This window comes from Schistocerca gregaria, chromosome 2 (assembly GCF_023897955.1).
Source record: "Schistocerca gregaria isolate iqSchGreg1 chromosome 2, iqSchGreg1.2, whole genome shotgun sequence".
In the NCBI taxonomy this organism is placed as follows: domain Eukaryota; kingdom Metazoa; phylum Arthropoda; class Insecta; order Orthoptera; family Acrididae; genus Schistocerca; species Schistocerca gregaria.
The window spans coordinates 789,368,455-789,440,543 of record NC_064921.1 but is presented as its reverse complement, the minus strand read 5'-3'; positions in this window follow the sequence as shown (position 1 = coordinate 789,440,543).

Genomic DNA, 72,089 nt, shown 5'->3' with positions numbered 1-72,089 from the left:
ATCCTGCCTCGGGCATGGATATGTGTGATGTCCTTAGATTAGTTAGGTTTAAGTAGTTCTAAGTTGTAGGGGACTGATGACTTCCAATGTTAAGTTCCATAGTGTTCAGAGTCATTTGCACCATTTTTTTGCTTATAGGATGTCAATTCCTCTACAGGAAAAGATCTTACTTATTACATAACGTGGACTGTACAGAGTGTTAGGGGTACAGGTGCAGATATTACGATCATTGGTACCTTAACATTACCTACTTCCGTATTCTGGTTGTTTTATCTCTGCGTCTCTGCATCACATAATTCCTTACCTGATGTTCCCTGCACGGTCGGAACTATACAATGAAGTGAGGAACCCCTGTCAGTAAAGACTATACGCTTTGCGTAAACACTCCAGTGCCGAATCTGCTGCTGCGAGGAAAATAAACATTAATGGCTTGCTTGAGCCACATGTACTTGAAGGTACTACCCAACCTGAAATAACGCTTGTAATATTTATAACTATTGTTCTGCAAATGAAGTAAATGCCGATGTAATGTTGTTCAGTACTAGGTCGTCAGTCCTCTTGGTTTCTTTCGATACTGATCCGTGTTCTGTGTGTATGCATGTGTGTGTCTGTGTATGTCTCTCTCTCTCTCTCTCTCTCTCTCTCTCTCTCTCTCTCTAACTGCGCCGCGGAGGGGTCGCGCCGTTTTAGGCGCCATGTCTCTAACTGCGCGGCCGCTCCCGCCGGAGGTTCGATTCCTCCCTCGGGCATGGGTGTGTGTGTGTGTGTGTGGGTGTGTGTGTGTGTGTGTGTGTGTGTGTGTGTGTGTGTGTGTTGTTCTTAATGTAAGTTTGTGTAAGTAGTGTGTAAGTGTAGGGATCGATGACCTTAGCAGTTTGGTCTCTTGGGAATTCATTTGAACATTTTCTCTCTCTGTCTCTCACTCTTTGTTTTCCAGACAGGTATGCTAGGAGAAAGGTTGCCGAAATTCACGCTGAAAGCAGTGGAAGAGATGTACACTGACGCTATGCTGAGATTTTGTCCCATCGACGGCAACACCATTGCACTAACTTTGCATCCCTTTCAGTGTTGTTACATTACTCTGGGTGTAGTGTTGTCGTGTTAGAGAATGTCTCACTGAAAGTATTTTTCCATAAATAAAGATACTTGGAGTGACAAACCCGAATAAATCATAATTTCATCTTTCTTCTGTAACGATACACTGAAGACCACTGGGGTCCCATATACCGAAATGCACAGAAAGTATCCGAAAATCGGCCATTATAGTTGTGGTTCAACTTGTATACAATTAAATGGGTGAAACAACGCAGAATTCGCCTTTATCAGAAAGCCCAACAGGCCTCCACACTGCCTTCCAATGAGCTGTCACCCAACAGCACTGAAGTGGCAAACGGCGGTCATTTGGGTTCGGTGGAATGCACGCTACAGGGCATCCAGTCCGGAGATGTCCTTGAAGTACCAGTTTGTTGTGCCTCTGTAGTGCCAACTGCTGCTCTAGTTGCTGGTACAGATTCAGTACGATGCGCCACAGCCTAATTCCGAAGACAATGGTCTTCCCTCTCGATTGTGCTACATGACCGTCCGGAAGCCGGTCTCTTCCGGTCGTATCTTCCATTGACCATCGCTGCTAGCAGTCATAAATAGTGGCTACATTCCGTGGAAAGAACATTCAGATTCTCTTAGCCCTGTTACACGACCTCGTTAAAACTCAATAACATGTTGATTATGTCGTCATTGTCGCCATAAGAGCATTCTTAACAAACATCTACTCACCACGTCCAATCTCAAAGTTAACTAACACTCACCACCTTTAGAGAGTGTATTTAAACAAAACGTGATTTAAATCGTGTCAGTGGGGTTACTAACGCCGCTCTTGTGTGACTGGCCCGAAATTTGAATGGACTCCGTCTTCGAGATGTAGAAACACACCTACAACATTCCCTCTTGGTGTTGCGACTTTTTCTGTCAGTGTATATTCGCAACACAGTTTCCATAAATGTTTAGGTATATCAGTGAATGTACGTGCAAAACTACTTTATGTCACATATATCAGTAGATGTAACTTACTAAACAGTGAAGTGCATGTACACACAACAACAAAAGTTTTGCAACATCCGGGTTCCCAGAACTCCTGAATATAGACGTTGACTGTGGACATTGTATCATAGACACTGTCCCTTTGACTGTTCAGAGATGTCACTAAACCCGCCCAAAGATGTAAACAACCATGCATGAGCAGCACCTATTAGACGGAAGGGGTCCGATAGCCGATCAGTTGCAGTCATTCCGCCAGGATGAAGGTGCACGGCTCGTGTTGTCTGTAGTTCAACCATGCCTAGACAGATAAATGATTTAATTATCAGCACGGTACAACAGTAACTATATAATGCTGTATGCGGAATTATTATTATTGTTATTATAATGATTAGACACAAAGCATTAACAGCCTGAAGTCGTTCAGTTCGTGCTAGTTCAGAAGCAGTGAGCCCACCAATCAAATGATTCACAAACAGTAACTATGGTGCACTCATCTGAACCTGGTTGATTTTAAATGGGGTTGCAGCGTGTGTTATCCAATGTGGATAGTTAGCTTTCTGATATGAGGAGGAGTTGTGGGTAGCACTTGCGAGAAGTGCGTGGAGAAGTGTGTCAAAGTGGGAATAATCACTGTTGCTCTTACACAAAACAAAATATGTACACATTTTAATTGACATAAGACTTGACATATACACATAAGAATTAATGACGTGCTCCACCAGCACTACAAGAATTTATGAAATCGTGGATTAATGGAGTAAAATGATTCAGATGCATGAGCAGCACCTCTTAGACGGAAGGGGTCCGATAGCCAATCAGTTGCAGTCATTCCGCCAGGATGAAGGTGCACGGCTCGTGTTGTCTGTAGTTCAACCATGCCTAGACAGATAAATGATTTAATTATCAGCACGGTACAACAGTAACTATATAATGCTGTATGCGGAATTATTATTATTGTTATTATAATGATTAGACACAAAGCATTAACAGCCTGAAGTCGTTCAGTTCGTGCTAGTTCAGAAGCAGTGAGCCCACCAATCAAATGATTCACAAACAGTAACTATGGTGCACTCATCTGAACCTGGTTGATTTTAAATGGGGTTGCAGCGTGTGTTATCCAATGTGGATAGTTAGCTTTCTGATATGAGGAGGAGTTGTGGGTAGCACTTGCGAGAAGTGCGTGGAGAAGTGTGTCAAAGTGGGAATAATCACTGTTGCTCTTACACAAAACAAAATATGTACACATTTTAATTGACATAAGACTTGACATATACACATAAGAATTAATGACGTGCTCCACCAGCACTAAAAGAATTTATGAAATCGTGGATTAATGGAGTAAAATGGTTCAGATGCATCTGAGCGCTATGGGCCTTAACTTCTGAGGTCATCAGTCCCCTAGAACTTAGAACTACTTAAACCTAAGTAACCGAAGGACATCACACACATGCATGCCCGAGGCAGGATTCGAACCTGCGACCGTGGCGGTCGCGCGGACTGTAGCGCCTAGAACCGCTCGGCAACTCTGGCCATCATTAATTGACTCAATGTACAATAAGGGATTGCCGTCTGTCATCGAGTCTTGACCTTCAGACGGCCTGGTAAAATCACATAAGTCTGCCATTTTCAGTAGGCCTCAAACTGGCCGACCTTGATGACTAAGACACATAAAAAACTGTCGTAAAACTTGGAAATATATAAACGTACAAAATAATACAAATATGGAAACAGACAACTCCAGGTTACACACACACACAGCATGTAAATGATAAAAAAAAATTCATAATTTATGACAAACTGATAATACGCAGTAGAAAAGCTACTAACAAATAAGTACCACAAAAAAGAGAGTAATTAATGCCATATCAGAATAACGTATAACCCTTTGTGCATACAAATATGGAAAGGCCATAAACAGTCTGAAAAGTTTTTAAGGATGTTGCAGGGTAGGTTTTGCCAAAAAATATTTGTTAAGAAGAAAGTTCGATACGTTGCGCCGCTCACAAGTAAATTAAGTTTAAAGCTCGCCAATACGTCCTGCTGTATACAAGATCATTGATAATACTGATACCACTACTAGCGTGAAGGAGAAACATAAAGCGAAGGTAAAAGGCGTTGTCAGCCATGCTGACATTGATGGCCCTTGTGTTTTTACAGGTGTTATTCTAAATTTTGGCGCACCGTGTCTACAATTCGCTGTGGAGGTATTGAGTGTACTGGTGGCCTTTAATAACAGAATTTGAGCTGCCTGGTGCATTTTCATCTACACCGTGAGAACGGCCAGCTTCAGTTTTGTTTTATCTAGCGGGACCCATGAATTTGCACGCACACCGCCCTGATTGGCTAATTTCAGTGCTAATTAACTCGGAAACGATGCTACGCATCTATTTTTTTTTTCTTTCGTAACGATAATTTCACATCAGAACCAACCCTGCAACATCATTACAAGCTTTTCAGACTGCTCCTGAACACCCTGTGTAGCAGTATAAGAGCAGATGTTTCTATTGGTGAGTGAATACGACATACTGAACAACATTACATCAGTATGTACGTCATCTGCACATGAGCAGTTATAGATATTAGCAGTAAAATAATTTTACGTTGGCTAGTATATCCAAGTACATGTAGGCATTAATGCTTATTTTCCCCTGGGCAGCAGGTCAGGTTTTGAAGTGTGGACACATGGACAGGAAACAGTCTGTATTGACAGGCATAGTCCACTTGGTAGTGCAGTTACGACCGTGCAGAAAACAGCAGGTAGTAAATTATGTGACATGTTTGCGGGAAGACTGTTAGACGCAGAGAAAGAGCCAACACACTGACGTGTATGTGTTTCATTAACGTACTAGGTATAAAACTATCTGCACTTATGTCTATTACATTCTATATGTATAAAACACTTCTTGAGCCTAATGGAAAACACAACCAAAGCAAGACAGGACTGTCACGACACTGAAGGAGAAATCGGCAGCGTAAATAAATATTAGCTAAGGTCCATCCTGCAACGACCATGTCTCGAAAAAGTGACTCCGGTCTGGCAGACAGGAACACTGATAGCATTTGTTTTAAAATGCTTCTCGTGGCATTAGTTTTCTTCAGTGTTCCGCTGTAGATGCAGTGAACGAAGCCTACAACTGCTTGCATTTGCCTCACAAATGCCGTCCGACCGTCACTAGCCCTGCTCTTCAGACTATAGCACGTAGAGGTAGTCTCTTCACATGCAGATACCATTTGCGTCACCTCCAACGGACCGGGAAGGGGAAGCATCGAACCCGTGTGCGGTTTCAAAGAGTTTTCAGCTAAGTAGACTTGAAGAGACCTTTGGAGAAAAGAGAACCACCTGTATGAACATCAAGAGCTCAAATGGAAAACCAGTCCTAAGCAAAGAAGGGGAAGCCGAAAGGTGCAAGGAGTATATAGAGGGTCTACCAAGGGCGATGTACTTAAGGGCAATATTATGGAAGTGGAAGTCGACGTAGAGGAAGACGAGAAGGGAGATATGACACTGCGTGAAGAATTTGACAGAGCACTTATCGACCTAATTGAGAACAAGGTCCCTGGAGCAGACAACATTCCGTTAGAGCTGCTGATAGCCTCTGGAGAGCCACCCATGACAAAACTCTTCCATCTGGTGAGTAAGATGTATAAGACAGGAGAAATACCCTCAGACGTTAAGAAAATACAATAATCCCAATTTCAACGAAAGCAGGCGCTGACAGGTGTGAAAAGTAGCGACCTATCAGTTTAATAAGTCACTCTCGTCAAATACTAACACATATCCCTTACAGGATAACGGAAACATTTGTATAAGCCAGCCTCAGATTCCGTATAAGTGTAGGAAGATGCGAGGCAGTAGTGACCCTACGACTTCTCATAGGAGATACATTACAGAAACGCAATCCCACGTTTGTAGTATTTGTAGACTTAGAGAAAGCTTTTGACAATGTTGACAGGAATACTCTCTTTCACATTTTAATGTGGCAAGATTAAAATACAGGGAGCGAAAGGCTGTTTACAATTTGTGCAGAAAACAGATGGCTGTTGTCAGAGTCGAGGGGCATGAATGGAAGCAGTGGTTGAGAAGGAGGTGAGGCGGGGTTGTAGCCTATCGCCGATGTTATTCAATCTGTATATTGAGCAAGCAGTGAAGGACACAAAAAAAAACCTGGAGTAGGAATTAAAGTCCAAGGAGAAGAAATAAAAACTTTGAGGTTTGCTGATGACGTAGTAATTCTGTCACAAACAGCAAATGACCTGGAAGAGCAGTTGAACGTTTTGGACAGTGTCGTGAAAGGAGGATATAACATTAACATCAACAAAAGCAAAACGAGGATAATGGAATGTAGTCGACTTAAATCAAGCGAAGCTGAGGAAATTAAATTAAAAAACTAGGCACGTAGAATAGTAGATGCGTTACTATTTCGGCATCAAAATAACTGACAATGGCCGAAATAGGGAGGATATAAAATTTAGACTGGCACGCGAAGAAAAGCGTTTCTGAAGAAGAGAAATTTGTGACTATAGATTTTTGTGTGAGGAAGTCTGTTCTGAAAGTATTTGTATGGTGTATTGCCATATATGGAAGTGTTTAGAGAAGAAGAGAATAGAAGCTTTCGAAATGTGATGCTACGGAAAAATGCTGAAGGTTAGATGAGTATATCACGTAACTAATGAAGAGGTACTGTATAGACTTGGGTAGAAAAGAAATTTGTGGTATAGCCTTACCAGAAGAAGGAATCGGTTGTCAGGACACGTTCTGAGTCACCAAGGGATCGCCAATTTAGTACTGAAGGGAAGCGTGGAGGGGAAAAATCGTAGAGGGAGACCAAGAGATGAATACCCTAAGCAGATACAGAAAGATGTAGGTTGCAGTAACTACTTGGAGATGAAGAGGCTTGAACAGGATAGAGTAGCATGGAGTGCTGCATCAAACCAGTCTTTGGACTGAAGACCACAACAAAAACAACAACAGACTTGAAAGCACTAAGCTGGGAACACGTACACACTTCCGCGAGACCGCGGACGAAGAGATCTAAAATCGCCTAGGCAGAGCATGCCGCATACACTAGCGTGACGCAGTAATGTTTGTTGCTACGTTGTACATCATAGAGACAACAGAGGGAAAAACTACAGCAGTAGTAATTTCCTAGACGACACACGGCTCACTTCATTTCCTGACTGTACTCGTATATTTTTTTCCCTCTAACTCGCCACTCATTTGTTTCTAATCTCGCTGGCCATATGCTCCAGTATTCTGATATATGTTCCAGTAATTTAATTATGGCTTCCAATTTTGAAGTGTGAGCGTCTGTCATTTCACCTGTTTTGTCCGAACAGACCATTTTTCTTTTTGTATTTTTGAATTCAAACTATTATCTATCCTAGTTTGATACATATGTTTTATGTTCTTTCTGTGTTCATTTAAAATCGTTCCCACCGAATCCGTTAAACACAAGGATCTTTCAGATGAGGAGACATCTCTTTATGTGACATTATTATGAGCTGCGTCTCATCTAGACCTCTACTAACTATCAAGATCTTTGGTTTCCTTCGAATACTTCACTTGCCTACGTTACATAAGCAATCTTATACACTTCACCTGAGTGTTCTTTTATGACAAAAATAGCAGTCAGCAGGTACGTCCGTGGGTCACATCTGTCGTGTGTGTGTGTGTGTGTGTTTGAGGTTTACGGGCGCTAAACAGCGTGGTCATCAGCGCCCAAGCGCATAGAAACAGGAACACAGGCGGTGAAGGGACGAAGACGGACGCCGAACAAGGAGAACGGCTAAAAGACACAGGCCTGACGCAGTTCCAAATGCGCACATACAGAGGCAAAACAAGAGGAGAAGAAACACACTAAAAAAGGAAAGGAAACACAAGGAAAAGAGAACAGATACCGATGTGAAACAAGGAGGTAATCGTGACTGGCGGACCTCTTACCTAAAAACTGGGTGAGCCAGTCACCCAGCAGCACATTAAAACCTTCTCCCTAAAATCCGAGGCAACAGATTGGACAGGACACAAAACCGTAAAACCTTAACCACAGTCGCTGCGTCGTCTTGCAAAATAGAGGGCAAATCCGGTGGCAAGGAAACCACCGCCCTCTGGTCAGAGAATAAAAGACAGTCAAGTAAAATGTGGCGGACAGTAATCTGGACGCCACAAGCACTGCAGATTGGGGGGTCCTCCCGCCGGAGTAAAAAACCATGCGTGAAGGGACTGTGTCCAATGCGGAGGCGAGTGAGGAGAACCTCATCCCGCCTGTATGACTGGTAGGACGTACGCCATGGTCGCGTAGTGGCCTTTACCAGACGCAGATTATTGTCAGAAACTGCCATCCACTCCTCTTCCCATTGATGCATAACACGAAAACGCAAAAGGGAGGTTACAGCATGGAGGGGGACGGCACATTCAACAACGTGAGGGAGGGAACATGCATCTTTGGCAGCCACATCCGCCAGTTCGTTGCCCCTAATACCCACGTGCCCCGGCACCCAGCAGAAAGAAACCTCCTTCCCCTGCCGTTGCAGGTGGAGTAGGGCATCATGGATGTTCTGGACGACCGTATCCGCTGGGTACAAGTGTTGAATGGTCTGAAGGGCACTCAGGGAGTCAGAACAGATGAGGAACTTAATACTGGGAACACATCTCATCTGCTCCAATGCCCGCAGTATTGCAAACAATTCGGCATCGAGGATGGTAAACACCGCAGGAAGCCGTAACTTGACGACTCGATCAGGGAAAACAACAGCACAACCAACAGTGTCCCCCTGTTTAGAGCCATCTGTGAATACAGGTACATGGTCCGGATGCTGGTTTAAAATATCGTAAAATAAGGAGGTAAAAACAAACGCCGGAGTGCAGTTCCTCCGGTTCTCCGACAAGTCTAAGAGGACGCTGGGCCTCTGGAGCAACCAGGGAGGCAGGCGAGTAAAACCTTGTCGTTGGGGGGCCACACGCTCCACACCAAGGGACTCAAGCAAATGCTTGGCACGAATCCCAAATGGTTTTGTTGCCCTGGGACGACTGGAAAAGAGACGTTCCATAGGCGGTCGGGCAACGGTAGGGTACGCAGGGGAGGTAGGACAGGCAAGGAAATGACACACCCGTCGCACCATGAGGAGTTTCCGCCGGATGGCGAGCGGCGGTTCCCCTGCCTCAGCACACAGGCTGGGGATGGGACTGGTACGGAAGGCACCAGTGGCCAGCCTGATACCCTCATGGTGTACTGCGTCAAGGATCTTCAGATACGAAGGCCTTGCTGACCCATACACGGTGCAAGCATAGTCAAGACGCGATCGGACGAAAGCCCTATAAAACTGCAGCAGACGCGCCCGATCTGCTCCCCAGGACCGATGGCTCAGACACTTCAAAATATTCAGTGCCTTCAGGGCCCGCACCTTGAGGTCTTTAAGGTGAGGCAACCACGACAACTTGGAATCAAAAGTGAGGCCCAGGAACCTCACAGTGTCTCTAAAAGGAAGAACGGTGTCCCTCAGACGCAATTCAGGGGAGGTAAAAAGGCGCCGAGAACGATTAAAATGAACACACACAGATTTGTCTGCAGAAAAGGTAAAACCCGTCTTTGCAGTCCATGCCTCTAAGCGCTTTATCGTAAGCTGTAACTGCCGACTAGCACTGACAAGACTGGAGGAAGAACAGAAAACAGCAAAATCGTCCACAAACAAGGAGCATTGGGCAGGACTCCGGATAGTGGACGTGATACTGTTAATAGCAACGGCAAAGAGGGTGACACTTAAAACGCTGCCCTGAGGAACACCATTCTCCTGCACGTACAAATCCGATAGCACATTACCAACCCGATACCGAAAGAGGCGGTGAGAAAGAAAGGACCGAATGAAGATGGGGAGACGGCCACGAAAGCCCCACTCATGGAGTTGATTGAGGATAAGGCGGCGCCAAGTAGTGTCATATGCCTTATTAATGTCAAAGAAGACCCCTAGACAATGCTGGTTACGTAGAAAGGCCTGCTGGATGGCGGCCTCAAGCAGGGTCAAGTTGTCTATAGTGGAACGACATCTCCGAAAGCCACACTGAGAGGGGCTAAGGAGCTGCCTGGTCTCGAGCAGCCAAACCAGGCGGCGGTTGACCATGCGTTCCAACGTCTTCCCAACACAGCTCGTCAAGGCAATACTCCGATAACTACTGGGATGCGTTCGGTCCTTCCCTGGTTTGAGGAGGGGAATCAAAATTGCCTCCCTCCACGAGTCAGGGTACGTGCCAGATAACCATATCATATTGAAACAGTTCAGGAGAACTTCCTTGGATGGCAGCGACAGGTGCCGCAGCATGCTGTACCGGATTTGATCATGACCAGGCGCAGTATCATGAGCCACAGACAGCGCAGAATCCAGTTCCCACATTGTGAAGGGGCAGTTATAGGGTTCAGAATTTAGAGACCGGAAGTCCAAATGACCCCTTTCGACGGCAGTGCGGTAGCGGCAGAAATCTGGATCACAGTTAATAGTGGCGGTAGATTCCGCAAAATGCATGGCCAGTGTCTGGGCAATGTCTCTCGGCGCCGTGAGGAGACATCCCTGATGCAGCAATGCCGTGACAGGTAGCTGGCTGAGTTTCCCGGAAATCCTCCTGATGGCTTCCCATACTTTCGTAGAACTAGTGGAGCGAGAGATGGAATTCAAGAACGATTGCCATGACCGTCGTTTGCTCTCTTTAATCACCCGCCGCGCTCTGGCCCTTGCCACTCGAAAGGCCGCAAGATTGTCAGCTGAGGGACGGCACTTGAAGCGGCGCAGTGCTGCACGGCGGGCGCGGATGGCTGAGTGGCACTCAGTGGTCCACCAAGGGACAGGACGCCTCTTGGGATGACCGGATGACCGTGGGATGGACAATTCAGCAGCATGAGAGATCACGGCTGCAACATGGTCTACCCATTCGTGGACGCTGGCACGGTGTTCCAAAACAGCCAGTTGGCTGAAAAGTGTCCAGTCAGCTCTGCAAAGGTGCCACCGGGGCGGCACTGGTAATGCCACAGCCTCATCCAGGAGGCGAATCCAGAGGGGGAAGTGGTCACTAGAATGGAGGTCAGCTGCAGCCTCCCACAGAGCAGAATCCGCGAGTGCTGGAGAGCAAAAGGAAAGGTCAATAGCCGATGACGATCCGGAAGCAGTACAGAAATGAGTGGGAGCACTAGAGTTGAGGAGGCACAGTTCTTCAGACATCATGACGCTTTCCAGAATGCGACCCCTGGGGCAAGTAGTCGGAGAGCCCCATAAGACATTATGAGCGTTGAAGTCCCCCAGAAGAAGAAACGGGCGAGGGAGTTGGCTAATAAGGTCCATGAGAGCCTCAGTGTCTATCGCATCCGGAGGTGGTAAATAAACAGAACAGACTGTGAGCCTCCGACCCACAAGAATGTCAACTGCAACTGCTTGCAAGTCGGTGACGAGAGGGAGCTCAGATGAGGGGTGCACATCACGGACAAAAACTGCAACACCACCCTTTGCCCTTTGCCCCGTCAGATCATCTTTTCGATATGCGGTATAGCCGCGTAAAGAAGGAGAATCAGTGGCCCGAAAATGTGTCTCTTGGAGACATAAGCACAAGGGGCACTCTCGTATGAGGAGTTGTAATTCGGCCACATGCGTCCTGAAACCATTCAGGTTCCACTGTAATATGGGAGCCAGTGATCAGGGTGGTTGAACTTTCACCCTGCCTCTGTGCTTTGGAGGAGAGACCGTACTGGCCGGAGATTTATTCCTGGGGCGAGAAGATCGCCCCCGGTCGACATCAATGTCCATAAGATCCGATGACGACCCACGGGAGATGTCAGACAGCACGATGGCATCATCATCGGACCGACGCTGACTAGTCTCCTCAGGTGGCAGAACCTTCATCTTCTGAGGCTTTGTCTTGGGGGGCTTGGAATGCAGAGCCTTGTCAACAGTTGGAGGTTGACTCGCCTGGGCAGAAGGCGCCATATGGGGGGAGGCTGGAAGTACCTCAATGTCAGCAACCACGGCCTTGTCCGATGTAGCGGGGAGAGCCGCAGATTGCAAAACAACCGCAGCAGCACAAGTGCACTGGCAAGCGCAGGTTTTAGTGCTAACACTAGCAACCTCCGTTTGTGTAGCAACAGTGGCCAGTTGTACCGGTTTTTTGAGAGCGGAAGCGAAAGATGTGGAAAACACAGGAGGTAGCATGGCCTTAAAGATCTTCTTGGCCTCACCATAGGGGATGCGCTTAGATGTTTTAATCTCCTGTACCTTCCGCTCTTCGAGATAGATGGGGCAGATCCGGCTCCAGACAGGGTGACTCCCAGAGCAATTCACGCACTTCACAGGCGATGAACAATCGGCTCCGTCATGGGCAGGCTGACCACATTTACCACACGTGGCTATTCCATTGCACCCCAACGTAGTATGCCCAAAGCGCTGACATTTAAAACAGCGCATTGGGTTGGGGAAATATGGCCGTACGGACAAACGTAAGAACCCCGCTTTAACATGCTCCGGCAGTCTCGGGCAACTGAATGTGAGAATAAACGAGTCAGATTTGACGAGGTCCCCATTGACTCGTTTCATAATGTGCTGCACGTCCACAATTCCTTCGTCAGCCCACTCAGATTTTAGCACGTCTATGGGGATATCCACCAAGTCCCTACACGTCACAACACCCTTACTATAGTTCAAAGTGGAGTGGAGCTCGGTCTCGACAGCGTACTCTCCTAGACAATTTGCTTTCCGAAGGGCAGCGACTTGACGGGAACTAGAAGTTTCAACTAACAGAGTCCCATTGCGCAGTCGCTTTACAGATTTCAGTGTTCCTGCAATTCCCTCAAGACCCTTGTGGATGTAAAAGGGAGAAACCCTCTCAAAGCTACCCTCCTTCCTTTTAATAATCAAAAACACATTCTGATTATCAGCATGTGCTCCGTTACTACATTCTGTTAAATCTCTAGCAACACCAGGCGCTGGAGGACTCGCAGCGCGTAGCCGCTTTTTCGATTGGGTGTGTTTTCCTACCAGCGGCCCACCCAAGCCACTGGTAGGGGGAAATGTAGAGGTCGAAGGGTCCATTGTGGTCCCACGAGCAGCTAGGGAACTAAAAGTCCGCTCAGACAGAGCCCCGCGTGCCTGAGTAAGCCTTATACAACTGGGGTGCGGCAGGTGCCCCAGAGGTTGCCCGCTTGCGACTGTTCCACCCCAACAGCCATGCATCTTCTAGGCGCGGAGCACACCGAAAGATTGAGGGGTTTTTATAGAGGTTGGCCTTCCTCGCAATCCAGGCGGTCAAGCCAAGATTACCATTCCCCGCAGCACACAACATTTCACCGCCGCGCCGTACGGTGGTCGCTGAAGCATGTCCGGGGGTTACGGTGACAGGACACTGGCGGCGCAGACCAGTCCCCAGCTCAGGACCCCGGGGTCGCCAAGCCCGTACTCAGCAAGTGAATGCTGAGCCCCTGGGGGGCACATCTGTCATCACTTAACGTGAAGAATATCTTTTGCGTGCTTAGGCGCGTAACTTTCCTTCCCAATTATCTCTAAAACCATCCTTATCGGCCTTTCTGCATGAATTTTGTTCAACAGCCCTCTGGTACCCATAGGTGGCTGTGGATGATTGAAAATCAGCTTCGCGTCCTGTTACTGGCGGCTCTTTTCCCTGTACTTTTCTGACGAGCGGTGGCTATTGGTAATAAACGACGGGGAAATAGTGTAGTGCAGTTGAAACTGGGTACATACTGATAGTAGAAACTGAAAGAGAGAGGGTTCTTTGATCAAATTATGCGAATACCTGAATTATTCTCTTGACAGCGCATCCACTTCTGTTGCATAGGCTGCTCATAATTGACAACATCCAGATACAGTTGTGCTAAATTTTGTTTTGCAAAACAAGTAGAGCAAAGCATGGTTTCAGAACAACATTCCCATCTTCAGGTACATCTGAGAAATTATTACTAAATAGGAATGTATGTGTTAGCAATCTCTGAGAACCGCTACAGGCCTTTCAGTAATATTCTAATAAGGATACCTAAAAAGGCACAAAATATCTATACAAGTCATGGATAGTATAGTGATTCTCTGCTACACGGCATATAAACAGAAAATTGGTCCAATAGATTCCACAGCAGGTGGAAATACACTTGCTAAACTGAGCCTACACAAAACACAGTATATCCCCATATATAACGGAGCGTCACTACTCTGAATAAAATCAAAACAGAAAGTAATAAGCACTGAACAACCCATACGACTAATACAAACTTACCAAGGTCGAGGCTTGAATTTTGACTAGCATGTGCCCGCGTAAGGCGAGGTAACCAAACGATGGCACACTTAAAACAGAAAATGAGACTGTACAAAGTCTCTCCACCTCATTGCTCAGTGCATTCATAGTTCCCTTTCTGGAAAGATTATGAGTTACTAGTATAGCATACCTGCCCATCGACTACCATATTGAGGGTATGATACACTCCTGGAAATTGAAATAAGAACACCGTGAATTCATTGTCCCAGGAAGGGGAAACTTTATTGACATATTCCTGGGGTCAGATTCATCACATGATCGCACTGACAGAACCACAGGCACCACTGGAGGCGGGCTGCACGATGTTGGGGCGTGAGCGGAAGACGGCCCAACGGTGTGCGGGACCGTAGCCCAGCTTCATGGAGACGGTTACGAATGGTCCTCGCCGATACCCCAGGAGCAGCAGTGGCCCTAATTTGCTGGGAAGTGGCGGTGCGGTCCCCTACGGCACTGCGTAGGATCCTACGGTCTTGGCGTGCATCCGTGCGTCGCTGCGGTCCGGTCCCAGGTCGACGGGCACGTGCACCTTCCGCCGACCACTGGCGGCAACATCGATGTACTGTGGAGACCTCACGCCCCACGTGTTGAGCAATTCGGCGGTACGTCCACCCGGCCTCCCTCATGCCCACTATACGCCCTCGCTCAAAGTCCGTCAACTGCACATACGGTTCACGTCCACGCTGTCGCGGCATGCTACCAGTGTTAAAGACTGCGATGGAGCTCCGTATGCCACGGCAAACTGGCTGACACTGACGGCGGCGGTGCACAAATGCTGCGCAGCTAGCGCCATTCGACGGCCAACACCGCGGTTCCTGGTGTGTCCGCTGTGCCGTGCGTGTGATCATTGCTTGTACAGCCCTCTCGCAGTGTCCGGAGCAAGTATGGTGGGTCTGACACACCGGTGTCAATGTGTTCTTTTTTCCATTTCCAGGAGTGTATTTAGAATTTAAATACAAGTTCTGTTGTTCTTCTTACAGTTTGATTATGCGTATGGTCGTCATATTTAGTAGCAATGTTTCAAGCGCACATGAAGACGTGAGTCTCATCCTGAAACTTCACTGTGCTCTCCTTATATTGGAAAATAAAGTTTAATAAAAATGTATATTGATGTTATCAATTATGACGAAACGGTACTACTGTTGGGCGTGCCGCCAAAGTGTGTTTCTGATGGTTTTTATATTCCTCGCACTCAGTAGTTGGGTAGCAACTGCCTTGGCGTCAGTAAGCAGTGAAGTCGCAATCTTAAGCCGCCATCTCAGAGATTCAACAGAGACCCGGACATACACTAGTGGCCATTAAAATTGCTACACCACGAAGATGCCATGTTGAATATGCAAAATTTAACCGACAGGAAGACGATGCTGTGATATGCAAATGATCGGCTTTCCAGAGCATTCATACAAGGCTGCGCCGGTGGCGACGCGTACAACATGCTGACATGAGGAAAGTTTCCAACCGACTTCTCATACACAAACAGCAGTTGACCGGCTTTGTCTGGTGAAACGTTGTTGTGATGCCGCGTGTAAGGAGAAGAAATGCGTACCATCACGTTTCTGCCTTTGGTAAAGATCGGATTGTAACCTATCGCGATTGCGGTTTATCGCGACATCCAATGACTGCTAGCAGAATATGGAATCGGTGGGTTCAGGAGGGTAATACGGATCGCCGTGCTGGATCCCAACGGCCTCGTATCACTAGCAGTCGTGATAACAGGCAACTTATCCGCATGGATTTAACGGATCGTGCAGCCACCTCTCGATTTCTGAGTCAACAGATGGGGACGTTTGCAAGATAATAACCATCTGAACGAACAGTTCGACGACGTTTGCAGCAGCATGGACTATCAGCTCGGTGACCATGGCTGCGGTTACCCTTGACGCTGCATCACAGACAGGAGCGCCTGCGATGGTGTACTCAACGACGAACCTGGGTGCACGAATGGCAAAACGTCATTTTTTCGGATGAATCCAGGTTGTGTTTACAGCATCATGATGGTCGCATCCGTGTTTGGCGACATCGCGCGAACGCACATTGCAAGCATGTATTCGTCATCGCCATACTGGCGTATCACCCTGTGTGATGGTATGGGGTGCCACTGGTTACACGTCTCTGTCACCTCTTGTCCGCACTGGCGGCACTTTGAATAGTTGAAGTTACAGTTCAGATGTGTTACGACCCGTGGCTCTACCCTTCATTCGATCCCTGCGAAACCCTACATTTCAGCAGAATAATGCACGACCGCATGTTGCAGATCCTGTACGGGCCTTTCTAGATACAGAAAACGTTCGACTGCTGCCCTGGCCAGCACATTCTCCAGATCTCTCACCAACTGAAAACGTCTGCTCAATGGTGGCCGAGCAACTGGCTCGTCACAATACGCTAGTCATTACTCTTGATGAACTGTGGTATCGTGTTGAAGCTGCATCGGCAAAAGTACCTATACACGCTATCCAAGCTCTGTTTGACTCAATGCCCAGGGGTATCAACGCCGTTATTACGGCCAGAGGTGGTTGTTCTGGGTACTGATATCTCAGGATCTATGCACTAAAATTGCGTGAAAATGTCATCACATGTCAGTTCCAGTATAATATATTTGTCCAATGAATACCCGTTTATAATCTACATTTCTTCTTCGTGTACGAATTTTAAAGGCCAGTAGTGTACATTTCTGAGCCTAAACATCACGTTATGTCCACCTGCCTAATACCATTTTTGCTACGAAATACACCAGGCATTCCACATGGCATGGATTCTACAAGTCCTTGGTGGATCTACAGAGGTACGTGGCACGAGATGTCAGTGAGCAGGTCACACTCATGCCGTAAATTAGGAGCCGGAGGTTTCTGGGCTCAGCGCTGGCGGCCTATAACAACTCATATGAGGTCCATCTGGTTCAGATAAATGCCAGATACAACTTGAGACGTCGGCATTGTCAAAGCTCCTCAAACAAATGTTCCAAAGGGGAAGACATTGTAACATTACGAGTTATCACAGATTGCACCCCAGAAGAGACAAAGGATTGTACGCCCATCTCCCTTGTGTCGAAATACTCGCCACAAGCTGGTAAAGGGGTAGCCTGCGAAACATTTTTGTTCCACATAGTTATTCTCGTGTCTTTTACTTTTAAAATAAGCAGTATTTATAGCAAAACTGTAATGCCCAATGTTTAATGCACGTTGTATCTGAAAGTTGTCGATTTGTAACATGAGACAGAGGGACGTTGTGGCAAAAAGAAACAAAACCATACACATTTGTTATTTAGAACTAGAATATGTAATTTCCTCAACAAAACGGCACAATAAAAATGCGCAAAAGAAAAATGTACCAAATATCGTTTCAATACTTCGTGGATCTTACATCAGACATGATTCTGATATTGATAAACAACTTTCGTATTTATCAATAATAACAGGAAATTCTTCTCTTTGATAATGATCTAGAACTTTATATTGAGTAAAAAATAACAATGATTATACATGTTTTATGTCTGTGCATGTAAATTGAACTTGCATCAAAAGCAATTGCTTTTGTTACATGAAAGCGCAGAAGTTATGTAACTTTTATTACTTATAAACTTACTGTAAGGATGTAAAATACACAATGGACTAACACTGAATGACGTACGGTACCAATTATGTGCGAAACAAGCAAGCAAACAAACAGAAAAGAAAGAGAATTCGTCGGCTCCCAGTTCCTCTCTCGCACATTAATTTATTTTTCATTCCCGTACTAATGTTACCGGTATTCCTACAATTTACTTCGTCGCTTAAGTACTGTACCAAAACGACCAAACTGTAGTTTTGTTAGAGCGCAACTCTAGTCGTAGGGCCGCGTCTGGTACCTTCTGCTTAATGCCCTGAGCTCCAGCAATCCAGGTTCAGAGGAGTTCATGGAAGGGTTACGCCACAGGCTGTAACATCATTCGTTATTTCCAAGAGATTCACATTTGTTAATTTTTTTAAACTCAAATAATGTTTTAGAAATGAGCAGTTCTTAGAACAGTGAGTGGAATACTTTAAATTCAAAGGGGCTCAATGGATTAACCAGTTTAACAACGATAGCAAAATATTTAAACAAATATGATCTCCTGAGTGTCTAAGGCTAACACAGTGGTTTTGAATTACAGACCCAGATTTAACACGGTCCTTTAGGATTCGTGGAAAATTTGAAGCAAGATTTTTGAGAGTCAAATCTAATAACGAATAGCAAAAACTTAGTAAAAATGTTCAAACAAATTTAAACGTCGTCAGCTAACAGAATGGCTTCAAATTACAAACCAAAATTCATCCCGGTCCTTTGAGAGAGCTGACAAATTTAAGCAAATACATGGGCCTCAGATGGTCCTGCTGACTAGAAATAACTTGATACAGAAAGTTCATGACACCAAAAGGCATCTAAACCAGAAGGCAAAAACGCGTGAACTCAGAAAAGATTTAGGGCCACAGGAAACAGTGAGGAAAAGACTTAAGCAGTAGACACCGAGCCGCAGGGCAGCTTCAGCCCAGGTACAGGCAGTGGCGAATCCCAAATGCTGTCTCACCCTTGTCAGTCCCGACCTCCTACTCGCATAGACTACAGAAACCGTAGCTGACCCATCAGGCATCAGCAGGGTGCTCGTAAAATATACGTCATGCGACAAGAAGATGTCTAGAAACACCAACAGGCCAAATACTACGATAACATACTTTCTACAAATAGCGGCCTGAAGAAGCAATCCACACTAAAAGACAACAATAGCCATCAAACGGCTGTTTACAGATTAAATTAAGATTATCGAGAATAGTACAATTTAAACGCAGGTCAGAACCAAGAATAAGTATAGTAACATAACCGAGCTACAAACATAAGTAGATTTTCAAGCTCCCTTCCACGTTGAATAATGTAACGCTGTGATACCAGTACGAGACGGCCCGCAGACTCAATCAGCTCCAAGAACGAGGTAAGGGATCACGCCTTACAACACACGCCTTACAACACACAAAATTTCACAGCTTTCCGGTAACTCAATCGATATGCTAAGACATCTGGCCAAATAACAATCTAAAACACAACTAAAAGAGCACATTAATAATTAATGTTCATGGCAGTATCAGTTGCACCTGCGACCGCCGTCACATTCCCACCACTTGCACAGATTGTGACAATAATAATGTTAGGCACCATTTATCCTGAAGAAACACTATTAAGGAATAAGGTTCACCAAGGAGAAAATAGCTCCGCTACTGGAGGTATGTAAACACCAAACAGTGAAAATCCTGTCACCACAATCGTCATACCTGAGGATCACAGGTAACTTACTTTTTAGGAAAGCAACACAGGACGCTCAGCGAACGCCCAAGAAGTTCCTGTTACAAACCAAACTAATGGCGGATCCAAGCTTCCCGGAAAGCACAAGTTCACAGTTCAGAGAAGAATCATACAGGGCAGGTCAGTTACAACATAGTCCGCTAACGCCGCCAAACTAGATCACATATCACGGCTCGGAAACAGGGAAGAGATGTCCTCTCAACGCAGCTCCGGAATCAGCTTAATAGTAATCCAAGTCCCTCCCGTTGTAACTATTCTCTCGAAGCGAATCGGTGAAGACACCGACCACCAGCCCGTGACGGCACATGTTTTCTCCAACAGATTTCCTACCTCCTCGTCCTGCGGTGACTGTCCGTTCCACACTCGCACGCCTCGCAAACATTTCGAACCTGAAGACGCGGTGCAAGAGCACCGCCCGGCGACGAGAGTAAAAACGAACCAGCCAGCAATTGATATGAACCGACACGGTTCAAGCCCAGCAGCTAAACTCGATGTAAAAAGTCGAAAAGAAATGGCTCTGAGCACTATGGGACTCAACTCCTGTGGTCATCAGTCCCCTAGAACTTAGAACTACTTAAACCTAATTAACCTAAGGACATCACACACATCCATGCCCATGGCAGGATTCGAACCTGCGACCGTAGCAGTCGCACGGTTCCGGACTGCGCGCCTAGAACCGCGAGACCACCGCGGCCGGCTGTAAAAAGTCGGCTTTGAGTGATCCTGCAGCCGAAAATTTCCTAATATCGACAAAAATTAAAGGTAAAACAAAATTTGGGTAATAACATTAATAAATCATTTAACATAAATATTTGTAGGATACTACAAAAGTTTGAATTTTAACGAAGTGATGATTTATTCCCCTTAAAACCAAACAGGAAATTCAAATGGTAGATCTACGGAGTGCATGTAAACACTACGCAAATTAAATAACTGTAACAGAGTAAATGCAGTCATGTTTGCGTAAATGCAATACAAAGTCGAACTAGTTCTCACAATTCCACTTATCATTTCAAAAGCGCGTATTATAAAGCATTACACCACTCAAAATGTTCATAAATCTGTTTCTGGCCCAGACGAATTTAAAGTTCAGTGATATCATAAAACAACTCTAAATGCCCACAATCAATCGTATCGTCTATCAGTGTAACCCACAGGATATCTCAAAAGTCCCATGCAGCTCACTGTCACACAATCCTGCAACTCCATCTTGTTCGTTATCCCACAGTTGGTCTCTAACGAGTCGCTATAACAGTCATAATTCAACTCAGTTGCGTCCACGAAAATGTTAAATCATTTCGCGGTTTGTTGACGCCCAAATTCAACTGCTTTACTGGCACAAAGGAACCCAAACAGGAACCAACACACAAATTGGTTACTTGAGGTCTCGGAGCTTCATGAAAACGGCCTGCTGTTCGCATACCCTTATAACTGTACGTCTTTTTTAAAAATGCATGAAATTAACAGACAATTAACTTTTTTTGAGTAATCAGTGTTCTGGCTGGCTTTAGACAGGCCGCCACGAATTCCTCTCCTGTGCCCACCTCTTCATCTCAGAGTAGCACTTGCAACCTACGTCTATTATTTCTTCCTCTTCTGTTTTTGACCTCTACAGCTCCCCCTACTGCCATGGAAGTCATTCACTGATGTCATATCACATACCCTATCATGCTGTCGCTTCTCCCTGTCAGTTTTCCTACATATTCGCGTCCTCTCCGATTCTGCGCAGAACCTCCTCATTCCTTACCTTATCAGTCCACCTAATTTTCAACATTCGTCTGTAGCACCGCATCTCAAATGCTTCGATTCTGTACTGTTCCGGTTTTCCCACGGTCCACGTTTCACTACCATAAAATGCTGTACTACAAGACGTACGTTCACAGAAATTTCTTCCTCAAATTAAGGCCTATGTTTGATACTAGTAGACTTCTCTTGGCCAGGAATGTCCTTCTTGCCAGTGCTAATCTTCTTTTGATGTATTCCTTGCTCCGTCCGTCATTGGTTATTTTACTGCCTAGGTAGCAGAATTCCTTAACTTCATCTATTTCGTGATCATCAATCTTGATGTTACGTTTCTTGCTGTTCTCATTTCTGCTGTTTCCCGTTATTTTAGTATTTCTTCGATTTGTTCTTAGTCCATATCCTGTTAATTGCCGTCAGGTCATCTACCTCTTCTTCACTTTCACTCAGGATAGCAATGTCATCAGCGACTCCTATCATTGATAAGTTTCACCTTGAATTTTATTCCAATCCTGAACCTTGCTTTTATTGGGAACACTGCTTCTTCCATGTACGGACTGAACAGTAGGGGTGAAAGGCTACATCCCTGTATTACACCCTTTTTAATCCGAGCACTTCTTTCTTGGCCGTCTACTCTTATTATTTCCTCTTGGCTCTTGTACATATTGTATATTACCCGTCTCTCCCTATAGCTTACCCTTTCTCAGAATATCAGAACTCTAGCAGCATTTTACATTGTTGACTGCTTTTTGCATGTCGACAAATCCTATGAAAATTTCTTGATTTTTCTTTAGTCTCGCTTCCACTATAAATCGCAACGTCAGAATTGCCTCTCCACTGCCTTTACCTTCACTAAGCCCAAACTGATCGTCGTCTAACATCTCCTCAGTTTTCTTCTCCATTCTTCTGTATATTATTCTCGTCAGTAACTTGGATGCCTGAGCTGTTAAGCTGACTGTGCGATAATTCTAGCACATTCAGCTATTACAGTATTCTGATTTGTGTTGATGATATTTTTCCGAAAGTAATATGGTATGTCGGCAGACTCATACATTCTACGCACCAACCTTGAATATCCGTTTTCTTGTCTTTTCCCGCAATGATTTTAGAAATTCTGATGGAATGTTGTCTATGACTTCTACCTTATTTGATCTTAAGTCCTGAAAAGCGCTCTAAAATTCTCATTCTAAAACTGGATCCCCTGTCTCTTTTAAATCGACTCCTTCTCCTAACACATGAGACAAATTTTCTCTGTGACAGAGGCCTTCAGTGTACCCTTTACACTTAACAACTCCCTCCTCTGCATTTAACAATGGACTTCCCGTTACGATCGTAGTGTTACCTCCCTCGTTTTTAACTTCACCGAAGGTTCTTTTGACTTTCCTATATTCTGAGTCAGTCCTTCCGACAATTATTTCTTTTTCGATTTCTTCGAATTTTTCATGCAGCCATGTTGTCTTAGCTTCTCTCCACTTCGTATTTCTTTCGTTCCTCAATGATTTGTATTGCTGTATTGCTAAATTTCTCTGAACGTTTTCGTACATTCTTCTTTCATCGATCAGGTGAAGAATTTCTTCTGATAACCCACGATTTCTTCACAGTTATCTTCCTTGTTTTTCTTTCGAACTTCTGTCACTGCCCTTTTTAGAGATTTCATTTCAACTGCTCTGCCTACTGAGCTACCCCTTATTGCTGTACCTATAGCCTTAGAGAACGTCAAGCGTTATCTTCCCTGACGTACTTCTTCTCATACTGATTCTTCCTAATTAATCTCTTAAACTTCAACCTACTCTTCATCAATACTGTATTGTGATCTGAGCCTATATCTGCTCCTGGATATGCCTTATAATCAAGTGTCTGATTTCGGAATCTCTGTCTGATCATGCTGTTATCTAACTGAATTCCTCCCGTGTGTAGCAGTGTGTTCCATATATACCGTCTCCTCTTGTGGGTCTTGAACAGAGTAATCGCTATTACTAGCTGAAATTTGTTACGGAACTCAGTAGTCTTTCTCCTCTCTTATTTCTTGTCTCAAGCCCATATTCTCCTGTAACCTATTCTTCTACTCCTTCCCCTACAACTGCATTCCAGTCTCCCATGACTGATAGATTTTCATCTCGCTTTACATATTGTATTACCCCTTCAATATCCTCATATACTTTCTCTGTCTCTTCATCTTCAGCTTGCGACGTCGGCATGTTGTCCTGAAGTACCGTTATCAGTGTTGGTTTGTTGTCTATTCTGATAAGAACAACCCTATCACTGAACTGTTTACAATAACACATTTTCTGCCCTACCTTCCTATTCATTACGAATCCTGCTCACGTTATTCCATATTGTGCTGTTGATATTACCCTGTTCTCATCTGACCAGATATCCTTGTGTTCTTTCCATTACACTTCACTGACCCCTACTATATCTAGCTTGAGCCTTTGCATTTACCTTTTCAGATTTTCTAGTTTCCTTACCCCGTTGAAGCTTCTGAAATTCCATGCCCCGATTCATATGACCTTAATCTTTCGCTAGTTATTCAGTCGTTACTCATGGGCACCTCCCCCTTGGCAACCCCTCCCGGATCCGAATGGGGAACTATTCCGGAATCTTTTGAATGGAGAGATCATTATGACACTTTTTCAATTACAAGCCACATGTCCTGTGGATACACGTTATGTGCGTTGCCACCGAATTAAAGACAAATTGCTTATATCCGCTGACATGCGGTCTGTAACTGAAAAAGTGTCGTGATGGTCTCTCCATTGGCAAAAGATTCCGGACTAGTTCCCCATTTGGATCTCCGGCAAGGGACTGTCAAGGGGGAGGTGACGGCTGCTTCTTCTTAGAGCACGCACTGTAGGTCTGGGTTGATGTAATCTAGCAAGGGACAGGTCTCCTCGCTGCTCGTTGGCAGGTCATGTCCCGAGATGCAGGGGCACAACAAAGGGCCTTAGACGGCTGAAGACGAGATCCCATCCCGACAAATGCGGTCGTGTCAGCAGGAAAGCTGATGTTGTTTGTCCCTGCACAGGTCTACTGTTTTGTCACTGCACAAGTCTAGATTAACGCTGGCACCGCTCAAAGGCTGAGAGAGTCAATTAAGGAGCAGCGTCTGAGACTCGTCTTTTACCGAGACGATCAGTCCTATAACGCACTCTACGTTCGTCCAGCCAAGTCAGCACCGAACGCACCGAGGACTGTGTGTTGTACTAAACGGCGCGCTGGAACACCCATGAAGTTTATTTCATTTGTGAGTGTTTCACTCTGTTTTCTAACTAACACGCTCACCATTGGCATGTCTCCGCGGATCAGCGTTATTCAAGAACAGTAGAGCGCCGCTCCAGCAAACTTGCTTCACTCCAACTGTGACACCAACGTGCACACGTGAGTATGTCGGTGACTTCAAGCTCTCCACCACCTTTGTTTTATATGGCGCGAAAACAGAATATTTAACCAAATTATAAATAGGCACGGACAAATGAAATGAGCAGTGATGGCATTTCTTTTAAGAACTGATTAACACTGTTACACCGAATATCATTCACGTTAGAACTACATAAATCTCTCATCTTGTTTCCCTCCTACTTCCTGAAACTTTTCTGCTGATGCACTACAATCTCCTTCGGTTCACATCATTCTTCGTCTGGTCTCTCCATCTGGTTCTCTATCTTTCAGTTGGTCTCTTGCCAGTTTCTCTCGCAGTGAGAATTTGGCTTTCATACAATTTAGTGCTGCTGTGTTACAACTGAATACCGCCAGTATTCGCTGTTAAATCTCAACCACTTAAGAGAAGTATCCAGTTTGTTGATGCTCGTAAAATTTAACGTTTGCTGGCTGTCCATGATTGTTGCTTCATTATGAGCGACTGATATATCGTCCAACACAACTTGATCTTTCTCTTTCCACTAGTCCCCATTACAGAAGTAATTGGAGTCCCTTCAGTACACATTTCCTCATCCGAGTTATTAGCCACTTTCTTCTAACAACTGCGTCTTGGGGTCTAATGGATTCCAGAGTGGTTTATGTTACTGCCTCGTAAGGTCGCTGTCGCATCTGTAGGGATTTCTGCCTGCGATTTGAATTTCCTTCTTGTTGAGCGAGAACAATTTCTCACGGTTGTCTTCTTCAAGAGATTTCCTTTGTTTGGTGGCCTCGCAAGACCTGCAAAATCGAACTGTTCCCTCTGCAGTATGTTTTGAAGACCTGTCTACTCTGCTACCTCGATCACCAAGGGCTCATTAGTGTCCCTCTTGCTGGTTATCCGACTCGCGAGTCAGTGACCGTCCTGTGTCGCAAACCGTTGAAACAGACGCACCATTGCTGCTAGCGCTACTGGAGGCTTCAACAGTCTCGTCTACTCCACCTACATTCAGATTATCGCCTTAAAAACCAGTTACTTGACCAGTCTGATCTTGAGGCGAAATTTCAACACGAGCCAGTGAGGGAGCACCACTTACTCGTACGATTTCAAATTGGTTGCGGGGGCAGCGCTGTCTACAAGCTCCAAGTTGTCCGTCATGGGCTGTAGATGCCGGGAGTCCCTTAGCATACAAAAATGACGGAGTATGTTTGCGAAAATCAATGCTCACATTGCGAACACCGTTATCTTCTTTGTAGTGTATACCACCGCCCCACTTACCATTTATAATACCATAGATGCTCTAGGAGCAGAACGCCTGACGCAAATAACTACGATCAAATTCGAATGGCAAATTATACATCTTAACAGTTCTCGGGATAAAAGCAGAATAGCTTAGCTACAGGGTACTCACGTCGTTGTTGGTGTGCACCAAGGTAGAAGATTAACGCGTTGAGTCCATGATTCGGATCAACTGAAGAATGGGATACAACCGGTGGGCTTGGACCAATGATATCATAGTTTACTAAAAGATATTAATGTCATTCTTTTCGAGTCATAGATACTAAATCGGTTATCTTCTGTGGCGAGGCGTAAATTGAAATAAACGTGTTCTTAAAAGATAGGGCTACATATTGGTGCCATTTTTGTCGCTTCCATTATGTTAGAAAATTTGTTCGTTGGGTACTTATTTTCATTCTTAGTGAGTGAGATTTTTGGAAGAGTTGGTTCACCTCCTGGATAATTTGATTTTAGTTCGTAGGTATGGATTTATCTATCTTAACTGCAATATGGGTCTCTAATTTTACAATTGCTGCTTTTTTTCGCCTTCGCTAGCAATTACCACCATATTTTTCATGCTATACTAGCACTATCGAAGACGAAAAGACCGACATACGAGAAACATACAGTTGACGTACATAGGTCAGCTGAAGTACGGAATAAAATGTTATGTGTGTAGCTAGTTTTCGACTGCGCTAGCACTAGCATCCCGTTCTTCAGTTGAGCTACATAGCTCAACTGGGGAACAGGATTACACGTTCGTAGTTCAACTGAAGTACGTGTTGCCATTGCTACGTATTTTGGTATTTTAGGCTTCGCTAGCAGTGGTATCCCACTCTTCAGTTGACCTGCATATGTGAACTGAAGTACGGTATGCAAATTTTACTCTTGTCGGTTTTCCCCCGCTACTAGCGCTACTATGACACTTTCCAGTCGATACTATCTCTACCGAAGGCGAAAAGAAAACGTTGTATCCTATTTTTCAGTTGACATGTATAGGGCAACTGACGTATGGGATACAAATTTTATGTATGTTGCTTTCTTTTCGCCTTTGCGTAGTTCAAGTGAGATACAGGATTCCAATGTCACGTACGTCGATCTGTTCGTCCTCGCTAGCATTAGTATCCTATTCTTGAGTTGAATACGAATCCAACGTATTTCAAATACGTATTTTGGTCTTTTGGCCTTCGCTAGTACTAGCATCAGCTGCAGAATAGCATGTTAGTAGTAGTGGAGACTAAAAACTCAATTGTGAAATTTGCACCCTGCCCTTCAGCTGATCTATATAAGTTAACTGAAAAATAGGATACTAGTGCTAGCGAAGCCGAAAACGTCGACGTACATTAAATGTGTATCCCGTACTGTATTTACCCTACACAGATCAACTAAAGTTCGTTTTTTCCCCGTTACTAGCGCTAGTATGATACTTTCTAGTCGATACTGTCACTATCGGAGGAGAAAAGAAAAAGTTGTATCCCATTCCTAACATCCCTAACTGATGTCTGACAACTGAGGTAGTCCATGTTAACGTTAAGTCTGTCCCTTTTCTCTTCCTTTTTTGCCCTAGCTGCCCTAACTCAAGAATAGGATACTAATGCTAGCGAGGACGAAAAGATCGACGTACGTGACATTGGAATCCTGTATCTCACTTGAACTACGCAAAGGCGAAAAGAAAGCAACATACATAAAATTTGTATCCCATACGTCAGTTGCCCTATACATGTCACTTGAGCTATGTCGGTCAACTGAACAATAGGATACTAGGATTCTAAGAAGCGATATACCTAAAATTATGTTCTAAATGTGGATGTTTGTTGTACAGGGTGGTCCATTGATAGCGACCGGCCCAAATATCTCACGAAATAAGCATCAAACGAAAAAACTACAAAGAACGAAACTTGTCTAGCTTGATCGGGGAAACTAGATGGCGCTATGATTGGCCCGCTAGATGGCGCTGCCATATGTCAAACGAATATCAACTGCGTTTTTTTTTTAAAAAATAGAAATCCAAATTGTTATTACATATTCGTGTAGGACGTAAAGAAATATGAATGTTTTAGTTGGACCACTTTTTTCGTTTTGTGATAGATGGCTTTGTAATAATTACAAACGTATAAGTACGTGTTATCACGTAACATTCCGCCAGTGTGGACGGTATTTGCTTCGTGATACATTACCCGTGTTAAAATGGACCGTTTACCAATTGCGGAAAAGGTCGATAACGTGTTGTGATCAAAATGCCCAACGGACGAGTGCTATGTATGCTGCTCGGTATCCTGTACGACATCATCCAAGTGTCCGGATCGTTACGTTATTTAAGGAAGCAGGAAGTATTCAGCCACATGTGAAACGCCAACCGCGACCTGCAACAAATGCTGATGCCCAACTAGGTGTTTTAGCTGCTGTCACGGCTAATCCGCACCTCAATATCAGACAAATTGCGCGAGAATCGGGAATCTCAAAAACGTCGGTGTTGAGAATGCTACATCATCATCGATTGCACCTGTACCACATTTCTATGCACCAGGAATGGCATGGCGACGACTTTGAGCGGTGTGTACAGTTCTGCCACTGGGCACAAGGAAATTACGGGACGATGAGAGATTTTTTGCACGCGTTCTATTTAGCGACGAAGCGTCATTCACCAATAGCGGTAACGTAAACAGGCATAACATGCGCTACTGGGCAACGGAAAATCCACGATGACTGCGACAAGTGGAACATTAGCGACCTTGGCCACTTAATGTATAGTGCGGCATTCACGGAGGAAGGGTAATTGGCCCCCATTTTATCGATGACAATTTAAGAGGTGCAACTTATGCTGATTTCCTACGTAATGTTCTACCGATATTACTACAAGATGTTTCACTGCATGACAGAACGGCGATGTACTTCCAACATGATGGATGTCTGGCACATAGCTCGCGTACGGTTGAAGCGGTATTAAATAGCATATTTCATGACAGGTGGATTGGTCGTCGAAGCACCATAACATGGCCCACACGTTCACCGGATCTCACGTCTCCGTATTTCTTCCTGTGGGAAAAGTTGAAGGTTATTTGCTATCGTGATCCACCGACAGCGCCTGACAACATGCGTCAGCGCGTTGTCAATGCATGTGCGATCTTTACGAAAGGCGAACTACTTGTTGTTGAGAGGAATGTCGTTACACGTATTTCCAAATGCACTGAGGTCGATGGACATGATTTTGAGCATTTATTGCTTTAACGTGGTATTTACAGGTAATCACGCTGTAACAGCATTGGTTTCCAGAAATGATAAGTACAAAAAGGTACATGTATCACATTGGAACAACCGAAATGAAATGTTCAAACGTATCTGCGTTCTGTATTTTAATTTAAAATACCTATCTGTTATCAACTGTTCATCTACAATTGTGAGCCATATGTTTGTGACTATTACAGTGCCATCTATCACAAAGCGGGAAAAGTGGTCCAACTGAAACATTCATATTTCTTTACGTACTACACGAATATGTGATAAAAAATGGGGGTTCCTATTTTAAAAAAAACGCAGTTGATATCCGATTGACCTATGGCAGCGCCATCTAACGGGCCGACCATAGCGCCATCTGTTTTCCCCCTTCAAGCTAGACAAGTTTCGTTCTTTGTAGTTTTTTCGTTTGACTCTTATTTCGTGAGATATTTGGCCCGGTCACGATCAATGGACCACCCTGTATATGCCTACCATCTGTTTCCTCTGTCCAGCATTCCTTTGTTTCTCAATACTCGTCTTTGCGGTTAAATCGGTGCAATACATCGTCTCTGGTATCTTCGGACGTTATTGGTCAAAGTCGACGGGTTGTGTCCCATTCTTCAGTAAGCCCCATTATTCTTACAGACATCCTTGCTAGTATCGTTGACGTCAAAGGTGTAAGTAACGAAGTCATGCTGAAGTCGACAGATATCATCTTCTTTAAGACCAATTTTACCGAAAGGCCATTTGTCAGTATCAGGAATTCTAGGGCGAGGCTGGTTCAATCCAGAGTCACTCGTCGAAATTCTGTCCCACGCATGTGTTACCGATTTCGAGTTCACAAAGGCGCTCAGCTAGCAGCAGCGGGTATGAGGCATACGCGACACTTCCATAAATGCACCCACAGAGGGTCCACCAGCTGCTGCGGTACTCGAGATCGATCAGTTCTGAATACTGTTGACTCCACAGCCGGAACAAAAACAGCCGAATTAATTTCTCAAAATAATCTAAATTCTGTAGAGCGGATTTTGAGTGCGACCTCTGTGGCACAGTCGTTGCTAGGCAACACGAAGTTTTGCTCTACTCCGGATGTCCATTGTTGGCGAATTTGGCGGCGAGGTACCTGCCCACCTTCCTATGGTCTGGAGAGGCATAGCGGTCTCACGTCTGGCGTATTGGTGTGACGAACCATCGAGTATTACCTCAGGTCATCACGGCTACAGGTAACTCTGAGGGCACAAAGGTACGTCTCGGATACCCTGTGTCCTCAAGTATTACGACCGTGTCGTGATGGTATTTATCAACAGGACAATGTTCGTCCACCTACGTACAATATCCCCCAATCTGTCCTTAATATAAGTTGTTTTGGGTGCATCTCGGATGTCCGCCTTATTGTCAGTATCAAGAATATGAATGACTTGCTGAAACAGCGATGGGCAAACTTGTCTTAGGAGAGGATATAATGGCTTTGTGACACCCTTCGCGACCAAACCAGTATATGCAACCAGGGCAGTGCGTGCAACATCATACTGAAAAGTTGGCTCGTATTCCCTAGTTCTTGGGAAACTTGCCTTGGTTTTGTAACAGTTGAAGTAACGTCAGATACTCTCTCAACACGTGGTTTTTACATTTAGTTTCCTCCTCCGCTTCTCTTTACCTCACTTATTTATCAGGCCATGCATTCTCAGTCCTTCAGTCTAAAAGTTTTAATTATTTCACACACCTAACTTGTGACACTCTTTACAACGCCTAATAATTGTCAGAAACACTGCCCTGCAATATTTATAGTCTAGCTAGATGAAGTAAGACAACATAATATTAAGCGGAAAGGAGCAAATGTGCGGCAGAATGTTGCCCGATACCTCCCAGTCGTTGAACAGGAAGTTGGACTTCTCACGGTCTGAGGACAACATGATGAGATGTGCGTGACTATGAGTGCCACTGGGGCAACACTCGGCAGTTGAAGGAACGGGAAAGACGGTGTGTGTCAATCAGCAAGCTCTTACGATGTACTGTGGTAGTGTTCCTCATTACAACATGAACCGGAGACAACATCTGGATCCCTTTATACGGGGAAGAATCATCGGGAAACCGAAAAAAGGACAAAATGTGACGAGTGTAACTTTAGAGTTTGGTATTCCTCACAGCATCGTTTGATATGCGTGGGGAGATTTCTCAACCACAGGCACTGCTTGTCAAAGGAGTGTAGGCGGTGGACCACGCTCAACATCAAAAGCAAATGACTGCTGCTTCATACATCAGGCAACAGGCAAGGACGGACCCGTTATGCCGCACCAACATCCACTCGTCGTTACAACGGTGGGCTCTTTACTTTATCAGGGAGCAGATCGAATGGATAGTATTAACGTATTAACTATTAGTTCACTTTATTATGCACTGAAGCGCCAAAGAAACTGGTGTAGGAATGCGTATTCAATTACAGAAGTATGTAAACAGGCAGAAGACAGCGCTGCGGTAGGCAACGCCTATATAAGACAACAAGCGTCTTGCGCAGCTGCTACCCAGTGCTGTTCGAGATGTCGATGAGAGAGGAAGCTTTACTTGCGAAGGGTGTGGCCGTCCGTCGGAGCCAGCTCAGGCGACTGACTTGATCCCGGTGGCGGCCCCATCCGGCCCCCCACTTATAACGAACAGGGTTTCGACAACTGACGATGACAGGATTGACTCTTCGAATTCTGACACGCACTCTCGTGATCGAGTGTTCAGTCTTATGAACAAACTCGTCCACGGGGGCTCCTAACCTGGTCGAGAGGACGACGAGGTGGCTATACTCGCCTTCTGTAACATTCAGGAGGCTGCCGCTCTACCGCACACGAGGCAGCAAGTGTCGCGTGTGCCCCCGAGAGCCCCGCCGGTATCATCGCACGAGTTCGCGGTCCCGGCGGTGGCGGCCTCGGCGGGAGTTGCGCCGCTGGCCTCGACCACTCGAGAGGTCGATGTGCCCCCGGTTGCCCCCCTGGCCCCAGAGACACAAGAAGAGCCCGTGGCTGCGCTAGCTGCGGCCACCGAGAAGGAGGACATCGACCAGCCCGATGCAAATCTGGCGATTGCCGAGTCAAAGCGCCGTGACACCGACCTTGACGCTGCCCGCGCGCCTAGAAAGCGCATGGCTGTGCCGCATGACGATTCAGACACTCCCTCTCAGACATCTGAAGCAGCGAGGCCGCGGAAGAAGGCATCAAGGGCCTCCCGCACCTCCACCACAGAGTCTGGGTGGCCTACTCGTTCACCTGCCGCCACCCGGCAGCCACACGAGGGCGGTTTTGTCGCCCCGCCCAGGCGGCACACCGCCAGAGCTGCTGCGCTGCAGCAACCGACCCCGCTGCCGACCGCCAGCACGTTTGCGGGCGCCAGCGTCGATGCGATGGAGGATGGTGCCGGCCCAAAAAAGCCGCCGCCTATCGTCATCCAATGGGCCGGCGAGTACAAGGAGCTCCAGCACAAACTGGACAGGGTGGCCCCGTCCACCACTGTGAAGAATGCTGGCCGTGACCCCTACAAGGTCACAGTGTCATCGAACGAGGAGTACCGTGCGGTGATGGACGCCATCTGCAAAGATAGCCTCCCGTTCTACACGCACCCTTCCGAGCCGCTCAAACTTCTGAAGGTGGTATTCCGCCACCTCCCCCTGAAGTTTGGTGCGGACTACCTTCGAGAGGAGCTAGAGGACATGGGCTTCGGTGTCCGGTCGACCGGACTGAAGAAGTCTCCACGCACGCACCGCGACATGCCGCTGTAACAGGTTGTTCTCGTTGACAACCTGGAAAACCGGAAGATTTTCCAGGTGCAGCGGGTCGGCCGGGTCAAGGTTGCGGTGGAACCTCTCCGGGCCAAAGGCAAGAGGGCCCATTGCTTTTCCTGCCAGAGGCTCGACCACGTCTCCCGCTACTGCTACGTGTTGCCCCGCTGCGTCAAGTGCGCGGGGCAGCACGACAGCAAGTCCTGCGTGCTTGCTAGGCAAGAAGAGCCGACGTGCTGCAATTGCGGCGGCATGCACGTTGCCAGTTACAGAGGCTGTTCGGCCTTCAAAACGGGCCGAAATCAACAGAGGGGAGGGGTTGCTCCTTCTCGTAAGGTGCACCCGTCCACCAGCTTTGCTGCCGCCACCAAGAGCGGACCATCAGCCTCCACCACCTGAAGTTCGGAACAGGTGGCGGGCGAGACGCAGCAACCGACCGCGCCGTCCAGGGCTTCGTCCGTGGGGGTGGCAACCCCCGTGCCCAAGCAGAGCGCGCGGGTTGCCGCAACGCGCAGGCGTCGCCGGCGTGCGGGCCGGGCCACCCTGCTGCTGCACAACGGACTGCCGACGACACTCTGCCGCAGCAGAGAACGGCACCTCGTGCTGCGCTACAACCGCGACCGCCTTCCGATGCTCCACTGCAGTCGTCTACTACGGAGCGGCCGCAACCGGCCGGCCCAGTGGCGGAGGCCGCCCCAGCGGCCCCCACCGCCCCCTCGACCACCGACGCAGCCGAGCTCTGTCGCTCTTGCGGTCGTTGAGCCAGCTGCTCGAACAACTCCCGGTGCTCGTCACCGCGGTCACGTCGGCCATTCAGGCCGGCGTTGCAACTCCACCGCGCCATGGATAATATCCATATCCGTGGCCTCACCGTTTGCGCTTTCAATGCAAAAGAGTTTGGTCCCCCAGCAAGGGGAATTCAGGGAATTCAGGCGCGGCAATTGACATCTGCCTCGTGTGCGAGACCTTCCTGAAGCCAGGAACACATGTGAAGGTGGCCAACTATCGGTGTTACCGCACTGACAGGTTTGACCCACGGCGGCGGGACGGCTATTTATATCGAGGCGTCCCTGAAAAATCATGAAGTTCAGTGCAGTGGAGGCCACTGGGGTGGCTGTCACCACGACGGCGGGGGTCATGTCATTCGTTGCGGCCTACAGGCCGCCGAGGGGACTGCTTCAGGAGGCTGACGTCGACGCCCTGCTGTCACTGCGCGGGAAAGTTTTCATTGCGGGTGACTTGAATGCCAAGCACCCGGAATGGAATTCCCGCATCACCAACGCCAATGGCCGCCGCCTCCTTCGCGCCACACAACGGATGGCGCGATAGTACTGGGGCCTTACGATCACACTGTCTTCCCCCATCGCGGCCAGTCAGATGTGCCCGACATCGCCGTGCTCAAAGGTGTTGGGCACTTCACATCTGCCACCGTTAGATGCGCCATGTAGTCCGATCACCTCGTCACCACGTCTTCGACGTGGACGTCATCGGTGCATCTATGCCGTCAGACCGCCACAACTTCCGTGTCATAGACGAGGCACGCTATCGTGCCGAGGCCCTAGACAGCCTCGAGGGCGCTCCAGATCCCACTGTGCAAGGGCCTGACGTGGCGTTGGCCTTCTTCACGTGGCACACACTGGCTGCAGCGGAGGCGGTCAGCCCCTGGCGGCCGGGTCGGCCGCGAGAGATGTCGCGCCAACTCCCGCCGCCCATCCTAGTGGCGATCACAAACAAGAATCGCCTCTTCCGGGAGTGGCAGCTCACACGGCTGCCAGAGACGAAGCGCCGCCTCAACAGGGCGCGGCGCTAGATTCGGGCCGCCATCGACGAACATCGACATCGGGACTTGGCGGGCCTTGTGGCCACCCTACAACCACAGCGAGTCCCACCTCCCCATACGGGTGCGGACGTTGTCTGCGAGCCAGATGCGAAAGCCAGCATCCTCGCTGACACGTTCGCGGAAAATTTTCAACACGCTGATGGTGTGGTCGATCCCGACCACGTCCGTCTGGTGGAGGACCGCCGGCCGATTTTCCTCACTGCACGGGAGGAAGAAGACTCGACCGAGCAAATCACAGCTGAGGAAGTGGATTTGCAGCTCCGTCGACTCAACCTGCTGAGGATGCTACCGCTGGAGGTACACCAATCTCTGTCGGACATCTTTAACAGCATCCTCCGCTCTGGGACCTTCCCTTCCGCGTGGAAACACGCGGAAGTGGTTGCCATCCCCAAGGGCGGCAAGGATCCACGCCAGGAAGCGAACTACCGGCCGATCAGTCTGCTCCCGTCCCTCTCAAAAGTGTTTGAGAGGTTGTACGTGGAACGGCTGCTGCGCCACGTGACGGAACAGCAACTCATCCCCGAGGAGCAGTTTGGGTTCCGGAGCGGCCACTCTACCAGGCAGCAGCTGTTGCGCCTCGTGGAGCAGGCGATGCGAGCGCTGGAGAGGCGGGAGTACCTAGCGGCGGTGCTTCTCGACGTCTCCGAGGCCTACGACTGCGTGTGGTACGACGGCCTCGTGTACAAACTTTTTGTGCACGGGGTACCGACGTCGCACGTGGTCCTGCTGCGCTCGTATCTCCCGGGACGCACATTCCACGTCCGAGCAGATGGAGGCACTTCCACCGACCGGCAGATTCGAGCGGGAGTGCCGTAGGGGTCGGTCCTCGGTCCCCTGCTGTACTCCCTGTACACCGCCGACGCCCCGCGGGTGGCACGCGTCTATGCCGACGACACGGCGTTGTTCAGCCGCAGCATGAACGCGACCGAGATGCGTCGCCGCCTCCAGCTCGGATGTGACGCCCTGGGCGCCTGGTCCACGAAATGGCTCTTAAAGTACAACGCTGTGAAGAGCCAGGCTGTCATCTTCAGCAGAAAGAGGCTGCCGCCGGACCTACATCTACATCTACATCTACATGACTACTCTGCAATTCACATTTAAGTGCTTGGCAGAGGGTTCATCGAACCACAATCATACTATCTCTCTACTATTCCACTCCCGCACAGCGAGCGGGAAAAACGAACACCTAAACCTTTCTGTTCGAGCTCTGATTTCTCTTATTTTATTTTGATGATCATTCCTACCTATGTAGGTTGGGATCAACAAAATATTTTCGCATTCGGAAGAGAAAGTTGCTGACTGAAATTTCGTAAAAAGGTCTCGCCGCGACGAAAAACGTCAATGCTGTAATGACTTCCATCCCAACTCGTGTATCATATCTGCCACACTCTCTCCCCTATAACGCAATAATACAAAACGAGCTGCCCTTTTTTGCACCCTTTCGATGTCCTCCGTCAATCCCACCTGGTAAGGATCCCACACCGCCCAGCAATATTCTAACAGAGGACGAACGAGTGAAGTGTAAGCTGTCTCTTTAGTGGACTTGTTGCATCTTCTAAGTGTCCTGCCAATGAAACGCAACCTTTGGCTCGCCTTCCCGACAATATTATCTATGTGGTCCTTCCAACAGCAGTTGTTCGTAATTTTAACACTTGACAGCCTTGAGAATTGTACTATTTATCGATGAATCGAATTCCAACGGATTTCTTTTGGAACTCATGTGGATCATCTCACACTTTTCGTTATTTTGCGTCAACTGCCACCTGACACACCATACAGCAATCTTTTCTAAATCGCTTTGCAGCTGATACTGGTCTTCGGATGACCTTACTAGACGGTAAATTACAGCATCATCTGCGAACAGTCTAAGAGAACTGCTCAGATTGTCACCCAGGTCATTTATATAGATCAGGAACAGCAGAGGTCCCAGGACACTTCCTTGGGAACACCTGATATCACTGCAGTTTTACTCGATGATTTGCCGTCTATTACTACGAACTGCGACCTTCCTGACAGGAAATCACGAATCCAGTCGCACAACTGAGACGATACCCCATAGCTCCGCAGCTTGATTAGAAGTCGCTTGTGAGGAACGGTGTCAAAAGCTTTCCGGAAATCTAGAAATACGGAATCAACTTGAGATGCAAACCGACGTCAATGATATAGGTCTGTAGTTAAATGGATTACTCCTACTACCCTTCTTGAACACTGGTGCGACCTGCGCAATTTTCCAATCTGTAGGTACAGATCTATCGGTGAGCGAGCGGTTGTATATGAGTGCTAAGTAGGGAGCTATAGTATCAGCGTAATCTGAAAGGAACCTTATCGGTATACAATCTGGACCTGAAGACTTGCCCTAAGGTATCTACTTCTAAGAAACTCATGCTAGCAGATGTTCGTGTTTCAAATTCTGGAATATTCCATTCGTCTTCCCTGGTGAAGGAATTTCGGAAAACTGCGTTCAATAACTCCGCTTTAGCGGCACAGTCGTCGATAACAGTACCATCGGCACTGCGCAGCGAAGGTATTGACTGCGTCTTGCCGCTTGTGTACTTTACATACGACCAGAATTTCTTCGGATTTTCTACCAAATTTCGAGACAATGTTTCACGATCGTGGGGGGCCCCATACCATGGTTGCGGACCGGCAAATACCTCGGGGTGACGTTGGACAGGCACCTGACGTGGCTGCCACGCGTCCGACACGTCAGAGGGCGGGCAGTGTGGGGCCTTCGTGCGCTTTACTCACTGCTCAACCCTTCACCGACACTTACTCCACCTCACGGCTTCAGCATGTATCTGTCCCTAAACGGCCGGTACTGGAATACGCGGCCGTGGTGTGGGGTAACGCGGCAGCGACGCACATTGCGACGCTTCAACGCGTGCAAAATAGGGCGCTGCGACTTGCGCTCCACAAGCCGCCTCGATACCCGACGAGGCTGCTACACGAGGAAGCAGGCATCCCTTTCTTGCGGGATCGCTTCCGGCAAATCGCCAGAGTATTCCACAGCAATGCAGAACACTCTGGCAGCAGCCTGATCCACCACAGGCCAACGACACGTTGGCGCGACCTACTGCGAGAGTAGTCTTCTCTTGCAGCCCTATATAGAAACAAAGGGCGTCACAATAAACGACACCTTAGTGAGGACAGCTTAACACGTTAGGTCCCACTACACCCAAAGAAGTCACCGCAGGAACAGCAGCTCCGCTGCTTGAACTGCCCCCACACCTGGCATATGTAGCTACAGTTTTAGAGCGAGAGCGCAGCTGTTAGATCAATTACTGCTTCTACAGTGGCAGGTTATCAAGATTCAAGTGACTTTGAACGCTGTGTTATAGTCGGCGCACGAGCGAAGGGACACAGCTTCAGCGAGGTAGCGAAGAAGTGAGGATTGTCCCGTACGACTGCTTCGCGAGTGTACCGTGAGTATCAAGAATCCGTTAGAACATCAAATCTCCGGCTACTCAGTGGCTGGAAAAAGATCTTGCAAGATTAGGTTCCTTTCAGATTACGCTGATACAATAGCTCCCTACTTAGCAATCATATACAACCGCTCGCTCACCGATAGATCTGTACCTACAGATTGGAAAATTGGGCAGGGCGCACCAGTGTTTAAAAAGGGTAGTAGGAGTAATCCATCGAACTACAGACCTGTATCATTGACATCGGTTTGCAGTAGGGTTATGGAGCATATACGGTACTCAAACATTATGAATCACCTCGAAGTCAACGATCTATTGATAAGTAATCAGCATGGTTTCAGAAAACATCGCTCTTGTGCAACGCAGCTAGCTCTTTATTCGCACGAAGTAGTGGCCGCTATCGACGGGGGATCTCAAGTTGATTCCGTATTTCTTGATTTCCGGAAAGCTTTTGACACCGTTCCTCACAATCGACTTCTAATCAAGCTGCGGGCCTATGGAGTGTCGTCTCAGTTGTGCGACTGGATTCGTGATTTCCTGTCAGGAAGGTCGCAGTTCGTAGTAATAGACGGCAAATCATCGAGTAAAACTGAAGTGATATCAGGTGTTCGCCAGGGAAGCGTCCTGGGACCTCTGCTGTTCCTGATCTATGTACATGACCTGGGTGACAATCTGAGCAGTACTCGTAGGTTGTTCACAGATGATGCTTTAATTTACCGTCTAGTAAGGTCATCCGAAGCCCAGTATCAGCTGCAAAGCGATTTAGAAAAGATTGCTGTATGGTGTGGCAGGTGGCAGTTGACGCAAAATGACGTAAAGTGTGAAGTGATCCACATGAGTTAGAAAAGAAATCCGTTGGAATTCGATTACTCGATAAGTAGTCTAATTCTCCAGGCTGTCAAGTCAACTAAGTACCTGGGTGTTAAAATTACGAACAACTTCAGTTGGAAAGACCACATAGATAATATTGTGGGGAAGACGAGCCAAAGGTTGCGTTTCATTGGCAGGACACTTAGAAGATGCAACAAGTCCACTACAGAGACAGCTTACACTACACTCGTTCGTCCTCTGTTAGAATATTGCTGGGCGGTGTGGGATCCTTACCAGGTGGGATTGACGGAGGAATTCGAAAGGGTGCAAAAAAGGGCAGCTCGTTTTGTATTATCACGTAATAGGGGAGAGAGTGTGGCAGATATGATACGCGAGTTGGGATGGACGTCATTAAAGCAAAGACGTTTTTCGTCGCGGCGAATTCTATTTACGAAATTTCAGTCACCAACTTTCTCTTCCGAATGCGAAAATATTTTGTTGATCCCAAACTACATAGGTAGAAATGATCATTAAAATAAAATAAGAGAAATCAGAGCTCGAACAGAAAGGTTTAGGTGTTCTTTTTCACGCGTGCTGTTCGGGAGTGGAATGGTAGAGAGATAGTATGATTGTGGTTCGATGAACCCTCTGTCAAGCACTTAAATGTGAATTGCAGAGTAATCATGTAGATGTAGATGTAGAAAGTGATCAGCGATAACTGAAGAGAATCGTTCAGCGTGACAGAAGTGCATCTTTTCCGCAAGTTGCTGCAGATTTCAATTATGGGCCATCAGCGAGTGTCAGGGTACGAACGATTGAACGAAACATTATCGATATTTCCTTTCAGAGTCGAATGCCCATTCGTGTACCCTTGATGACTGCACGACACAAAGCTTTATACCTCGTCTGGAACCGTCAACACCGAAATTGGACTGTTGATGACTGGAAACTTGTCGCTGGTTGGGCGAGTCACATTTCAAATTGTATCGAGCGGATGGAGATGTACGGATATGGAGACAACCTCATGAATCCATGGAGCCTGCACCTCAGCAGGGGACTGCTCAAGCTGATGGATGCTCTGTAATTGTGTGGGGCGTGTGCCGCTGGAATAATATGGGGCCCCTGATACGTCTAAATACGACTCTGAAAAGTGACACATACGTAATCATCCTGTCTGTTAACCTGCATCCTTTAATATCCATTGTGCATTACGACGGACTTTTGTAATTCCAGCAGGAAAATGCTAGCCCCCACAAGTCTAAAATTGCTACAGAGTGGCTCCAGGAACAGTGTTCTGAGTTTAAACATTTCCTGTGGCCTCTAAACTCCCCAGACATGAATGTTATTGAGATAATCTGGGATGCCTTGCAACGTGCTGTTCAGACGAGATCTCCACTCCCTCGTACTCTTACGGATTTATGGACAGCCCTGCAGGATTCATGGTGTCAACTCCTTCCAGCACTACTTCAGACAGTAGTCGAGCCCATGACATGTCGTGTAGCGGCACTTCTGCGTGCTTGCGTGGGCCCTACACGATATTAGGCAAGTGTAGCGGTTTCTTTGGCTCTTCAGTGTACTATAGATAAGAGAAATTAGTTAACTTGGACTATTCGTTTCCAAAGGAATTTAGTGAGTATTTGCAACCGTCTCTGAGCCGACTTAACAACTGTTTTCATGTTGAGTTCTGACAAATACACTGATCACACAGCTGGTCTACTAGAAGACGATGATTTTATTTTAGTCTATGATGACGTACTGGGCAGAGCGGTACTATGCCGTAAATAGAAGCGCGATTGCAGTGGCGCAGCGAAACGTTTCTGGACGTTGCTTCGGTGGTATCGCTAATTGGTCGATGCGGCTTGCAGCGACTACCTCCTCTTGTGGTTGCGTTGCGAGGTACCAGCCATGCTTCGGCACCTCGCTCTTCAGACGATACCATAAAACCCATGTAAAACAGCTGGGGCAATTTCAGCCATGCTTAACAGGACTGCAGCTCACGCGCTCTCAAAGCACACAGTGGTACGTCGATTGCAGGTGAGCTGTCTCTTTATCGGCAACCTATGTGTTCCGTTCCGTTAACACCCCACTTAGGCTGGACAGTCTGGGAGCGCGCCAAGAGCATAGGGGCTGGATCATCGAGGAGTGGGATAGATGCTCTTTTCCGAAGAGAGTACATTCCGTCTGAGTAGTGGATCTGAACGCATCCTCATGTTGCGAGAGTTGGCAATACTTAACGCACCCAGTGACATTGTCGAACATGAGAGTTCTGGTGGTCCAGGCGTTACAGTGCGGGGTAGCGTAATGTTGTTATACTGAGCTCCAGATCTTTGAACACCCACCGGTCATTGTTGTTTTTACACTTCACTCCTTACCCATGTCCCTCTTTTCATGGGTGCACTCGGCCGAACAGCGAGTCGCAGGAGCTCTAGGAACGAGAGGATATTCGAAGAATGAAAGGATTTTCCATTCTCCCTACTTAAATACCATCGAGAGAATGATGATGCATTGGGGAGATGTATTGCACCAAGAATATATGCACCAACGACAACCTAGCGGCTGGCAAGTGCTCTGCTGCTGGAATGGAACTGGTGTAATTTCTAGATAGAATACAAGACAAAAGACTGATTTGGAAATAAGAAGGTGTTAATGATGAATTTGTCCTATGGTTAGAACGAAGACTAGAGGAAAACCTGAAATTGTTACGCAAAGATTTGAATACGTAACTGTTAACGGATGACTCATAAAGTTCCATTGACCTGTGACACTCCTCTCAGATATATATAAGATATCATTATCGCTAGCTCTTTAGTCCGCCCCCGGAAGCTGAGTGGTCAGTGCGACGGACTCTCAATCTTAAGGGGCCGAGTTCGATTCCCGGCTGGGTCGGAGATTTTATCCGCTCTGGGACTGGGTGTTGTCCCAATCATCATCGTTTCATCCCCATCGACTCGCAAGTCGCCGAAGTGGCGTCAAATCGAAAGACTTGCACCAGGCGAGCGGTCTACCCGACGGGAGGCCATCGTCACACACCATTATTATTACCTGCCCTATACAAAATACACTGGACTTTAATGAAGCAAAGAAACAAGTTGGAGGTAGAACAGTGTTCTGCGCAATGGATAAGTCTGCTTCAACGACCCTATATAACGGACTATATACGACCATACTGTCTGCTATTCATAAATTTGGAGGAAACAGAGAAAACATAAGATCCAGTTCCAAAAAAAAAATGTATTCCTAGAAGCCCTGAGAGAGGAAACATTATTTCTGCCTACGTTTTTTCATGGAAGAAACGATGCTGCAGTGGTACACCGATGATCATACAGTAGTCCAAATCATAAGATAGTCCACAGCTGTCCTGGGGTAAGATTTCAGAATATTAAGCTTGAAACACAAAGAAAGCGTACTTCTTAATGGAAAATACAGTAAACGCCTTCGTTTTGATGAAATTTTACGGCCTGCCTGTAGTAGAGTCAAGATTCATCAAACAACGCAGGAACGTATCGGAGTAGCTTTGGAAGAAGGTCTGAATATCTTATAACAGTGTAATGTGGGCGTGTCATTTTGATTTTTGTAAGTTATCGACGTGCACGTCAGAGATAGAGAGAGCAAGTAATGTTACTATTAAATAATCTTTGTTCTTGTTGTGGCACAGTCTTTGACTCTGCGCAGTCTAATACATTCTTAGTTGAAGTGTGGTAAGTGATGGACGTATTCAGTAGTTCTGCGTTGGCTTGTAACTGTTAGATCAAGAAAGATTTATTATAAAGGACAGTAATAATAAATATGATGTACATACTGGAAGGCGAAAAGAATATCAATTTTGAATAATGTTATTTTTTGAAGAGAAGAAGTTTGAAGCAAGATTGCAGCACAGTGCAACTGGTTTGTTGGAATGATTATTGTCAGCTTCTTAACTTGCTCGGAACTGAGAGAAATACCACTCCACTTCCTTGGGTCTCGCATTAAGATATCAACTGAGTAGGCTGTTTGTTTTTAATAGAAATCCTCTGTTAACGTTGTACACTTTTCAAATCATTGTTCACTTTGTTACGCACAGTTTTGTCCAGACTTCACGTGAAGTTTTGCTCTGTCTTCTTGAATACAAACTTCATTCAGAAATCGTTGTCTTGGAATATCGTTTCATAGCAAAAATTGCTCTCCCCACTCCTCTGTTGAAACGTCTGTCATTACGCATTATAGCATTGCACGATATAGTGTGCAACAGTTTGAATATTGTTTGGAAATTTTATTTAAAAATAGAAACATAGCTTAATCATCCTTCCTTGCTCTTTGCTGTTGTGCTTTCCAGAAATCTGCAACAATTTCGTCAAGATGCTAATTTTAATTAGGGTCAGATAAATTTATTGCAGTTGTGCATTTAATATAAAGACAAGCTGTACTCACAACAGTTACAGTTCAAGGCAAATTAGGTTCTATTTTATCAAATTAGGTTGCGTTTAGTTAGCATACCAGTTTAAGTTGGATAACAGTTTGTGGGTACATAGTTTTAGTAATACGTAGATTTTTTATAGAGTGGGAGATAATTTTGGGCCGTGTTTTATATTTATTTATTTATTATTTATTTATGCATTTATTTTACCTGGCAAGATTAGGGCCTTCAGGCCCTCTCTTACACCTAACCAGGCATACTCAGGTTGAACGAGTTACAGTTTCTACTTAACATTAAGGACATATAGCCTATTATGCAGTATTGATGTTAAAGAAAAAAATAGATATTATAGCAGTAGTACAATGATAATTATAACAATAAAAATAATTATAACAATCAATAATAATAATAATAATAATAGTAATAATAATAATAATAATAATAATAATAATAATAATAATAATAATAGTAATAATAATAATAATAATGACTATGTATATGAAAGTAAACATACTTTTCTTTTCTGAATGTCAGTCCCATTGTTAGTTGGGAATTTTCTCGTTATGTTCTTGCAGCTTGTGAGTTATTCTCATCGAGCAGAGACATAAGACGATAGAATGGGATGAAAGAGATATATAAGAGGTAGATAGGTTAGAGGAAGAGAAATAGAACGGTAAAATTCGAAGCTGTGATGGAGAGGAGAAAGAAAGAGATGGGAGGGGCACAAGAATGGTGGTTATACCGTCCCTAATATGTAAGCTTTGAGTTCCCTCTTGAATGTTGAGTAGTTCTGGATAAGACGCAGATCACAGGGGAGCGCGTTCCATAGTCGTATGGCTGAGATGGAGAATGACACGGAGAAAGATTTTGTGTTATGTAAAGGTACAGCCAAGATGATAGACGTATCCGATCTGGTGTTGCGATTGTGGAATGATGATAGGTGTTTAATGTGAGAAGATAAGTATTGGGGGCACCAGTGGGTAAGAAATCGATGAAGTAAGCACATCGTGTGGAGATCGCGTGCCGTATGTGGGCGTATCCAACCTAGCTGGGAGTATGAAGGACTGATATGATCATACAACCGAATATTGCACACGTATCTAACGCAAGCATTCATCACTAGCTCGAGGCATCTAGAATTTTCACTATTTGTGCCGTGTTGAACTACATCGCAGTAGTAAAGATTAGGCAAGACTAGTGTTTGGACTAATTTTTGTTTAACATGGGTTGGAAATATTTTTCTAAACTTTTGAATTGCATGTAGGGAGGAGAGGATTTCCGGCAAGCTGTGACTGTTTGTTCTTCCCAGTTTAGGTGTTCATCCAAGATTATTCCAAGGTCTTTTACTGTTTTTTGGTATGGTAGTTGGGTACCATTGAGGAGTATTTTAGGGACTGTTTCGCGAAAGTACCGGCTGATTAACTTTGGATGAGATATAAGTATGACCTGGGATTTCTTGGGGTTTAGTTTCAGACCTAGGTTCTGTGCCCATCGAGAAACAGAACAAAGATCTGCGTTCATACTCGCTACTGCGCCAGCAGTGTTTTTGGGGCTTGCACTTATGTACAGTTGGATGTCGTCGGCATAAAGATGGTAGTTGCAGGAGTGAATCACTGAAGAAATATCATTAATGTACAGTGAGAAGAGTAGTGGACCAAGGACGGAGCCTTGGGGAGCTCCAGAGCGCACGCTTTTCCATGATGACTTTTCCGACCCACAAATGACTTGTTGACTTCTGTTTTTGAGGTACATAGTGGGGATCTTACAATAATACGGAGAGGTGTGTTAGGTAGCTGCTATGAAATTACAAAATCAGTTTTTGATTTATTAAATTTACCTTAGTTGAAAATCATTGGATCGATAGATAAAGAAATGACTTTTGGAGCAAAACTAGACTGAATTAATTTTCGTAGTTTAAATAGGATTTTGGAAATGATCCTTCTACTGTGAACGAAACAGAAACTTTACAGTGATATCATATTATCACCTCTGGCTAATGGCAATGAGTAGTTTCGTTTAATACAACCGTTGGAAAAAGGACAATGGATCGTGACTAGAACTGCTCAGGTAGACAAGAAAACATCTGAATTTACTGAGAATGGAAAATATTACTACGTGTCGAATGAAAATTAAATCTTTGTGAGCAGCTAATAGTTGGTGTATGGACTAAGGAAGCTTTTTCTGGATTCCAACATAAGAAAGGGCATATTGGCGACCTAACTGAAAGTGGGTTACTAAACACACAGGAAAAGCGTGGATGCATGTTGTAGAACATTGCAATCCTCGGAAATGTCTTCAGAGGACTTTTATTTAGCAGCTGAAATAGCTGTTGAAAATATATTCAGTGCATCGTAGCATCACAGCCATACATTAATTTCGTGCAACAATTTGTGAACTATTAATTCTCCCTACTAACAAGCCATTCTTATGCAATTTTGGAGTCCTCATGACTTCAGAAAAGTAGAGAAATGGAAAAATTTTAAATAGCAGCTGCTATTATTTGTGATGATATGACAATAATATGGGAATGATGATAATAGGAGGACAACAGTAACTTGACTACAACAATAATACGATGGCGACAATGATGTGACGACAACTATAATATGACGAGGAGAATGAACTTGTAAAGACAATGATATTATAATGACGATTATACAATGATAGTCATGATATCAGGACGATGAGGAGAAGGATAGCGGTATGACAGTGATGATGTAATGAGAGTGATGATGATGATGATTTGGTGATAATGATGTGATGGTGCAGACATATTGCTATCAATGGTATTATAATGACGGTATTTAGTGCAGCAGGTAAGAGGATCTGAAATAACTAGCCTCATGTACAGCTATGTCAACATTTCTGGATTGCGTCACACAGAGTACATGAGTGGTACTTCTTTCTCTAATTAAAAGTTTGTGGTTATCGCTGCTATGACGGACATATACTTGAGTATAATCGGAGAAGCCGTCATGTGGATACTGATATTCAAATTGTTCCATATCTGCTTTCTGTCGGAGCATTATGTCATTAGAGAAAAGGTGTTCACCAATGGTATGTAACAAATAGGAAGAAGTAAATTGTTCACCACTGTCGTCAAAGAGGAAAGAGATTTGCGTCTGAAGTGGGTGCTCTTAATCAGATGGGGAGGGGGATGCATGGGGAGCGCCCTAGGTTTCAGTTCGAGGCGTAGTGTTTTTGCATATACACATCGACAGTTAGCTTCTAAGCTCGAATTTTTTTTTTTTCAAAACCTTATTGTAATTTGAAAGTACCATGTCAGGGGCGTGGAAGGTAAAGTGAACGATTTATCCTTTAGGATAATGGTCAATAATAGCTTGTTGCTTACGAAACCCTGATAGTCACTTAACTGAGATACAGTTTTTGACGTGTAGCTCCATTATGTTGCTCGCTATAATATCACGCAGAGTTCAAACAATCGCTGAAAATTCTTAGGACGGAAGCTAAACGAAAAGTTTTTTTAGAAGTACGACACTCAAAGATTCACGCAGAAATTGAACCCTGCAATGTTTACACAGGAATTAACTCCACTGCCATTGACAACCGCTTATAGGGTACAGTAACATTTTGGACGCACTCCGTGCGTTTCACCAAATGAAGTTGCCAGTAGAGAGAACACAAACCGAATATGACATGGTCCGTAACGCCGGGAACCACGCACGCAATATCACGGAAAGCTTTTCTCCAAGCGTAACACAAATATCGGTATCTACCCACAATGGTATTTAGCGGATTACAGGAAAAAGTTATGGGAGGAATGAACATTGTTAACAATGCTCGAAAAGAGAGGAAGGAAACGCTATGGAGGTACGAACGACCAGGATCGATGAGTATGAATAAGAGAAAGTATGAAGGCGGCAACAGTGACGTATGGGGGTCCTATGACGGACGATGCGTCATCGCCGTGCAAACGGTGTGCTGTGGCAAAGAACAGAACCACCATCAATCACTGGCTGGTGCTCACTTGTCAACGACACTCTTCTGTTTTCACACATCACACAGTGTGAGCAACAACGCTTACCAAATGCTACGAGAGTGGGGTGTCTATCAACAAGGACAGTTCTCGTTAGAGTAACTGCCGGTAGTAATTAACATTTTTCGTTCGTGAAAACGGAGCAGGCAGGTGAACATCATGTGATGGTCGACGTATTGTAGGCTAGAAAATCGGTAGAATGGGACGAAACAGGAACTAAGGAGACACAATGTTAATCAACGTTAAGGTTACTTGATGAAGAGAAAAAGATTTAGTGATAGGAGATGACCAGCTCTGAAATTACCCAATTATAAAGGGATAAAAATACAGAAAGATCTGTAACCAAGAAGGAGAGGCAATAGCCTCAACTGCAAACTAAAACAGTTTGGGCGGAAGCTAATGAAGCAGCTCACTCCCAAGACTACAAAAATACACACTTCAATCACTTTAACGTGAGCACCCGTCAAAAGCCTTAATGTGGTTCCCAAAGACAGATGCACAGTTTTGTTGATCCATTATGCCTTCCAGAACGACGAGATCACACAGGGACGGCCAAGAAAATATTTCCCAGCCATTTTGCCCCCCCCCCCCCCCTTCGTCCTGAACCGTTCCGACAGTTGTAGCAGGGCGTATGTTACCTGTCCGATGTAGCCTAAAAGACGATTCATCTCAAAAGGCGACCTGTCACAACTCAGTGGACTTTGAGTTGCGGTATTGGCATGCAAATTCCAACCTTCGTCGTCTATGAATGGCTGTCGGCTTCGGAGCTCGCTGAACGGTCGTAAAAGAGGCACTGTTGGTGGTCAGGTAAGCTGCTCAACTGTTGCACGTCTATTCGTCCGTACACAATTCTACAGCCGTCCTTCACCCCTGTCATCTATGGCCTGGTGTGGACCAATTGTATAGTCGTCGGTTTTTGACAGCGCCATTTTGTCATGCACCGTAAACTTCAACCACGGCAGTAGGCGAACAGGTTATAAACTTAGCCGTTTCGGAAATGCATCCACACTTGACTCTAAAGCCAACGCTCGTGCCCTCTAGGACACCACGTAGATGGCACGGTTCCGCATTAAGGCAACAACTGCGCTCCCCCCATCCCCTTTCTCACACGCTTTTTATACCCTCCCTGCGAGTGCTGCCCCTTGCAGTCTGCGAGTTGTTTTTGCACGTTGATGTCGAACATAGCGGTGGTCACGTTAATGTGATTGGACTGTATAGAAGTGGCAAATGAATTACAGGCAAAAACGTTACAACTACCACAGCACACAAATTACAAAGGAAATAAATGACAAAGTGGAGCGCACAAAAAATGAAGTTGGGAAAAATGCAACGTAATACGTACGAAATAAAAACTGATCTGGAGGAAAAGAAAGCTTGCTTTAGCGTTTGTTGTTGTTGTTTTGGTCTTCAGTCCTGAGACTGGTTTGATGCAGCTCTCCATGCTAATCTATCCTGTGAAACCTCCTTCATCTCCCAGTACCTTCTGCAACCTACATCCTTCTGAATCTGCTTAGCGTATTCATCTCTTGGTCTCCCTCTACAATTTTTACCCTCCATGCTGCCCTCCAGTACTAAATTGGTGATCCCTCGATGTCTCAGAACATGTCCTACCAACCGATCCCCTCTTCTAGTCAAATTGTGCCACAAACTTCTCTTCTCCCCAATCCTATTCAAGACCTCCTCATTAGGTACGTGATCTACTCACCTAATCTTCAACATTCTTCTGTAGTACCACATTTCGAAAACTTCTATTCTCTTCTTGTCCAAATTATTTATTGTCCACGTTTCGCTTCCAGACATGGCTACACTCCATACAAATACTTTCAGAAACGACTTCCTGACACTTAAATCTATACTCGATGTAAATAAATTTCTCTTCTTCAGAAACGCTTTCCTTGCCATTGCCAGTCTACATTTTATATCCTCTCTACTTCGACAATCATCAGTTATTTTGCTCCCCAAATAGCAAAACTCTTTTACTACTTTAAGTGTCTCATTTCCTGATCTAATTCTGTCAGAATCACCCGACTTAATTTGACTACATTCCATTATCCTAGTTTTGCTTTTGTTGATGTTCATCTTATATACTCCTTTCAAGACACTATCCATTCCATTCAACTGCTCTTGCAAGTACTTTGCTGTCTCTGACAGAATTACAATGTCATCGACGAACCTAAAAGTTTTTATTTCTTCTCCATGGATTTTAATTCCTACTCCAAATTTTTCTTTTGTTTCCTTCACTGCTTGCTCAATATGCAGATTGAATAACATCGGGGAGAGGCTACAACCCTGTCTCACTCCCTTCCCAACCACTGCTTCCCTTTCATGTCCCTCCACTCTTATAATTGCCGTCTGGTTTCTGCACAAATTGTAAATTGCCTTTCGCTCCCTGTATTTTACCCCTGCCACCTTTAGAATTTGAAAGAGAGTATTCCAGTCAACACTGTCAAAGGCTTTCTCTAAGTCTACAAATGCTAGAAACGTAGGTTTCCCTTTCCTTAATCTTTCTTCTAAGATATGTCGTAAGGTCAGTATTGCCTCACGTGTTCCAACATTTCTACGGAATCCAAACTGCTCTTCCAGTTTTTCCATTCGTCTGTAAAAAACTCGCGTTAGTATTTTGCAACTGTGACTTACTAAACTGATAGTTCGGTAGTTTTCACATCTGTCAACACCTGCTTTCTTTGGGATTGGAATTATTATATTCTTCTTGAAGTCTGAGGGTATTTCGCCTGTCTCGTACATCTTGGTCAGCAGATGGTAGAGTTTTGTCAGGACTGGCTTTCCCAAGACCGTCAGTAGTTCTAATGGAATGTTGTCTACTCCTGGGGCCTTGTTTCGACTCAGGTCTTTCAGTGCTCTGTCAAAGTCTGCACGCAGTATCGTATCCCCCATTTGATCTTTATCTACATCCTCTTCCATTTCCATGATATTGTCCTCAAGTACATCGCCCTTTCATAGACACTCTATATACTCCTTCCACCTTTCTGCTTTCCCCTCTTTGTTTAGATCTGGGTTTCGTGCGAGGAAAATAGTTGACCGATATCTAGATGTGTGGTGTCTGTTCTGTCGCGACTTCTGTGTCTGTCAGTGAGGACCGCTCTTGGTACTTTCAATGTGGATGTACCATATATTACAAAAACCTGTGGGATTTCGCGAATGCTGCGAACAGTGGGGCCAATCGGCAGGGACACTACATGCTCGTGGCAGTTTGGGAATGTGGGTCGGTGGCGAAGCGTGGCCACGTGGTCGAAGCGATTAAGCTAACCGTTCTAGAGAAGTGGAGCATCCGGGTTCGAATCCCGGCGTGGCAGATATTCGAACTTCACCGTTGATTAAATTCTATGCCTGTAGACCGCCGAATGTTCTGATTTCTCTTAACCATGTAACAGATTTCTATAATTTGGGGTAATGTCCAGGCTGTCAAACAGTAAGCGATGAATGAAAGTAAAATAGACAGTAAAATGTAAAATTCCCCTAACAACAATGATCTCTAGAAAAGAAAATAATTTGTTTCGGATTTCACTGTGCTGTTCGAGCAAACAAACAGCATTAAGCAACTGTATGAGATTCATAAATGAAGGGAGCAATATACAACTTCAATAGAACGGAAAACTAGACGCAAGACGGAAGAGAAACACATATGATAGGATGCCGCTCTGCCAACGGCGTTGCCAAAGAGGGCCGAGATTCAGGGCACTCTGCTGCACTTGTGGTGCTAAACTGCGCCAAAGAGGCGGAAGAAGCAGCAGTGATAAACAGCATGAGGATGGAGAAGGCAAGTAATGTGTGTCCACAAGGGATGTGGCCTATAGTTGAAGAAGTGTCGTGATGATCTCTCCATTGACAAAAGATTCCCAACTAGTAATCCACTCGGATCCCAGGGAGGGGACTGCCAAGGGGGAAGTTACGATGAGAAAAAGGTTGAATAACCAACGAAAGGATAACGTTCAGCGAGTCAGAGTAAAATGTGTAGCAGATAAGGATTTGTGGTCATTCTAATGTAGGGTAATATCAACAGCAGCAACAATGCTATAATTGGAGCCAGAATCGTTATAAGAAAGCAGGGCAGAGAGTCAACGACTGTAAACGGTCCATTGACAGGGCTGTTCTCACCAGATTTGACGGCAACCGAAGAACCGTATAATGGTTTAGGTATACGTGCCTACCTTGCAAGCAGAAAATGAGATAGAGGAAATATATGAGTATATCGATCGGATAATTCAGTATGTGAAGGGAAATGATGATACAATAATCACGGGGTGTTGGAACGTCGTTCTACGCTTCCCTCTAGTACTAACTCTGTGATCCCTTGATGCCTCAGAACGTGTCCTACCAATCGATCCCTTCTCGTCAAGTTGTGCCACAAAATCCTCTTCTCCGAAAGTCTACTGACTATCTCCCCACATTACAATGGCTTGTATTCTCGTCTTGTCTAAACTATTTATCGTCGTTGTTTCACTTCCATATATGGCTACACTTCATGCAAATGCTTTCAGAAAAAACTTCCCGACACTAAAAGGTATACTCGATGTTAACAAATTTCTCTTATTCAGAAACGCTTTCCTTGCCATTGTCAGTCTACATTTTATATCCTCTCTGCTTCGACCATCACCAGTTATTTTGCTCCCCAAATAGCGAAACTCAACTGCTACTCTAAGTGTCTTATTTCCTAATTTAATACCCTCAGCATTAGCAATAGGATGGAGGAAACAACTGTCGGTGTTTACAATGCTCACAATACGATCTCTCGTAAACTACTACCACCAGGTTCCAGCAACAAATACCATTGGTTTCTCATTTACGCTACTTTTAAGATTTTACTGTCAACATGCACTGTCTCATTTAAAAATTTGTTATTGTCGTAAAAAACTACACTTTCATCAAAGTTTCAAAATCTGTGTATTAGCTGAAAATAAGCGCCCTTGCCTACAATTAAGTTATCTGAAAACAGCGTATCGATAGTGCCTTCCATGTCTGAAATATTTGCGATGAAAGTCCTGTCAGCACTTGTTTCCTTTAGAATTGGAATTATTATATTCTTCTTGAAGTCTGAGGGTATTTCGACCGTCTCATCTTGCGCACCAGATGTAAGAGTTTAGATATGTCTCCTTCTCTCTAGACTAACAGCAGTTCTAACGGAATGTTGTCTACTCCCGGGGTCTTGTTTCTACTTTAGTATGTAAATCCGTCATCGGGCTGCATGTCGGAAAGGACATCGGAGAACTGGTGTCGGAAACAAAGATATGCAGAAGTGATGAAAGGATATGAGCGCAGAGGTGGCATTATTGCAATAATTCGATGTTGTAGAAGAGGAAGAAGGTGGCAGGGGTCAAATACAGGGAGCTAAAGGCTATTTACAATTTGTGCAAGAACCAAATGACAGTTATAAGAATTGAGGGGCATGGAAGGGAAGCAGCAGTTTGGAAGGGAGTGAGACAGGGTTGTAGCCTAATCCCGATGTTATTCAATTTGTATATTGAGCAAGCAGTAAAGGAAACAAAAGAAAAATGTGGAGTAGGGATTAAAATACATCGAGAAGAAATAAAAACTTTGAGGTTTGCCGATTACATTATAATTCTGTCAGAGACAGCAAGTTGAACGGAATGGACAATGTCTTGAAAGGCGGATATAAAATGAACATCAACAAAAGGAAATCGAGGATAATAGAATGTAGTCTAATTAAATCAAGTGATGCTAAGGGTGTTAGATTCGGAAATGAGACACTTAAGTAGATGAGTTCTGCTATTTGGGGAGCAAAATAACTATTGATTGTCAAAGTAGAGAGGCTATATGAAATGTTGACCAGTAATGGCAATAAAAGCGTTTCTGAAGAAGAGAAATTTGTTAACATCGAGTATAGATTTAAGTGTCAGGAAGTCGTTTCTGAAAGTATTTGTATGGAGTGTAGCCATGTATGGAAGTGAAATGTGGACAATAAATAGTTTGGACAAGAAGAGAATAGAAGCTTTCGAAATGTGGTGCTACAGAAGAATGTTGAAGATTAGGTGGGTATATCACGTAACTAATGAATAGGTCTTGAATAGGATTGGGGAGAAGAGAAGTTTGTGGCACAATTTGCCTAGAAGAAGGGATCGGTTGGTAGGACATGTTCTGAGACATCGAGGGATCACCAATTTAGTATTGGAGTGCAGTGTGGAGGGTAAAAATCGTAGAGGGAGACCAAGAGATGAATACACTAAGCAAATTCAGAAGGATGTAGGTTGCAGTAGGTACTGGGAGATGAAGAAACTTAAACAGGATAGAGCAGCATGGAGAGCAGCATCAAAACTGTCTCTGTACTGAAGACCACAACAACAACAGAGGAGGCTGGATCGAATATCCACTTTTTCCTAAAGGAAAATGTAGATTACTGCGAGAAAATGAGACATACATCAACAAAAGTGTACCACAAACTACCGATTCATGTATTGTGACGCCTCCTGGCAAGATATTCACAAAGTCGTTGTAATATATGTGATAAATGAAACATTTATTATTTATTATTATTATTATTATTATTTCATTTCTGTATGAACGCTTGTCATTATGTAGACTCTGTAAAAAAAAATAAAGAAATAGTCTAAGTGTATCTATACTTTTCAAATAACGTCTGTGATCGGCGAGTGTAGAAATCAAAGCAGCCAATGATAATTAAAAAAGATAACAGAGATGCATATTAAATGACCTATAAATAGGGGAGGTTAAATCATTACTGTCTCTGTCTTCTTGTAGCCGTCAAAGTTTAAGAGCCTGTAACGCCATATTGAGTGCTTGGTTAGCTTTCTTTTGTTCCTTGTTCGAAAGAGACGCCATTGGATGCTGATGAATGTAAAAGGTGTGTACTTTAAATGTATATTGATTTTTGAATATAGAGATTGTTAAAAATACTTGTAATAATTTATTGCTTTTTAGCTGTTTTCTGCATACTTAAAATTTTTCATGACGCAGAGTTGTGCAGCGATCGCGGGATCCGCTGCCGCGGCAAATTCAAATTAAATTGAATGAAAGCAGTTTTCCTGCAATTAAGCGGGAAGGTAAAGGTACATTAAAATTATTTCTTTGAGCTTCCCGGAGACCTCAGAGGTGAATGGTGGAAGCCGGCCGGTGAGGCCGAGCGGTTCTAGGCGCTTCAGTCTGGAGCCGCGAGACCACTACGGTCGCATGTTCGTCTCCTGCCTCGGGCATGGATGTGTGTGATGTCCTTAGGTTAGTTAGGTTTAAGTAGTTCTAAGTTCTAGGAGACTGATGACATCAGATGTTAAGTCCCATAGTGGTCAGAGCCATTTGAACCAGTTTTTTGAATGGTCGATTTTATTATGTCATTTTCAGGTGGAAATGGGCAAGTGCTATTACAATATCAGTGACGTAACTAATTTAAGTAAATTAGTGACATAAATTTTACTTGTCTGATATGAAAGACTTCTGTGATGAAACCTATTCTGGCTAATAATACGAAAACCGAATTTCATTTCTAGTCTTATGCTCTCGTGTTAGTCGTGGCAATCGACATATATTAAAAAATACACACCAGCTTTTACGTTTAGCGAACATAGCATACTCTAAATTCTGTACGTATGATAAGAGTAATTTTCAGTGCGTTTCAGAGATGAAAGTAGTGAAGGACGTGTTTAATTTCATAATTAGTTACAGTAATGATACCGTGTTCATTTATAATAAGCCAGATCAGTGTTACATAAAAGTAGTTTACAAATTAAAGATCATATGTGCACAGCAGGAAATCTTTTAGTGTTGTGCGAATCCCCACGCTATAGATCAAGGCGCACAAAGGTAAAATATTTTCAACTGCAGAAACTAATAGGGAGAATCGCATTTTATCTGCTGTGCTCGCAACAATAATCAATATACAGTTAATTAAAATATCATGCCATATAAACTGCGTTTAAAGTCAAAAGTGCGGTGGGGATAACGTGACAGTATGTGCCATGTCTTAAGTATTATACGAAATGAGTGGAACTGCAAGCCGCCTTTACTGTGCACGCAAAAAACCAAGTGGTAGTGAAAAGGCTAATTTCATTAGAAGTGTATGTACAGGAAACGTACGTTGACTTTTGTTCAGTAACTAAGTCAGAATTGTGTGTTAAAACGTACCTCCTTAGTAAGTGATTAAGGCCTGTCATATCTGCAGGGCAAGCAGTGTGTTTCATGTACTGTGCGCAGCGTCTGTACATCATTTTGAGACTCCCTCCGTTTCGTCCCCCCCCCCCCTCGACCATCGAACACCATCTTAAATCGCCCCCCCCCCCCCCACCCAGTCCGACTTGAATTGGACCGTACATGGACACGTACAGTAACCATTTGCGATCTGTAAGGGTATAAATAAATGCTCTGTTTTAGTCTTCCCCTACCTTGCTTTCTTACGATGCGGACAAGTGAGTCTTCAAGTAAAATTGTGGAACTGTTATTTGCTGACAAAGTGAACACTCTTGCTAGCTTCAGGCGAACAAAAGCGCCTCTCATAAAAATCCATCGGTTCTGTCTGCAGTCTTTGTTGGCACAAGAGAATTCCAATAAGCCACGCCGCTGAAAAATTTAATACAAGTTTCTGCTTGCTCAATAAAAAGTGCAGATTTTCTTTTCGATAACGGAAATTGAAACGGAGCTGTATGCGCTGTTGGCTTCACCTCAATTCATTAAGAGGAGCTAGGCTACTAGAGGGAGCTCTGTAACTTTGCCCTTTAATGAAGCGTTTCTGGCGTGCTTGACGATCAACAAACACCTTGGGGGACTGAGGTTGCATGATAGGTGCCAGGAATTACTTTCTGTTTACTGATCTTGTATCGTCACGGTCGGCCTCTGCGGACGAGTCGCTACCGCGGCTGACTGCGGTGCGTAGGATATGGGTTCGATTCCTGATGCTACCCGTGGCTTTTTGTTTTCGGGAGGATTGGGACGGGGTGCACTCAGTCTCACGATGCCAGCTGAGAAGCTGCTTGACATAGTAGCAGCGGCGCCAGGTCACAAAGACTGACCACTGCCGGAAGGAAGCTTTTTTTGGTAGTGCAAAGTATCAGCATGTCTTCCCCCATTGTGCTAAACATCCTCTTGTGTTATCTGGAGGAATGAATATAGAATGTTTCCATGATGACGTTACAGACTTTCAGGGATTACGGATAAGGGTAAATGAATCAGAAATGGTTGAAATGGCTCTGCGCACTATGGGACTTAACATCTGAGGTCATCAGTCCCCTAGAACTTAGAACCACTTACCCTAACTAATCTAAGGACATCACACACATCCATGCCCGAGACAGGATTCGAACCTGCGACTGTAGTGGTCGTGCGGTTCCGGACTGAACCGCCTAGAACTGCTCAACCACCGCGGCCGGCTGGTAATGCATCATTTCAGGTCAAAGACCCTGGTGCGGAAACGGCCGAGTGAGTAATCCTTCTGAATCTCTGAAAATGGAATATATATACAGGAACGGTGGTACAGTTGTTGCTAAGAGTGTAGTGTAGCCAGAGGTAGTAGTATGGGACCAAATCAAGGAAAAAGTGCCAAGTAAACATAGGATCTAACATGCGTACCGTAATAACTCTGAGAATTTGTTCATCTACGCTACTGTCAACACATTTCTTCTAGTGCGAGATCTTTAAAAATGTTCAAATGTGTGTGAAATCTTATGGGACTTAACTGCTAAGGTAATCAGTCCCTAAGCTTACACACTACTTAACCTAAATTATCCTAAGGACAAACAGACACACCCATGCCCGAGGGAGGTCCTCCCGGACCTCGGCCGGGACCAGCCGCACGAGATCTTTAGTCTCCATATTTTTGAAGGAGGTAATGTGGACCAAAACAAGAAAGTGTAACTAATAAATACTGGCTATAAAATGCATTTCTTAAGAACTGTGAGCACAGGTTCGGTAGAAAAGCGTCTCGCAGTAGCAAAGATGAACAAGTGCTCATGGGCCATAAGGTTTGTACTTTAGTTGACCTTTTCCTACTTACTTTTGTCCACAGTACTATCTCTGAAATTGTGGAACGCCAGGAGTCCTTACTAGGTGAGATGGACCTCACAGTAGCGATGGTGAATAAATGGTTTAGCTCTTAAGATATGCATTTTGCAGTCCATGCTTACTAGACATTTCTTCTTGTTTTGGTCAATGCTGCCATCTCTGAAAATCGTCAGTGGTGTTCTGGTTGGGCCTGTATAGGGACAGAAAGGAAGCTAATGTTTACACTAAATTGAAGAGCCGAAGAAACTATTAGAAATATAGGCATGCGTATTCAAATACAGAGGTACTTAAAGAGGCAGAATATCGCTCTGCCGTGGGCAATTCCTATATAAGACAAGTGTGTGGGGCAGTTGTTAGACCGGTGACTGCTGCTACAATGGCAGATTATCAAGATTTAAGTGCGTATGAACGTGGTGTTTTAGTGGGCATCTCCGAGGTAGCGATCAAGTGTGGAATGTCCCGTACGCCCATTTCATGAGTAACAGGAATTCAGCAAAACATTAACTCTCCGACATTACTGCAGCCGGAACAACATCCTGCAAGAACGGGACTAACGAAGACTGAAGACAATGGTTCAACGTGACAGAAGTGCAACCCTTCCACAAACTGCAGGAGATTTCAATGCTGGGCCGTCAACAAGTGTCAGCGTGCGAACCATTCAACGACACGTCATCGATATGGGCTTTCGGTGCTAAAGTCCCACTCGTATCCCATTGATGACTGCACGACGCTAAGCTTTACGCTTCGCCTGGGCGCGTCAACACCGGAATTGGACTGTTGATGACTGGAAACATGTTGAGTGGACGGACGTGTCTCGCTTAAAATTATATCGAGAGGATGGACGAGTACGGGTATGAAGACAACCTCATGGATCCAAGGACCCTGCATGTCAGCAGCAGACTGTTCAAACTGATGGAGGCTCTGTAATGTTGTTGGGCTTGGGCATCTGGGCTGATACGGAACCCCTGATACTTCTAGATACGACTGTGAAAGGTGACACATACCTAAACATCCTGCCTGACCACCTGTATCCGTTCATGTCCAATGTGCATTCCGACGGACTTGTGTAAATCCAGTGGGCGAATGTGTCACCCCACACTTCCAGAATTGCTACAGAGTGGCTCCAGGAACACTCTTCTGAGTTTAAACATTTCCGCTGTCCACCATACTGCCCAGGCATGACCGTTATTGAGGATATCTACGAGGCCTTGCAACGTGCTGTTCAGAAGAAATCTCCAACCCGTCGTACTCTTAAGGATTCATGGACAGCTCTGCAGAATTCATGGCGTCAGTTTCCTCCAGCACTACTTCAGACATTAGTCGAGTCAATACCACTTCGTGTTGCGGCACTTCTGCGTGCTCGCAGGGGTGCTACACGATATTAGGCAGGTGTACCATTTTCTTTGGCTCATTACGCTGGATATACGCACGAGAACCTAATGCTTTCTGCAATGCATTTGTTTATCTGTAGGATGCTGCTTACACGATAGAAATCTAACGATATAAATCAGTTATCAAATAAACATCCGTTTCTTACTCTGCTAAAATCACTTATCCCTTCTTAGGGTAATAGTTGTAGATTTGCCAGAATTTCAAATGTTGCTACTGGTATTAAAACTAGCTGAAAAAACTTGGAATTTCACTGGTATTTGTTTTTGGCAGCTTTCTATTAGAAACGAAAACAAACTGTATTTGCTGTGAAGTATCTGAAAAATTTCGTGTCCATGTATTTGTGAAGACATCTTTGAAACAATGAGACAATCGTAAATAGAATGTACAAATTTACAGTATCCAAATTAATAAACGTGATCCCGTACAGATTATGTAAGCTACATGCAGCTGATTCACGTGTGTACGTAGAATCTCATTTTGTAAACGTCGCTATGGCAAGGCCTCCTCGTAGCTCTATAGACAGCTATCGGTTTCGACTAAAGCTGTTTAGGCTTCGAAGTTGAATGCCGTCGAAAGCTCTGCCGCGTGTCAGGGATTTCGCTGAGTTTACTCTTCTGCACGAGTGTCCTAATAGCATCTTTTTTGACCTCGTGTCTCCTGTTTTACGTGTCACACTATGTTACAATTTTGTAAGTACATTCCGTGGCATATATGGATACTGTCTGATAATTTTTTTACGAATAGATCTAGTAGTAAGAAAGTCATAAATTCACAATGCTGCCGTTTTCCAAGTATTTCAGTGCTTATGACGTCATACGTCCTGAACTACGTGTGGTACCATGCCATACTTTTGTATGTGCATTTAGCGACATATGTGGATACTGACTGCGGAATTTATTACGAATACAGTTAATAGTACAGAAATAATACATTTAAACGTGAAGCATGATGCAGCAGTTTTTCACGCGTCTCATCGTCTATGAGCCATATCATTTGAACTACTGTAGTAAGGTGCATCTTACGATACAGTGTTTCTTACCTGACAGTAAAGAATATGGACGACAAATTTGGTTGAAATCGGTCCAGTGGTTTAGGAGGAGATGTGGAACATAGATATACACATACTTACATATATAAACACATTTTCATGTGTATGATTTAGATATGTAGAATGTTACTGACGTGTGCGTGGTGAACCGGCCGTTGTGACCGAGCGGTGCTAGGCACTGCTGCTATGGTCGCAGGTTCGAATCCTGCCTCGAGCATGGATGTGTGTGATGTCCTTAGGTTAGTTAGGTTTAAGTAGTTCTAAGTCTAGGGGATTGATGAGCTCAAAAGTTAAGTCCGATAGTGCTTAGATTCACTTGAACCATTTGAACGTGTGCGTGGTGAGCAGAGTGGAAAGGTTTATTTAAGGTTTTAGTGGAATTTAAATGTTTTTATTTTATTTATTTCTTTGTGTTTCTGGCATAGCGAACTACATTTTTCAGTGGAGCTACGGCTGCACCTGGGCCGTTGCGGTAGTGTATGTCTCTAGATACCTCACCTCTCCAGGCTCCGTCCACATGATTAGCGTTCCCGCACCGGGTACTGCTCACAAGGAGGCTATTGCAAAGCGTTGCTGCCTGACGCATTCAAAGTGCCCTGTGCCAGTCAATCAGAGAGCTCGGAACGGTCACCTGGGGGACGCGGGGTGGGGCTAGCCACAGTGCACCGAAATCACGGGGTCGCTCTCTTTCCGCCAGCTCTCGCTCCGAACAGACGTGCTCTCCTGTTCCTATTTCTCGGAAATACGCCTGGCCATGCAGCAGTTTGTATCTTGTTGTATCCCTCAGGGGCAGGATATGGCGAAATAAACGCCAGTCAGTGTGAGAAATTTACTGAAATTCCCGTACGCGCACGTCCCGCGTAAATCCTAATCTCGGTCCATGCATGCACGACTGATTTTAGCCGCCGAATAATAACACACCGCTCGACCCGAGTAATTGGCACACCCCCTTGCGTATAGTTGCCGCATATTCATTCCATGGGAGAGAGATGGCTGCTTACTGTTAGCCTATAACTTGCCCCCATTAGGCTGAGCTGTTTAACAGTCTCAGTTACTTTGGTGTCAGTTGTGCCTAGAATGCCACACGACGCCGGCCGCTGTGGCCGAGCGGTTCTAGGCGCTTCAGTTTGGAACCGCGCGACTGCTACGGTCGCAGGTTCGAATCCTGCCTCGGGCATGGATGTGTGTGATGTCCTTAGGTTAGTTAGGTTTAAGTAGTTCTAAGTTCTAGGGGACTGATGACCTCAGATGTTAAGTGCCATAGTGCTCAGAGCCATTTGAACCATTTTGCCACACGACGTGCGAGAAAGCGTCCGGAGCGCAGTATCACTGTTTTCGCCGCCGAGTGTCTCTGTGTGGTATGCGGGCGCGCTGCAAGGACGCAGGTGATTCCACGGCGCCTCTACGCTCAGTCTTGCGTGGTCCGCCTGTTACGCCGCGGCACGCGTGTCCGAGCCTTGCCGCCAAACTGCCGTGGAACCATGTCGAAGCCGATGTCACCATGCTAAGGATGGCGGTTATCCCTGAAGTGAAACGTTATCGGTTACACCGGTCTTTTTCATCCGCAGTTTAACTTGGCTGTTAAAACCTCTCAAAACATTCGGTTTCTGAAATAACGGATTTTCCGTTTTTTGTTGCTATTATTTTCAACAACAAACGTAGGTAACGAACAAACACTGAAAAATTCTAAGATCTCACCCACTTTTGCATTGTACTTTTTCAAGTTACATGTAATCAAAATATCGAATTAAATAGGTAAATAAGAGGAAACATAGTCTGTTCGCTGTTTGCTTCTCTTCTTGAAATGTAATGAGGTGTTGGATAGTAGAAAAGTTCACCATTATCTCCTATTGATTAAATTTTTTTTTAATCTCTGCTCAAAAATCACGCTGTAATAGAGCATCTTACTACTATTTGACAATTAAGAATAGTAAGTGTTAAAGAGGGAAAAGTGATGATGAGCAGACTATTTTTCGTGTTAAGTTATCCACTTAGAAAGGCTAGAAGCAGTTAAATAAATATTATTTCTTTAGTTATTTCGAAGAAAAACCCATTTCTTACTCTATTTTTATTTTGCACTGGGAATTCGATTATAACTGATTTGTATTCACAAAAACAAAGCTGCTTTTTCAAAACATATGGATAGAACTACTTAAACCTAATTAACCTAAGGATATCACACATATCCATGCCCGAGGCAGGATTCTAACCTGCGACCGTAGTGGTCGCCCGGTTCGAGACTAAAGCGCCTAGAATCGCTCGGCCGCATCGGCCTTCAATAATTTTATGACAGTAGTAGCAGCAGTAACAAAAGTAGTAGTAGTAGTAGTTGTTGTTGTTGTGGTATTCAGTCCAGAGACTGGATTGATGCAGCTACTCTATCCTATGCAAGCTTCTTCCATCTCAGGGAAACTACAGCAACCTACATCCTTTTGAATTTGTTTACTGTATTCGCTCCTTGGTCTCCCTCTACGATTTTTACCCTGCGCACTTCCCTACAATACTAAACTGATGATCCTTTGATGCCTCAGAACGTGTCCTACCAACCGATCCCTTCGTCTAGTCAACTGGTGCCACAAATTCTTCTTCTCCCCAGTTCTGTTCAGTACCTCCTCATTAGAAACGTGATCTACCCATCTAATATTCAGCACTCTTCTGTAGCACTACATTTCGAAGACTTCTATTCTCTTCACCTCTAAACTATTTACTGTCCATGTTTCACTTCCAGTGTTACAGTAGTTACATTTTCGATAATGGATTAATCTGCTAGCCAATATTTGTTGTTCATTTTGTTAATGAAAAGTCGTTCTATGTGTTGATCTGTATGTTTACGTCTTTACCAGTATGATGCATAGAAGATATGGGTCTTTCACAAGCCATAGAACTTCGTACCAAACTGTAATGTATTTGTGTTTTAAAGAAACCTTTATTTAAAATTCAAAAATTTTAGCTGAGTTGCTATAGCAAATTTATACCCGATTATGAGCAAAGGAATAAAGAATACGTATTACAACCGAGACCAAGAAAATAACGAAAAATACCGGGTATTCGGAACTAAAATACCGATATTGCTATTAACCGGTCGGTTTTTCCCATCCTTATTCCGTACCGGGCCACTTACCTCGGCGACTGCGTCGACATCGCTGTCTTGGCGACGCTGAATGCTCTCTGCTGCCATCTTCCTGCAAGCTGCCGCAATTGTAATTCGTAATGATTAGGTTTTAATGTTCATTTACGTGTCGACGCTTTTTCTCTTTTGTTAAAGTCTTCCGGCCTCTAGAACTTGTGGCCTTAGAATTTGTAACCATGCCTAATATACTCCTCGTGAGTCTCCCGAGAGTGGCAGGAAGCAGCTCCTATTGGAAAGCCTAAACTACACAATACCACTCTACCTGAAGACCACGGTTACAGGATCAATTCGCTGATGTAAGGAAGTAACGACAACGCGACACTTGGGTCTCTGCAGTGGAAACAGTAACTTATTTGTGACAAATGTTGCTAGCACACTTACTGCAATCGCTTTTGTTCCCTCCTTTTGAGGTATACCTGGCGACAGCGTTACCACCTTCTTGGGAGATGTCCGTGACGTAGGATGCACTCGTTCCTGGCCAGACGGCTTTGCTTATTAAATGTCGTGCTAGAAGAACAAGTTGTAAAGAAAAGTATGGCGCCAAAAGACGGCCTAGTGGATGCTTTCTGACCCAATACTAAAGAGAATGCCGGTAGCAGCGATCGCCTGAAAGTATTGTTGGACAAATTAGGATTCCTTGACCTAGAAAAACCATCCATCAAAGAACAGTGGTACCTAGTTGTTCGAAACTCTGAGGAAAACAGTGGTAAGCTATAGGGAAAGACGGGTAATATACAATAGTTACAAGAACGGAGATGGAACAATAGGACTGGAAAACGAAGAGCGAAGTACTTCCATTATAAATGGTGTAAGGCAGCGTTGCAGTCTTTTGCCCTTACTATTCAATCTGCACATCGAAGAAGCACCCACGGAAATAAGAGAGAGGTTCAGGAGTGGCATTAAAATTCAGGGTGAAAGGCTACCAGTGATAAGATTCGCTGACGACTGCTATGATCAGTGGAGGTGAAGAAGAATTGGACGATCTCTTGATTGGAACGAAAAGCCTAATGACTACAGTATATGTACTGCGAGTAAACCGGATAAAGACGAAGGTAAGAATATGTAGCAGAAATCAGAATACCGAGGAACCTAAATTAGTGATCATGTCGTACACGAAGTTAAGGAATTCAGCGATTTTGGAAACAAAATTATCTATGACAGACGAAGCAAGGAGGACATAAAAAGCAGACAAACATAGGCAAAGAGGGGATTTCTGGCCAAGACAAATATACTGGGATAAAACATGGGCCTTAATTTGAGTGAGAAGTTTCTGAGAATGTACACTGGGAGCACAACGTTTTACGGCAGTGAAACACCGACAATGGGAAAACCAGATCAGAAGCGTTTCAGATGTGATGCTACTGAAGAATTTTGATAACTAACTGGATTAATAAGGTAAGGAATAAGCTTGTTCTTCGCAGAATCGACGAGGAAGGGAACATTTGGAGAACACTGACGACAAGACGCTCTAGGATGATGGGAAATGTATTGAATCATCACGGAACAAACTCTGTGGTACTAGGCACAGAATTAGAGAGTAAAAACTGTAAAGGAAGATAAAGATTCGAATATATCCAACAAGTAGTTGAGGACATAGTGTGCAAGTGCTGCTCTGAGCTTTCCCATTGTCGGTGTTTCACTACCGTAAGCTGCTGTGCTCTCAATGTATATTCTCAGAAACGTCTTACTCAAATTATGGTCCATGTTTGATCCCAGAAAAGAATTCATGACAGGCTGCATCAAATCAGTCTTCTGAGGTACCTAAAAGAAAGGATATACGCATTAATAGTTGATAAAGTGATGCGTGACAAATTTGAATTGTGTGATGGAATAAATTTACAATTTATTATGAGTACAGTTTGTCGTATAGTAAAGGAGCAGAAGAAAAAACCCATAGAAAGTTTAAAATATTACATCCAATCAGTAGTGATACCACCTGAAAGTGCTCCCAGGTGGAAAGGACTAAGATGAAAACACATTAAAACGCCTAGGGTTCTGTCAGTACCTGAAACGTCTGACAGAATCAATCCATTATCGATTCCTGCACTTGCAGGGCTATCGGTTATCAGTTCTGTGGCTCCAGCCGCAGCTTCCTTAGCTCGAAGAGTCAACAGTGCACATAATGCAAAGGAGCAACTACAGTAGGCTAAAGGACCTAATAGGATGATGGAGTGTGTCACTATCGGTGTAGGACTATATTAAAACTGCACGAGAAATAGCTTGGGCTGTGCATATAAAGAAGCTGGTATCAGTATTCCAGTACAGGCCTCTTACAGATACAGATTTGCTCAAATCCAAATATTTCATGGAGTGTTCGTGAGCAATACACTGCCAAAGACGATCTGAAAATCCAAAGAATGTGCTATTGTCAATATTTAGGAGTTACAGTACTATATAAGACTCACTGGGTTGCGCATGTTTAAAAAATTGGAATACCATCTGCTATTTTGTCTCGTACAGCAGTTTAAAACCTCCAGAAGAATTGCGCCGTTAACGACAAGAGCCAGACGTTCTACAATCTCCGATGATATCAAGACTTCGATTCACATGTCTGCGTTCATTGCTGCCTTATGTTTCATCTGACGATTTCATAATGACAACCAGCTGCACATCCGTGCATCAGTTGAGATTTAAATGATATGACGTTGCGACCGAACCGCCGAATCCTTTCCATCAGTAGATGGGGTATGGTCTCAACTGACTCCGTTGTTTTAACCCTCTCCACTGACGGAATGACCCGCTTCCTAATTCTGTATGTATAAAATCAATACGGACTTGTAGCTGTCACGCCTTTGCGCTTACTGCTACGTATTTTAACATTAAATAGCTCAGACCTAATGGTAAGAGATAGTAGTGAATTCACGTTGTTAATAGTTGAATACAGCACAGCTGCCACCGCTCAGTTCACTTTTACTCCACTCCTACCCTCGCCATTGCACCGCATTAACTATGTGCTACTTGGACACTGCTAAGCTATTAAATTCACTTGCGTGTACATTTTGACCGTTACTCGCCAGTATTTACCTAATGATTAGCACACTCCTAACCGGATTATTTCCCAAAGATCTGTGATGATTGAATGGGTTCGATCCACGGCCTACAGTGTCCTACAGTTCACACAGTAACACTGCCTACCTGACCCACTTAACTTGGTAGTGAGCTTATGTATCCAATCAGCACTGCTAGCAGCACTGGTTAATCCTATCAGGACGACGAGAGCAGCAGACTTACCGTCGAATCCTCCTGAAAATACTTATAACTACAGTCGCCAGCTCTGAAGGAGCAAAAGAATAAATCAATTTTTGGCTCGTTCCAACGTGAAACGGCTTGAGTTGAATTTAAACTTAATTCTGAATATTACTATTTCTGATCATTCAAGGTGATTCTACAAAGCAAATACTCTTTCAATTTCTGTGTGTTGGCTTGGTAATTACTACCAACTAGGGTTAACAAAATTATATTCTTCAACTTTATGTAATGATTTTGGATATTACTCTTTGGACAATTGATATAGAATTACTTCAGTGATGTTACTTGAAAGGTTACTCAGAAATATTTAAGTTAACTATAAATAGCCGACTCATTCTGGTGTGACCATTGCTCTTTTCAACATTATTATACGCTAAAGTATTCTACAAAAAAAAGAATTGTAAATGAAGGCGGCGATGGTGGCCTCAGTCTGATTTCACTATACTATGTTTGAGGTTACTACCCTTTACAATGAACAACATGCGTCGTAATTTTACTCATAACTATATTCTGTCCTCTGTACTTGCATAAAAAGAAAAACTGGTATTCTCCTTTTACATATCTGTAAAGTTCGAATTAACAATTACAAGCAGTCTTGCCTTGGGTAGACGTGCCGGTGCTGATGGTGAGATGTACGTGGATAACGCAACTCTTAACGCCTCATGCCCTTAATGGCGGCTGGAACTACGAGCCGTAGCACTCGATAAGCTACTGCATGCTCGCCATAAAATCTGGGCGTAGCAACTCTTACAACCAGCCCCAGTGGCATGGAGGCGGCTTCGATAATCATTCGTCGCGTTTTACTCCACAAACGGCGATGATATTCGCCTCTTCGCTGATGCACAATCGCTTTTGCGTGAGCACAGTTACACACGTCCGGTCACGTCAACACTACCCAGGCCATTCTCTTGTTCAGTCCCTGTGTCTCCAGCTACCACTTGCGACGCTCGTATCACCAAGAGTGGGGGCGTTCCCCTACCACATTTTTACCGAAATCATTTAGTATTTAAGAGAATTTATATTTATTACCCTGGAGTTCATACCTGTCATAATAATTTACTACATTAAATTATACAGTAATAACTTATAATTACCAAGAAAATGAATACATTTGACTCCGAGAGCTTAGTGCATTGTCTGACAGGTAGCGCTAATTCCTGGTTTCGCCAATAGATGGGATCAGGGTGCACTCCCTGACAGTCTCACGCCAGCATGCTCGTTTCCGACGCGCGGGCTCCAAATTACTGGCAGCCTACCATCATTTCAGTTCCGTTGCAACGTACATAACAACTTTAAAAGAACATTCTCCATTATTAAGACTAAACTACCTTCCTCCAATAGATCGAAGCAAGTGGTAGTGGAGTGTTGCTGAGACGTCGTGCGTGATTTTTCGATTAGACTTGTGGCGATTAAGAGACATTTGCTCTTGATTGATAGGTCGATATTCGGTGGCTGTTACCAGAGGCAGGTGGAGGATGCGGGATACAGAGGCGCGCAGGCGCGGTAAGTGCTTCCTGTTGGCATTCCTCTTCAAGTAGTAAGAAGCCGAAGTGCTTCTGCTATAAGCTGAGCGAGTGCGGTGCTCATGGCAAGAAACCTCAGCTGTTTCTCCGGGTTTGGCCCAGTCCGGGAGAGGCCCGGCGCAGCGTGGAGCGCAGGCGACAGCTGGCAGTCTCCCGTGAGAGGCGTGATTCTTCGAGAGGGTTCGCTAGCTAGGAGCAGAGCCGACGGATTTTGCTCTACAGTGGCGCGCCTTGGGAGGAGCCATTGTGAAAACGGCACTGCAGTTTGGCCGCATATTCAAGTTTGCTCTGTTTCTCGCTGTAGTTCCTGCTGCGATATTTGACCAGCTTACTTCAAACGGACTGCAGCGGTGTCGGAATGGTGAGCATCTGCTTCACTATGTTCTTTCAGGAAGTTGTCTGGTTTGTTCTAGGGAACCCAGCAGTTTATGTCATTCTGGTTTATTATCTGTTGGATTTTAGTTACCAAGAACAGGCAATATAAGTTGTATTTAGAATAAAATGTATTATCCGGCTATCCCCATCGGAGGTCCGAGTACTCCCTCGGCCATGGATGTGTGTGTTGTCCTTAGCCCAAGTTACTTTACGTTAGATTAAGTAGTGTGTAAGCCTAGGGACAGATGACCTTAGCAGTTTGCTCCCATAGGAACTTACCACAAATTTACAAACCTTTTTTATTATCAAATACATTTTAGTCTGCCTTACACTTAAGAAAAACCTTTTCATACATCAAAATATGTTGTGTAATCCTGACACGAGTAATGGGCGAATGCTTTTGCCGTTATGTTATAGTAACGTTGAATCAGCAGTTCTTTGGTTTGGCCTGTAAATTTCCTGAGCCACTGGAAAATTATTTCAAGAAAAGTATTTAAAATTTGTGGCCCATTTAGTGGTGGCCATTGTGCAGTAACTGAAAACATTGTCTCTAAGTTTTGGGTACTTGCATCTGTTTTGGTTAGGAACGGTTATTTTATTGTAATGTGTTAACTCTATTTATTCGAATATGTATTTGGTGTGTTAGAGGCACTTTGCTTTGTAGAAGTATTGAAACTGTAAGCAGTTATGTGAAGGGCATGGTATATTCTATAGTATATACAGGTAGTTTGTTGTCAGCATACTGCAACTGGACCTTCACACTGTACATAAGAACTTGCGTGGCCGCAGATTCTGGAAATTGTTATTGAAGAACTGTATTTGTGTTTTTAAAGAATTTCTGTTAAACGTTTAAGGTTTATTCCTTTAAACCTCATGAGCTATCATTTGCTGTGTCATTTATTTAAAACAGTTGAAAGTTTTTAATACTGACTTTAATAATTGTTTTTGGTTTTCGTTGCTTTTTAATTAAATTTGTTCTCCTGAAGATTATTTCCTGATGTCCATAGTGGACATGTTTTATTGTAAAGTGAAGGGTAACTCTGCTCCATACTCTTTCTTTTAAAAATATTTAAATTACATTTGTTTAAAGTAGTATCGTTTTGCTTAAAGTACTGCATCTTTGCATCTTACCACTGCACCACCTAGCTCCCTTCAATTTCAATCGCATTTAGTTTTTTGGAAACACAGAACAGCATACCTAATATAATCGAGGCAAACAATAAACTAAACTCAGATGGTATTGACGATTTGAATGCATACATAAAATAATTTGTAAAGTCTTCGAGTTTCATGCAAACGTTTATACGCTTAAAACAGCGACAAAAACAATGGAAGAGGCAGTATACTGTAACTACGAAGTTCCACTACGATCACTACTACCTTTCGTGAGGAGAAAGAGTTGGAGAATAACAATCAGAAAGATAAAACTGATTAAAAGTGTAAACATAGTAAAAAACGAAAATTAAATCGAAAACGTTTTATGTAGATTCTCTTTTAGTTTTCGTTTAAAACCGTGTGTAGAGAATTATCTTTACAATAGAAAAAAATTTCACTGTTACATGTACATAATCTTTTTAAAGTGAAAAATGTGAAATCCACCATTGAGTTGCATCCAGTCTTTCGCCTTTGCACGAATAATGCTCTATGCCGCAAGAATGGTGGAGTGTAGCAAGGTGATGCAAAATGTGCCTTACAACATTATTCGTGCGCGCACTTCCATTGTAAAAGGCTATGAGCACAACACAATTATTAAAGTTTTTCTTACATGACACGCATTCCTCGTCAGTTGAGCATGAAGACCCAGAGACCCTGGATTAAGAAGAAGAATTTTGATAGCACTTCACAGTAAAGTATAGAGATAGAATGAAGCTGAAAGTGGATGTTCATAACAAAATTTATGGGTTGGCTAGTTTAATTCCAATTGGCTGAGAATAGAGGTGCATGATTGTTACTTTCTTTAGCACTGGGTGCACTGTGACTGGCTCATGCTTGAGAGTACTGTAACGCAATTAGATCACCTCCCCTCCCATCCCCTTCCAGGGTTGGGACACTTCTGAGGAGCAACAGTTGTGAGGAGACCCGGCTGAACAGGTAGCGGGCGGTCTACAGTGGCACCAAACAGGGAGCGGGCGGACTACAGGGCACCAAATAGGTAGCGGGCGGTCTACAGGGGCACCAAGCAGGTAGCGCACCGCAGCTCAGTACAGCTGTTGTAAAGATGGAATTCACCTCGACAACGAAGTGTAAATGAACTATCCACCAGAAACAACTTAGTTCTAGGCGAATGTAGTCATACATGCATTCCGGACATCGCGGCTAATGAAGTGCGAAAACATATGGCAAACGCCAAAAGGCGTGAAAAAGAAACGCACACTTCAATTTCTTCTGTTCACGCTGAAGACGTAGGGCCTCTTTCAATCAAGGATACGACATCGTCATATCACTGCCATCACACAGGAGTGAAAAACGATCGTTGCAACGCATCAGGCAAAAAAGCGTGGGATCTACACAAGATCCGAACGATGCTGCAGGAATACTTCTGCAAGAACATCATTTGCTAATGAATGATGGGAACAAATTTTTACTTGCAGATGACGACAGAGGACAAAATGATAGGATATTGGAGTTCGCCAGCGAAAGGGGAAAATCCTGTTTAACAAACTGCAATTTGTTCTTTGTCCATGGAACGTACAAAAGCTCCATCAAGCAGTTTGGAGAGCTATTTATTGTTCATGCCGATATTTCGAGTTCTGAGGAGGAAACAAACACAGTTCCAACCGAGTACGCATTGCTACCCCCCCCCCCCCCCCCCCCCCACACACACACACAAAAAAAAAAAAAAAAAAAAGAAACGAGAAACGTACGATCGCTTGTTCACAGCTGTTAATAGCAACGCGCCTGAATGGAATCCTATAGCCTATAGTTATCATGATGGATTTTGAAGCTGCAATCATCCAATCAATAACACATTGGTTTCCTGATGCAAAGATTTATAGGGTGCAAATACCATTTCAATCAGTGCTTGTGGAGGCAAGTGCAGAATTGCGGCCTTGTTGCTACCTACAAGGAAAACGGAGACACTCGTTTTCACATAAGATTGTGTTCTGCTTTGGCTCACATTCCCTGGACATGTTAGATGATGGGTGGCTATGAATTGAGGAGAGCACGCCAGATAATGAAAAACTGCACGATTTTTACGACTATTTTGTTGAACAATGGTTGGATAATGAAGACATGCCAAGGGATATATGGAACTGCGCAGGAAGGCGTCACAGCACCAACAATGTTTCAGAAGGATGGAATTGGAGGATAAATACATTAATCTCGAAGGTTCATCCAAATTTTTACACCTTAGTAAAAATTCGCCGAGAGAACGCAGAATATCATGGACACCAATTTGACCAATTAGTTTTAAATCTAGGTGGGAAAAGAAGAAAGAAGTCCGCAATTAAGATAGATGAGATAATTTCTAAGGCAATATAAAATGATTTCTTACTTGCGTGGCCTATGCACAGAAATTACAATGAAAAGGAAATGGCTGAAGCTACAGCAACACTTGTAAATATTGAAAAGGGGCACAGTTCACTCCGATCACCCTATTGTAAAAATTGAAAATAAATAATCGTCCTGTAAATAAATATAATTGGGGAGGAAGAGAGACTACCTTCTCGTGGTGTTCCCTGGAAACGACACAAAGTCGGCTAAATGTCTCTTGCAAATTATAAAAGATTCACTAATGAAGTGTGAAAAGTCATAGCCGGACGGAGTGCCTGAGCGGTTCTAGGCGCTTCAGTTCGGAACCATGCGTCTGCTACGGTCGCATGTTCGAATCCTGCCTCGGGCATGGATGTGTGTGATGTCGTTAGGTTTAAGTAGTTCTAAGTTTAGGGGACTGATGACCCGAGCTATTAAGTCGCATACATCTACATCTACATCTACATCCG